This window comes from Oryctolagus cuniculus, chromosome 21, assembly GCF_964237555.1.
Source record: "Oryctolagus cuniculus chromosome 21, mOryCun1.1, whole genome shotgun sequence".
NCBI classification, from domain to species: domain Eukaryota; kingdom Metazoa; phylum Chordata; class Mammalia; order Lagomorpha; family Leporidae; genus Oryctolagus; species Oryctolagus cuniculus.
The window spans coordinates 21212853-21280435 of record NC_091452.1 but is presented as its reverse complement, the minus strand read 5'-3'; the positions used below and the strand labels follow the sequence as shown (position 1 = coordinate 21280435).

Here is a 67583-nt window from a genome sequence, read left to right as displayed (position 1 = left end):
GACGTGTATTTTCCACGATTATGTGGACACGTACGGGATGAAGCAAAAAGTAGACAGTTCTTACTCGGAAGGAATCTGTGTACATCTGAAGTCGCTTTTCATCTGTTTTTCAAAATCCTCATACTAAATCATGAATTTTTTTAATTAAAAAACTGCAGGGCTGGCGCTGGGGTGCAGCAGGTGAAGCTGCCGCCTGTGATGCTGGTATTCCATATGGGTGCCGGTTCGAGTCCCGGCTGCTCTACTTTTGATCCAGCTCCCTGGATGTCCACGTGGGAAAGTAGCAGATGATGGCCCAAGTGCCTGGGCCCTTGCACCCACGTGGGAGACCTGGAAGAAGCTCCTGTGGCCATCTCGGGGGTGAACGAGGGATGGAAAATCTCTCTAACTCTCTCTTCCTCTCCCTCTCCCTCTGACTTTCAAAAATAATGAATAAATCTTTTTAAAAAATTGGGCCCGATGTTGTGGCTCAGAGGTTAAGCTGTGGCTGGGCATAGCCATAACCACAGTCAGAGGCCTGGGTTCAAGTCCTGCCTCTGCCTCTGACCCAGCTTCTTGCTAATGTGCAGGAGGCAGCAGGCGGTGGCTCAAGTACGTGGGTCCCTGTCATCCACATGGAAGACCCAGATTGAGTTCTGTGCTCCTGGCTCCAGCCTGGCCCAGCCCCAGCCACTGTGGGCATTTGGGGGAAGAGTCAGAGGATGAAGGCCCTCTCCCCTCCCCATCCCTGTCGCTCACTCACTCTGTCTTTCAAATAAATTAAAAGCTAAAATTGTAAGAATTTAGAAATTGATTCTAAATTGTTTGAAAGGCAGAGAGAGAGAGAGAGATATTTACTGATTCACTCCCCAAAGGCCTGCACCAGCTGGGGCCGGGCTGGGTTGAAGCCAGGAGCCAAGCATCTCCAGGAGCCCTGGGTTAGAAGTTAGGTTGTGGGGCCGGCGCTGTGGCGCAGCGGGTTAGCGCCCTGGCTTGAAGTGCTGGCATCCCGTATGGGCACCGGTTCGAGACCCGGCTGCTCCACTTCCCATCCAGCTCTCTGCTATGGCCTGGGAAACCAGTAGAAGATGGCCCAAGTCCTTGGGCCCCTGCACCTGTGTGGGAGACCTGGAAGAAGCTCCTGGTTTCTGATTGGTGCAGCTCCAGCTGTTACGGCCAATTGGGGAGTGAACCAGCAGATGGAAGACCTCTCTCTCTCTCTGCCTCTCTTCTCTCTGTGTGACTCTGACTTTCAAATAAATAAATCTTTAAAAAAAAAGAAAAAGAAGCTAGGTTGTGAGTGGAACCCAGGCCCTCCCACGGGAGACGCAGGTTTCCCAAGCAGCATCTTAACCTGTGCCCCAAACCCCGGCCCCAAGCGTCATGTTTCCTGTGGTTAAATATCCTCACCAATAACACAGAAGCTCACCTTGCTAACCCTTGTAGGCACCCAGTTTGGTGGTGTTGATGTTGCGCGATGATCGCCACCACCCATCTCCAGGACTATCTCATCTTCCTGAACAGCGGCTCGGCACCCAGGAAAAACCCCGATTGCTTGTCCCCTTCTCAGCCCAGCCTAAGGCACCCGTACTCTGTCTCTCTTGGTGACCTCGGGCAGGTGCAGTCACACTGACAGTCCCTCCCTGTCTGCCTTATCTCACCTCGCATCCCGCCTTCCAGGTTCATCGTCTTTTTTTTTTTTTTTTTTTTTTGGACAGGCAGAGTTAGACAGTGAGAGAGAGACAGAGAGAAAGGTCTTCCTTCCATTGGTTCACCCCCCAAATGGCCGCCATGGCTGGCATGTTGCGTCGATCTGAAGCCAGGAGCCAGGTGCTTCCTCCTGGTCTCCCATGCGGGTGCAAAGCCCAAGCACTTGGGCCATCCTCCACTGCACTCCCGGGGCCACAGCAGAGAGCTGGACTGGAAGAGGGGCAACCGGGACAGAATCCGGCGCCCCAACCAGGACTAGAACCCGGTGTGCCTGCACCGCAGGTGGAGGATTAGCCTAGTGAGCCGCGGCACTGGCCTCATCTGTTTTTTTTTTTTTTTTTTTTTTTTTTTGACAGGCAGAGTGGATAGTGAGAGACAGAGACAGAGAGAAAGGTCTTCCTTTTGCCGTTGGTTCACCCTCCAATGGCCGCCACGGCTGGCACGCTGCGGCCGGCGCACTGTGCCGATCCGAAGGCAGGAGCCAGGTGCTTCTCCTGGTCTCCCATGGGGTGCAGGGCCCAAGCACTTGGGCCATCCTCCACTGCACTCCCTGGCCACAGCAGAGAGCTGGCCTGGAAGAGGGGCAACCGGGACAGAATCTGGTGCCCCGACCGGGACTAGAACCCGGTGTGCCGGCGCCGCTAGTTGGAGGATTAGCCTAGTGAGTCACGGCGCTGGCCTCATCTGTCTTTCATATGAGTCAGAATCCCTTCTCTTCCCACACTCCCTGGGTGGGTTTTCCACCTCCTCCTCGGGCATCATCAGCGACATGAAAAACCCAGTAGGGTCCTGCAGGATGAGTAGGAGCTCACTGGGACCAGAGCAGAGGAGAAAGGCCAGGACTGGACAGGGCAGACTGGCCGCAAGGGCTCTACTGTTGGCCAGACCGTTAGGCTTGGCCTGGGAGGTCCTAGAAACATCGCTGTGGACCCCAGAACTCACCTCTTTCCCTGGCTGGGCCGGTCTCCACTCATTCATTCAGCAGCTGAGTGAGACGTGAAGAGCCCCAGCCTGCCAGGGCCTCCCTGGGGGCAGAGCTCCTACAGGAAGCTGCGGCTGAGGTCGCACTACCCAGACCTCCAGCTGGCCGCTGGGCGAGCACCCCAGAGCCTGGTTATCACTAGGGGGGCTGCTGGTGGCGGGGGTGGGGTGGGGTGGGGTGGGGGGGGCTCCCTACTGCACCAGCAGCCTGGGTGGGCGGGGCTGAGGAGGTGAGGTCTGCAGGGGTGGGCCCCCAAGATCTCAGAGGACGGAGTGAGGAATTCCATCTTTATTATCGGAGGGCGTGGGTAGGGGTGCTGGGGTCGTGTTGGGGGGAGGGGCTTCCTGTGACCCCATTGGATCAGATTTAGATTCTGGCTGCAGTCCAGGCGGGGAGGGAGACGGCGAGGTAGGGGGAGGGGCGAGGGGGCAGAGGTTTCAACAAGACCTGAGAGCGGACAGAATCTGTGTGGCTGTCCATGTGTGCGTGCGTGTGAACGCGCCTGCGCGTGTGCTGACATACGTGTGCAGGTGCCTGCGCGTGCTTGTGTGCATGCCCAGTGAAGGTCCAAGATGGGGAAGCCCCCCCCCAGCCACCTCCCTTTGCCTGAGTCTCCCCCTGGAGACCGCATGAGGCGGCCTGGGCCAGTGGCTGTCCCTGCCCCCGAATTCCAACTTCGGGGTGTCCTGTCGAGTCCGTGGGCCCTGCCTCTGCGATTGACGAGGCATTTTCCTTTCGGCTGATAGAGATTCCAGAATGCTGCGGCCGTCTCCCGGCCTGGCGGTGGCAGACTGCTCTGTGCGTGCGCGAGGGAGGCCGAGGGCACCGGCCTGCTCCGTCTGCTCCCTGCGCCTGGAACGTTTGAGCAAACATTCCTGGCCGCTTTGGAGGTTACCAAACCCAGATGAGCTCATTGGAGCCCGGGCGGGGTGGGAGGAGAAGGAGGGGGGGTGGAGAGAGCGCTGGCGCCTGGAGCCGGCCTGGAGCTCACCAGGTGGCCCAGTGGCAAACGTTGGAGGCGGCTGGGCCTCAGCTGGGGTTGAGGTGGCCAGGAAAGGGTGGGCCCTGCACAGCTGGGGCCTGGCCCAGAGGCTCCCGGGGTGGGGCCTCCGAGCAGGGCTCCTCCTGGCTGCTGCCAGCGACTTGGCGTGCAAGGCCTCCCAGGCCGGCCTCGCCAGGGGGCTGGGGGGAGCGCTCACTGGAGCACTGGGGCAGGCACCTCATTAATCCTCCCCGGGGCTGCCCCCAGGGAGCCCGCCGCCCTGCAGGGGCCCGCTCCATGCAGTAGCTGCGTTTATTGAGTGTTAACTATGTGCTAAGTGCTCTGAGCCAGTTCAGCCTCCTGACAACCCCAGGAAATATTATTCTCCCCATTGGACAGATAGGGAGACCGAGGCCCAGAGAGGCAGAAGGACTGTGCGCGGAAGAAGATTCAAGGGCAGAGCTGGCCACACGGAAACAGGCGGGACGTGACGACGTGCGGACTTTTCCAAGGACGCTTCCTGGGCTCCTCATGGGGCACGAAGGCTCCTCCCCCTCCCCGTCCCATCATCCATGCTGCAATCCCTTCGATAGCTTGGCCCGTGACTGTGACTGGGAGAGCAGGGAGGTGCCCAAGGCTTCCCTGGGCTCTTGTCTTTCCTGCCTGCTGGGGCCCTTTGGCAACAGGTGCAGGCTCTGATTTGGAAGGAACGCCTTCCCAAAGTGGTGTGCCCTCCTCCAAGTTCCCTCCCATAAAATGGGCGCGCGCGTGTCCCTGTTGTAGGGTTGCTGTGAGACTCAGAAGGGATTCCACCCAGAGCCCCCAGGAGACCGCCTCTCCCCTATCTGTCCCAAGACACCCAGGCCTCCAGGAATCTCCGTTTCAGGTGCAGAGTGGCGAGGGAGGGGACAGTGCTGAACCCACAGGGCCCAGCTTGCCCAGGTTGGGTGTGGACGCTGCTGCCTGGGGTCCTTCCTGGGAGGCAGCCCCGGGCCCAGGTGCCGCATGGCTCCATCTTACTCGGCCTTGGTTGGGGGAGGTGGATTTCCCGAGCCCCCCTCCAGCTACAGCAGGGCCTGGGGGAGGGGGCTGCAGGGTCTTTCAGAGTTGCCCCACCCATTGCGCTTCTGTTTATGAAGCTGTTCCCAGCTGCTCTCTGAGCGGTAAGGAGCCCACAGGGAGGAGGAAAAATAAAAAGACCAACCCAAGAGGTGGGTGCAAGGCGAGCTGGGGTCAGGACCACGCCCAGCAGCCTGCGGAGTAGTCCTGAACCCTGCCCAACTTCTGTGTTTCCGGGCTCATTGCACGATACCCGCCCGAAGCTTTCTGTGTGATGCCTGGCTTTGAGCTTTTGCAGAACGGGAACTTTTCCAAGAGGAGGTTGGCCTGGGCCCTGGAGTTGCCGGGGCTTCAGTTCCAGCCTGTGGGGCTGGTTTGAGTTATTTTGGGACCAAGGCCTGGGTTCAGCATAAGCCACTTAGCGAATGGAAAATAGAAGCTCATAGTTGGATGCCGTCTGGGGGAAGAGAGCTCCTTATAGATGGAGACATGAGTACGGCTCTGGAATCCTACAGACTTGAACTTGAAAGTGAGCCCGGTGAGGTGCCAGCTGTGTGGCCTTGGCTTTGAGCAAGACTGAGCTTCTCGGAGCTGTCGGTCCTCAGGGGGTCATGAGGGCGTCGGCCAGCGAGGGGCACTTTCGAGACCCAGTGAGGTTCGGGGGTTCCTGTGCTCCTCTCTTCCAGCCTCTGAGCCGTAGTCCCATTTCCCGCCTTCCACTGGGCACCCAGCACGTGGCTGTGCACACGAGACATGGGCTCTGCAGGGGAGCCTTGCAGAGGGAGTGTGTGCAGGGGTGACGCTCTTTGGTGGCAAAAGCAGTGCCAGGCCAGGTCGCTGGGAGGCGGTCACTCCCTGTCCCAGGGGAAACCCCACGGTCAGGCCCCAGAGGCCTGTGGGCAGCCCAGGGTGGGGGGCAGGGAAGGAAGGGGTGGAGAGGAAGCATCCCCAGGGATTCAGGCCCAAGATGCCCCATTGTGGGGTGCTGTCATCAGGTCCAAGAAGGGGGGAGGGCCTTTGCGGCTGGAGCGTGAGTCTTTGCTCTGTCTCGTACTTGCTGTGTGGCTTTGGGAAAATCGCTTCACTTCTCTGTGTATCCGTTTCTTGCTGCAAACAACGGGAAAAGTGTAGCAGAACCTGCTTCCCGGGGCAGTTATAGAACAGAGGGACAGGCTACAGCACACACGTGTAGAATGGATACAAACGGCACAGCAGAGCAGGGACTGGGGCTTCCTCACGCTCTGTCCTTGGAGACGGGACTCATTATACCTGGTCCTGGTGGGAGTGAACTCTGAACCCCAGATGGGCGGCTTCCTTGTGACTGCCCCCCACCTGGGGCAGGAAGTCCTGCTCAACAGGGGGCAGCAGCTGTAGCCCACGGGTCAGGAGGGGACGCCTGCTCTGTTCTGGCTGCCCCGGGGGGAACCAGCTCAGGGCCTCCCATTTCCCATGCCCCGTTCCCAAGGAAACCAGGCGAAGATGACTTCCGGGGCCATCTTGAAAGGCAAAGAAAGGTCAAAGTCAGAAGCCAGGAACCCGATCTAGGTCTCCCACGTAGGCAGCAGGGACTCAAACTACTTGAGCTGTCACAGCTGCCCCCCAGGGTGCGCGTTAGCAGGAAGCGGGAATGAGGAGCTGGACCCAGGAATTGAACCCAGGCTTTCGGATGTGGGCATCTTAACCGATGTCTTAACCACTAGGCTAAACACCCACCTCCAGGGGGCGTTTTGTTTTTAATATTTATTTATTTGAAAGGTAGAGCTAGAGAGAGAGAGAGAGAGAGAGAGAGAGCGCTTCCATCCACTGATTCACTGCCCAAATGGCCACAACACCCAAGGGCTGGGCCAGGCCAAAGCCAGGAGCCTGGAGCTCCATCTGGGTCTCGCAGGTGGATGCAGGGGCTCAAGCATTGGGCTGTCCTCCGCTGCCTTCCCAGGCCCTCAGCAGGGAGCTGGATGGGAAGTGGAGCAGCCTGGACCCGAATCGTCGCTCTGACATGGGATGTTGTCACCAGCAGAGTACCCGGCTGAGCCGTTTTGTACTTACCCCTGCCACTCTCGCTGAGAGCCCCTCTCTGGCTCCCACAACAAGGTCCAGACTTTCTCGCTTGCCCTTGAGGTCCTCCTGGCCTGGATCTTACTGATCCCTGGAGTTTCAGATCCTGCTCCTTCCTCATCTCACACATTGCTGCCTGTGTCTTCCCACACTCCGTGTAGCCCAATTCCATGGCTGGGAAGTCCTTTGACCCTGTCTGCTTGTCAGACTCCTATTCTACCTTCAAAACCCACCTCTGGGAATGTCCTTTATTTTCCTGCCTCCCTCGAAGCACCTCACCCCTTCCACCTGTGCACGGTTTCCCTTCCACATCCCACATTCTTCTAGAATCCTTCAGAAAGCTTGGGGGCTGCGAGTGTGTCTTCTACTGTTTCCTGCATTCCCAGATGGGGCTCTGGGCCGCAGCAGGCATTCATTCAATGCACAGATGAAAGGGAGACCCCGAAAGATGCATGGAGAAAAAGCGGGGATGCTGTTGTTTAGCAACCAGCAGCCCATGGCGACACGAGAGTCTCCTCCCTCTGACCTCCGGCCACCTACTTGCTCCTCTGTCCTGGCCACAGTAGGGACTTCCCTGGGCCCACCTGCTGTCCACCCCTCTGCATCCACACACAGAAGACCATGGTGAACACATGACGGGCCACCGGTGGGATGCCTGCCCGTGCTCCAAGCTATGCCGCTCTCCGGATGCTGCCGCCGGTCCCTGTGCTCTGTGTGCACCGGCTGTGCCGGCGCTGAGGCTCAGAGAAGGAAGTATTTTGCCCAGGGCCACACAGCTTACAAGTGGGGGGGCACAAGATTGGAATCTGGGTTTGTCACACCCTTCTCACGTCGGACGGACGCACTGCAGCCGTCAGGAGCAGCAGCCTCTCCAGGCCTCCTGGCGGGGGCGGGGGGGTCTCTGCCTGCAGGAAGGGTCTGGGTGCTGTGACTGCCAAGCTGCGGGGGGGTGGGGAGGAGGGCTGAGGACAGGGGAGTCTGTGTGCACGCGTGCGTGAATATGTGTGTGGTTATGTGTGCGGGTGTGCCTGTGTGTGTATGTGTGCTAATGTGTGTTCTGCATGAGTATGTATGTGTGTGCCTGCGTGTGTATATGAACATGTGTATGTGTGTATGTATCTCTGTTCATCTCTCATGTTTGCGTGGGAAAGACACAGACCAGTGCTGATCATTTTAAGATTTTTGAAAAGAGATTTACTTATTTACGTTTATTTGAAAGGCAGAGAGAGGGGGGAAGAGAGAGAGAGAGAGAGAGAGAGAGAGAGAGAGACTTCCATCCACAGGTTCACTCCCCAAATGGCCGCAATGGCTGAGGCCGAGCTAGGCTGAAGCCAGGAGCCTGGAACTCTATCCAGGAGGTCTCCCACAGGGGTGCAGGGCCCCAGGGACTTCCGCCATCCTCTGTGGCTTTCCTGGGTGCATTAGCAGGGAGCTGGAGCAGGAGTGGAGCTGCCGGGATTCGAACCAGTGCTCATACGGGACGCCCATGCTGCAGGCGGCGGCTAAGCCCACTGTGCCGCAGCATCAGCCCACCAGCGCTGGCGGTGCTCACAGGAGTGCTCTTGGGACTCTCCGTGCTCCCTACGAGTGCTCAGGGTTCTGCCTCAATGGTCGTTTTCAGGTAGAGCAGGCCTTGGCGTCACACAGGTGGGAACCCCAGCTCTGCCACTGCCTGGATCTGGCAAAGTCACTGGCTGGGGCGGAGGCTCCACATCCGACCCTGTGACGTGGGTGCGGAGTCCTGACCTCAGGCCGTGGGACCGTGGGTATAAATAGCCAAGCCTAACATCCAAGTAGCCTGCAAGGGTCTGGCATGCAGGCCCCTCCGCTGTGTGTGTGTGTGTGTGTGTGTGTGAGTGTGAGTGTGTGGACACACCCATCCACAGTGGCGTGTGTGTGTGTGTGTGTGTGTGTGTGCACTGACTTCCTCCGCAGAGGGCAGTGTGTGCGTGGACCCAGTGGGCGGGCGAGGTGGCCGTGTAGCCTGGGGAAGGGTGTCGGGTGGGGCTTGCTTTGCGCTGCTGCTGAGTGGGGAGCTCACTGAAGCTCCGGCGCCCTGGCCCCTACAGGAGGGGAGCCGGAGCAGCTGGGCTGGTCCAGCTCCAGCCAGCTGCTCCCAGCCCCAGTGGGGCCCCTCTGGGCCGCTGATTGGGGTCACTCCAGGCGGTTCTCCGTTTGTCACCAGTCTGGAGGGTCCCTCTTCATCCCTGGGAACCCGTCCAGCGGTGCCCTGGAGGTCAGCACGCTGGGCGGCCCTGGGGAGCAGGGTGCAAGCAAGGGGAGGCCCCTGAGGCTCCCGCGGTCCCTGGCTCCGCGCCGGCGGGGACTTTGAATGCGTCTGAGCGCTAGGGGGCAATGTGCTCGTTCCAAAGACGCCGGCGGGGAGCGGGGAAGCCGCCGGCCAGGGCGCCCACACCGTGGAGGCGCTCCCGCCGGCGCACACACAGGCGCACACGGGCGCGGGCCGAGGCGCACGCCCTCACACCCACGGGAAAAACAGACCCAGGACGCACACACGAGGGCCGAGACTGCCGCACGCGCGGAGAGGGGCAGCCAGGCGGCCCGCACGCACACGCGCAGGTACAGACACGCACGCAGGTGCCCTGCTGCGCCCGCGCAGGGTGAGACACCCACGGCAGCCCCCGCCGCACACCGCTCCAGACCGCGGACCCAGACACACAGCCTGAACGGACGCACAACCGGACCCCACGTCCGCTCCTTGCGGGCGCACACGCCCTCCTACAGCCAACTCTTGGAAACAGCCTCAGAAAAATATTTCCACCCCCACCCCACCCTCCTTCCCGGGCACACAGGATTAATGCGTGCCCAGGTGTGCAGGGCAGCCCCCACCCGGCTCGGCCTGGTGCACCCCCAACCAGGGGCCTGTGGGCCAAGGGCTTGCGTCCCCTTCTTCCCACTCCTATGGCCCCGGCAGCCTCCTAACCTAGGTGTCCCTCGGACAGCCCACTGAGTGTGTGACCCTGTATGTCCTGGACTCTGCCCTGGTCGGTCGCCTGCAGGTTCAAGGTGCTGCCTGCTCCAGCCCAGGAGCCCCCAGGGGAGGCCTGAGGCCCTGGGGTGGGGGTGGGGTGGGGTGGGGTCACAGGAGGCCTGGCCTGGCCCTTTATTTCTTTGTCCCTAAATCAAGCAAGGCTCCGTCTTTTCTCTGCTGCTCACTTCCCTGTCACTTTGCTAAGTAATAATTTCCATGTCCAATTCCATTTCTTTTCTAGTTCTGAAAGCACAAGCTATCAGCAAGAGGATAGTGCACATGAAAACTAATTACACAAAATCAATATTTAATCACAGACCAACAACCTGATCCTGCAGAAAAATCCTTTTAAAACTCCACCGCCCTGTACAAATACTTCTTCCCGATGCTTATTTATGGAGCTCATGTTTGGTGGGGGTAATTTTCATTTTTAATTTCAAAAAGAAAAAAAATATATATATACACATATCTGGGAGACATCCACAACAGGGGAGTCCTGTGGACGGGCCTTGGACCTGAGCTGCCCCCTTCTGAGTTTTAAACTCTTTCATTTTTATTGTTTGTTTGTATGTGTGTGTGTGTGTGTGTGTGTGGTGGTGGTGGTGGGGGCGACATGGGAAGCCCCTGGACTCTCCACTTCCTGTCCCTACCTAGCCCTAAATTAAGCCCATTTGCCTGGGGGGCTCCCTGGCAGCCACTCCAGGGAGCGATAAAGCCGCCAGTGGGACTTGGTAACTTTGTAACTCGCGCCTGGCGACCGTGCAGTGCTTAATCTGAGGTTTTTAAATAAAAAGGGCTCAGGGGTTGGTTTTATTATAACGTTTATTTCATTTCAGATTTCATGCGCAATTTAGCAAATGCTAGACAGACTTGGGCGATAAACACTTTCTTTTGTGGGGGGAAAAGGCATTTTTATACACCATGCTTAATTTTATTTAGATTTAATAGCGATATCAGGAGCACTTCAAAGAAAGTTGGTTGTTTTTTTTCTTCTCCCTTCTCCTAAGAATGCTGGTCTGCTACCAAAATTGCCTGGTGCTGTTTTTATGGTAAGGAAAATTAAAGAGGCTCTCTCTCCTCCATCTCTACACACTCCGCAAGGAGGAAAACGCACACACGCACGCGTGCACACACACACGCACACCTGCACACACGCACACCCCGAATCAACACCTCTAATTCCCTTAACTTCTAATTGCCAGATAGATTTCAGCTTCCGTGGGGGATCAAGACGAACTAAACATTTTAACTAAGATTATTGGGATAAATATTTCATAAAGAACAGGGCCGATATTAAATTACTCCTATTGATTTTAGTATCACAACCCCATTCCATGCCTTGGCCTCTTCAGTTTAATTGATCTCTTAAGGAGGCCAACCTCGCGCCCGCAGAGGGCCCGGGCCTTGACCCAGGGGGGCTGGAGCCAGGTGCCCGCGCCGGTCGGGCCGGTGCGCCCTGTGCGCGCAGCGGCCGCGCCTCCCCACTCCAGCGCTGGGCTCACCCGATGTGTCCCCCCACCAAGTGGCCGAGTGGTCCGGCTCCTCTGGGCCCACGCAGGCGGCTGAGGACCGGGAGCCCCAGCCAGGGTGGGACAAGGAAGGATTGTGCGCACCCAGCTGAAGGAGGAGCGAGTTAGCGCCGGCGTCTCTCGAGGAGAACCCGAACTTTGGGGCTCACGGTCTGCTTGAACCTCCAGGAAAATCCCGGGGCCGGCTCTCTCGCGCGCCGCTGGCGGAGAGCCGAGCGTTCGCCCTAGGCTGAAGCGCAGGAGAGCTTGGCGACTTTCGGCGGCGAGTCCAGGGGCTTTGCCTGGCGACCCCATTGTCTGAGCGCCCCGCACCGCTCACCGCCCACCTCCCCGCCCCCTGCCCACCCGGCGGGTCTCGCTTCGGTTGGGGGTGGGGAGTTGGAAACTGTGTGAATGGGAGGGGGGGCGAACAAAGCCAGGCTCCCGCCATTCTCCTCCGCCTGCGCCCTCTCCAGCCCCAAGCGCCCGGACGCCAGGGCGCGCCCCCAGCGCACTGGCGCCGGACCCCGAGGCGAGGCGGGCGCGGGGGACCCCAGAGCCAGGGATAGTGCGGGTTCGTGGTGGGGGCCTCGGCAGCCAGGACCCGGGACCACCTTAAGAGCGAGCCCCGCCCCGGGACCTGAGCTCGGGCGGCGCTGATTGGTGCAAATGTAATGGCTGAAATTGATTGCTGAAATGCAAAACTTGTTGCTGCTTCTCCCGGCTCGGGGCTAGAGAGGCAGACACAGAGAGGGGAGCCGAGACCCTCGCGACGCCCCACGCAGAGCAACCCCCCCGCGCCCCGCCAGCCTGGAGAGGGGTGCGCGGACCCCCCAGAGCTGCCCCCGCCCCCCACTCCGGGCAGCCGGAACGCCTTCGCTGGCTCGCCCGGCGCGGCCCCCAGCCCGCGGACGGCCCCCTCCCCCGGGTCCATCGGGGACTCGCGCGGCACCTCGGCGCGGAGGCAGGGAGCCGGAGCTTCGGAGCGACCCAAGCCCGCGCCTCTCTGCGCGCCCGCGCCTGCACCCGGGCGCCGAGACGCCCGCGAACTCAGACACCGAACGGCGGAGAAGAGAAGCGGCAGGCGGCGGCCGTGGCCGCGAAGCGGCGCGCCCGGGCGCAGCGCACCCGCCGCGGAGCTCGTGAGCCGCGCCTTTCCCCGGACCTTCCGCCCGGACCCCGGGCGCCCGCCGCCTCTCCAGCCGCGCTGCTTTCTCGGGCTCCGGGGCCGGTCCCAGCGATGCCGAGGGGAGCCGCCAGTCCTCCCGCTCGCTGAAGAGGCCGCTGCCGCCGCCACCCGCCCGCTCTCTCGCTGGGGGCCGACGGGGATCTTGTACGGCGGAGGCTCGGGCTGTGGACAGCTGCGACTCCGCTGGCACGGGGGAGGGACCGCTCTGCCGCTGCTGCCCCGGCGCCGGCGGCGGCCGCGAAAGACCTCCCTCCCCGGCCGTCAGCAGCTCCACCACGGACTCCCGCAGGCTGCGGGCGGCGTCCCGGGGGCTCCCCAGCCGGCCCGATCGGACTTAAGAAGGTGATAGCTTTGCTCCCCCAACCCCCTTTCCACCCCCTTCACCCCACTTAACTTTTTTTTTTCTCCGTTCGCCTCGCGGCTGCGTCTCGTCCCCCGCTACAAACCCACCCGCTGCTGTGCCAACCGCCCGGGGCATGGGCCCCCCAACAGGGCTCCTGGAGGCTCCTCGGCCTCGCAAGATGTGAGAGGCCCGCTCGGGGCAGAACCAGATCTTCAGGAGAGGAGCGGATCGCCCCCGGCCTCCAAACGCCAGGCGGGCTGGCGGTGCGCCCTGCGCCCCTGAGGCGCTGAGCGTCCCGGAGCGCCCAGTCCGGGCCCGGAACGAGTGGCTGGCCGGAGGCGCGCGGCGGACAGCAGGCTGTCATGCTGTATTGATCGCCTCTTGCCCCCCCGCCAAGTATGTTTGGGCTGGACCAATTCGAGCCCCAGATCAACAGCAGGAACCCTGGCCAGGGCGAAAGGAACTTTCACGAGACCGGACTGAGCATGAACGCCCACTTTAAGGCCCCGGCTTTCCACACCGGGGGCGCCCCTGGCCCCGTGGACCCTGCCATGAGCGCGCTGGGCGAGCCCCCGCTCCTGGGCATGAGCATGGAGCCGTATGGCTTCCACGCGCGCGGCCACTCAGAGCTGCACGCAGCGGGGTTGCAGGCGCAGCCCGTGCACGGCTTCTTCGGCGGCCAGCAGCCTCACCACGGCCACCCGGGAGGACACCACCCCCACCAGCACCACCCCCACTTCGGAGGCAACTTTGGGGGCCCGGACCCGGGGGCCTCGTGCCTGCATGGGGGTCGCCTGCTCGGCTACGGCGGCGCAGCCGGCGGCCTGGGCAGCCAGCCGCCCTTCGCGGAGGGTTACGAGCACATGGCCGACAGCCAGGGGCCAGAGAGCTTCGGTCCGCAGCGGCCGGGAAACCTCCCGGATTTCCACAGTTCGGGCGCCTCCGGCCACGCTGTGCCTGCCCCCTGCCTGCCGCTGGACCAGAGCCCTAACCGGGCCGCCTCTTTCCACGGCCTGCCCGCTTCCAGCGGCTCGGACTCGCACAGCCTGGAGCCCCGGAGGGTGACCAGCCAAGGGGCCGTCGACTCGCTGGAATACAATTACGCGGGCGAGGGCCCCCCGGGACATTTTGACATGTTCTCGCCCTCTGACTCCGAGGGTCAGCTGCCTCATTATACAGCGGGTCGCCAGGTTCCTGCTGGCGCTTTCCCGGGCGCCTCGGCCATGCCCAGAGCCGCGGGCATGGTGGGCTTGTCCAAAATGCACGCCCAGCCCCCGCCGCCGCCGCCACCGCAGCAGCAACAGCAGCAGCAGCCCCCGCAGCAGCCCCCGCAGCAGCCGCACGGGGTGTTCTTCGAGAGATTCGGCGGCGCCCGCAAGATGCCTGTGGGACTGGAGCCCGGAGTGACCTCCAGGCACCCGCTGATGCAGCCTCCCCAGCAGGCCCCGCCGCCCCCGCAGCCGCAGCCCCCGCAGCAGCCGCCGCAGCAGCCGCCGCCGCCGCCACCCGGGCTGCTCGTCCGGCAAAATTCGTGCCCGCCCGCGCTCCCGCGGCCCCCGCAGGGCGAGGCGGGCACGCCCAGCGGCGGCCTGCAGGACGGGGGCCCCATGCTGCCGAGCCAGCACGCGCAGTTCGAGTACCCCATCCACCGGCTTGAGAACCGGAGCATGCACCCCTACTCCGAGCCGGTTTTCAACATGCAGCACCCCGCTCCGCAGCAGGCGCCCAACCAGCGGCTGCAGCATTTCGACGCGCCCCCGTACATGAACGTGGCCAAGAGGCCCCGCTTCGACTTCCCGGGCAGCGCGGGAGTGGACCGCTGCGCTTCGTGGAACGGGAGCGTGCACAACGGGTCTCTGGACAACCACCTCTCGCCCTCCGCCTACCCGGGCCTGCCGGGCGAGTTCACGCCGCCCGTGCCCGACAGCTTCCCCTCGGGGCCTCCCTTGCAGCACCCGGCACCGGACCACCAATCCATGCAGCAGCAGCAGCAACAGCAGCAGCAGCAGCAGCAACAGCAGCAGCAGCGCCAAAACGCGGCCCTCATGATCAAACAGATGGCGTCGCGCAATCAGCAGCAGCGGCTTCGCCAGCCCAACCTGGCCCAACTAGGCCACCCCGGGGACGTGGGCCAGGGCGGCCTGGTGCACGGCGGCCCGGTGGGCAGCTTGGCTCAGCCGAACTTTGAGCGCGAAGGCGGCAGCGCCGGCGCGGGGCGCCCGGGCGCCTACGAGCAGCAGGCGCCGCACTTAGCGCAGGAGAGCGCGTGGTTCCCAGGGCCGCACCCGCCGCCAGGAGACCTGCTGGCCCGCAGGATGGGCGGCTCCGGGCTGCCGGCTGACTGCGGCCCGCACGACCCCAGCCTGGCGCCTCCCCCTGCTCCGGGAGGCCCGGGGGTGCTGTTCCGGGGCCCTCTGCAGGAGCCGCTGAGGATGCCCGGAGAAGGCCACGTGTCCGCACTGTCCTCGCCGGGCCTGCAGTTCGGGGGAGGCCTGGCCGGCCTGGGCCCGCTGCAGTCGCCTGGGGCTGGGGTGGGGCTGCCCAGCGCGGCTTCGGAGCGCCGGCCCCCACCGCCACCGCCGCCGGACTTCGCCGCGCCGGCGCTCGGGGGCCAGCCGGGCTTCCCGTTCGGCGCAGCAAGCCGGCAGGCCACGCCGCACAGCGGCCCGGGCGTGAACTCGCCCCCGAGCGCGGGCGGGGGCAGCGGCGGCGGCGGCGGCGGCGGGGGCAGCTCGGGCGCGGGCAGCGGCGGGGGCGGCGGGGGTGCTTACCCGCCGCAGCCGGACTTCCAGCCCAGCCAGCGCGCCTCGGCCAGCAAGCTGGGCGCGCTCTCGCTGGGCTCCTTTAACAAGCCCAGCTCCAAGGACAACCTGTTTGGCCAGAGCTGCCTGGCCGCGCTCTCCACGGCCTGTCAGAACATGATCGCCAGCCTCGGGGCCCCTAACCTGAATGTGACCTTCAACAAAAAGAACCCGCCCGAGGGCAAGAGGAAACTGAGCCAGAACGAGGCGGACGGCAGCGCGGCCGGGGCGGGTAACCCCGGCTCGGATTACTTCCCGGGAGGGACTGCTCCCGGGGCCCCGGGGCCCGGAGGCCCGTCGGGGACCAGCCAGGGCGGCAGCTCCAAAGCCGCGGGGCCACCCAACCCGCCCGCGCAGGGGGACGGCACCAGCCTGTCCCCCAACTACACCCTGGAGTCCACCTCGGGGAACGACGGCAAGCCGGTCCCCGGGGGCGGCGGCCGGGGCCGGGGGCGCAGAAAAAGGGACAGTGGCCACGTGAGCCCCGGGACCTTCTTCGACAAATTCTCCGCGGCTCCGGACAGCGGGGGCGCGCCTGGGGTGAGCCCAGGGCAGCAGCCGCCGCCACCACCGCCGCCGCCGCCGCCGCCACCGCCCGGCGCGGCCGTCGTGGTCGTCGGGGCGGGCTCGGCGAGCGAGGCGCGCGGCGCGCCGACGCCCCACGAGAAGGCGCTCACGTCGCCGTCGTGGGGGAAGGGGGCCGACTTGCTCCTAGGGGACCAGCCCGACCTCATGGCGTCCCTGGACGGCGGGGCCAAGGGGGCCGGGAGCTCGCCGCACGTGGGGGAGTTCGCCTCGGACGAGGTGAGCACGAGCTACGCCAACGAGGACGAGGTGTCATCCAGCTCCGACAACCCTCCGGCCCTGGCCAAAGCGAGTAGGAGCCCGCTGGTGACCGGCTCGCCCAAACTGCCTCCCCGTGGGGTGGGCGCCGGGGAGCACGGACCTAAGGCGCCCCCGCCCGCGCTCGGCCTGGGCATCCTGTCTACCTCTACCTCGACGCCTGACAGCTATGGCGCGGGCGGGGGCGCCGGCCACCCTGGCACGCCGGGCCTGGAGCAGGTCCGGACCCCGACCAGCAGCAGCGGCGCGCCGCCACCGCCCGACGAGATCCACCCGCTGGAGATCCTCCAGGCCCAGATCCAGCTACAGAGGCAGCAGTTCAGCATCTCCGAGGACCAGCCGCTGGGGCTCACGGGTGGCCGGAAGGGTGAGTGCGCCGTCGAGGCATCGGGCGCGCGCAATGGAGACAGCGAGTTGGGCAGCTGCTGCTCTGAGGCTGTCAAGAGCGCCATGAGCACCATCGACCTGGACTCCCTGATGGCTGAGCACAGCGCCACCTGGTACATGCCCACCGACAAGGCCCTGGTGGACGGCGCGGACGACGACAAGACGCTGGCGCCTTGGGAGAAGGCCAAGCCCCAGAACCCCAACAGCAAAGAAGGTAGATGCGCTCGCGGTCCCCGCTCCCCTGCCTTTCCCGCCCGACGCCCAGGGCGGGCCTTGGTCTCAGGCCCCCTTGGCGCGCTGGGAGTTTGCAGGGCAGAGGCCCCCTTCACTCCCAGCTCAGAGCCCCGACCCCTTGCTTTGGCCCCATGGAGCGCACTGTGGGCGAAGACATGCTCCGCCCCTTTGCCCAGGTGCTGCCTAGCAGTTGCTAGTCCCACGGGACCATTAAAAACTTAGCGTCCTTTCCGGAATCCTTGTAGATTGCATCCCCTCCGCTCCAAGTTTTCGCTGAATAGCTGGTGTGCTGTGCCTAGCCCTTTTGGGGTGCACACCTCTCTGCACCCCAACATCCAGGCAGCTTTTGCTCTGTGGGAGTTGGGTGCCCCCTTTCCTAGGAAGTTGCCTGAACCTCTTCCCAGTTAGCTTGAGTCCTCTTAGTTAGCTGCATCTTTGGGGAGAAAAAAAAAAAAGTTCCCAGCCCCGGCCTCTGTAGCATCACTCGGAGGTGATGCCTAATTTGACATTTGTTCCTTAATGAATAGCTGTTTTGTGTCCTCTTAGCTCTTAGAGTTTCATTGAAAAACTGGAGAGCTGTCGGGTTGTAGGAGGCAGGTAACCTTTTCAGGGTGCATCTCCTTGACATGTGGTGTGGGAGGGGCCCCGGGGCTGGGCTGGGGTCTGTTTGGCAGGGAGCAGCCCGCTCGGACCAGGCATCACTTGTGTGGGGGGGGATAGGGATGTATGTGCCTAAGACACAAAGGACTTGCATTTGTCAATATCTTGCTTAGCTTTGGTGACAGATGTCCGGTCCCAGCTCTGGTTTGCATTCGAGGCACCCCCTCCTCTCCAGACCCCGAAGTCTTTAAGGTGGGAGGTGTGGGGCTAGGGAGACGGACCACTTCCCCAGCTGAAGGTGGAGCGCTTCTTTTTAACCTACAGTTAACTGCAGCTGTAGCAGATGCCTGTGTTATTTTAATGGGGCTTTAAAAAAATATAGCTAATGGAGTCTTACAAACTAGGTACCGTCATCCCCCCCACCCACCCCACCCACTTGGTGGGACCCCCTTGGTTTCACTACGCCGCCTGTTACCGTGGAGCCAGGGGCTGGCGGTGTGACCCCGTCTTTCTCCAATGTGTCCCTTGATCCTGGACATTTTGTTCTCCCTCCTCTGCCTCCTTCCCCTGGACCCTCCCCATGTGGTCTCACATCTCTTGACCCTGGGTTTAGGATGAGGGGAGACTTAAGGAGATGGGGCCGGGGGGCCGGGGGAGGAAAGAGAAGGAGAGAGACCGGGAAGGGAGTTGGGTGGCTCCTAACTCGGGGGAGGGGGTTGCAGGGCGCCCAGCCCGAGACGCCTTCCCGCTTGGGTTTTCTCTTCGTGGACGCGGGCCTCGCTGCTTTTCTCTTTGTCTGCCTCACTGCCCAGCCCGGGACGCCTGGACGGGCTCTCATTTGAAGCTGGGTATTTAGCATGCATGACAGCCACTGGGCCGGCATCAGCATTCTGTAGGCTGCTTTCAGGCAAGCCCATAAATTAGTTAGTTTGGGACCCTCAGTGTCTCCCCCCCCTTTTTTTTTCTTTGGAAAATGGAGTTGGACACAGCATCCTGCCGGCCCGCGCCCCCACCTCCCTTCTTCTTTATTTTCTTGTACACAACATCTCGATCTGGCCTCGATCGATCGATAGCTGGTTAGCACAGATCTCAGCCCCTGTCACTTCTACCTGGTCTGGCCTGCCGCCCCTCCCCCACCCCTTCTCCTCCACCCACCCCCCCTTGGTAATTAAGAACATATTGGCCAAGATGGGGTGAGCAAAGTTACAAAAAACCCACACGCACACACACACAAAATAAACCACAAACCCAATTTAGAGAATTAATCAAGAAGAAACCAAAACAACCCAGTAGCACACCACCTCCAAGTCTTGCTGTAGGCTGGGGGGTGGGGGGGAGCGAGGGTGGTCTTGATGAGACTGTTTTTTAGGGGTCCAGCCTGTCCTGGCTGGGAGGCCAGGATGCAGCAGATGTCACCATGGCACTGTTTTGTTTTGTTTGTTTCGTCCTCAGAGTTGGGTGAGCACACGTAATTTTTGGGTAACAGTTGCTGGGCACTTTGGGGTTGATGTCCCCTGTGCGTGGCAGAGCAGGGGACAGGGATGTCCTTTGGGGCCTGGCGGAGCTGGGAGCATCGGGCAGGGACACCCCTGGACCGCCTTTGTCTTCCGCCCTGTGATGCGGGAAGGGACCGTTTCTGAGAGGAAGCCGCGAATCGAGGTCAGGGGAGGCTCGGGCAGTCTTGGCGCTGCTGCTTACGGCTTTATAAGGTGTCTGCATCCGACTCCCGCTCCCTCACGGGCAGTAAATAAGGACGGTTAAACTTTTCATTTTGATAACACCCTGTGGTTCCATCTGCACACGCTGTATAAATAGGTACACAGAGCTTGCTCCAGACCCCTGAGCCCCCGGCTGAAAATCACAGCAGAGTCTGGGGCAAAAAAAAAAAAAAACACGAAAAGCAAAATGTTCTACTTTTCCTTAAACAGTGCCCACGGTCCCCTGAGCTGGGGAGCTGTGTGACCAGTGGTTCCTGGCAAACACTTTTGTCACTGCACTTCCCCCCCTCCCCGGCCCCTTTTCAGACGAAGCCCATTTTGGTGATGATATTTTATTTTGTCACGCCGTAAAACACACCAGGACTAATGTGATTAAATATTAACACCGTTTCTGAACTTCTCCGCTCCGATGACAAAATACTGGTCGGTATTTAACAAAATGATCCGTGCTCAGATTGGAGGCGAGGAGTAAGTCCTCGGAACTACACGAGGCGTGCAGCCGCCCGGACGTGCCCAGATTGTCTTATAGGTTTGCCATGTCCTTAGGAGGAGAGGCTGTTGATGGGCAGGTTGTCACCTCCCTAAAGCCCAGGCCAGGGTCGCATGTGATGAGACGTTGTTTTTAACCCTGGGGAACCTTGCCTTCTTCATACCCCACCCCCCCGCCATGCCCCCAGCCACTTTTATATAATAAAACTCTAGGTCTGCTCTGAGCCCATGTCTGTACCAACTTAGGTGGGGGGAAGGGTGAGGTCGTAGCAAGGAAAAGAAAAAAAAAAACCAGCCTCAGTATTGGGCCTACTGAGACTATCCATTGGGTCAGCACGGATGGTGTGTTTCAAAATAGTTTGCAGAAGCGTCCACTCCTCTTTGCAATAGGCACGTGCGTACGTGTGGGGAGAAGCTATGGAGAAATCGAAAAGCAGAGAGAGCGGGCAGAATGATAGATGATCGATAACGGATATTAAGTTGGAAAAAGTGTGTTTCTCTCCCCACCACCCAGCCCCTGGTGATCTTCTGGACTTGAATCCGCCGTGTTCTGTCTTGAGTTGATCCAAACTTCCTTCTTGTTGGTAGCCCTGCGTCTCTGTACGCCGGGCAGACCCAAGGTGCTGTTGTGGTCTGCACACAATCCTGCCCCCCACTCCCCCCCCCTTTTTTTGCGAGAATGGTATATTTTTTTTTACAGTGATGTGGGGAGGCGGCGGGAGGGAATTTTTGGAATTTGGTGCGTCCGTCCACGTTGCAGCCGGAGCAGAGCGAAGCGATACTCAGCCATTGCATTTCTGTAGACCTGGGGCAGAGGTGGATGGCGGGCCCGTGGTGGGAAGGTTGGGTCTCCTACCCAGCCTGGGGAGCAGAGAGCGCTGTTTTTCCGAGTTGTTTTCCCTCCTCCCCACACCGTGCGCAGAATTTTGAAGGCTCACTCCAACTTGTTTGGAGAGAGCAAGAGAGCTTGCAATCTCACTTCCCTTCGAAGCCCTCCAGCACAGCCGCATGCCTCCTTGCGACTCCGGGAGAGGTAACCTAAGCCTTCGCAGGTGTTAATCAGAGAGGACCTCTTTGTGCGGAGAGCCTGCCTGCTCCCCGGCTAGCCCAGGACATGCAACTACTGCTCTTTGGTGCTTGTTTAATATTTCATGCTGTAATAAACCTGTCTTCTTTGCTCGACTCCTAACATAAAACCCCAGCCTAGCCCACATCTGCAATTATACATTTCTACTAAATATTAATAAACGACAAGGATGTTTTCAGGGGCTGGAAGCTTAGCGCTGTTGAACTTGTCATGGTTCCTGTCATTGGATTTTCCTAGCTGTTTTGATTTTAAATAGCCATTGCCTTCGCATCTGAAAGATATATTTTTTCTCTTCCCAGATCTATAAATACGTCCGACTCCTACGTCTTCCTCACGGAGAGCTTTCTTTCATAGAAATCCATTTAGATTTCTTGCGAGGCCTCTTCAGACCGGAAGTCAGGGACTATTAAAATGTACTTGTATTTTATGGTGACTTCTGGGGGAAGGACCAGGGTTTGCCTAATCTAATTCCTCTTTCTAGCAATGAAATTCTATGATTCCTGATAGGATTTTGTTTGCCTGACAGAGGTATTTAAATTTCCACAAAGAACCCTAATAGGGCCTGAAAATACAGCTACCCTGGCCGAGAAGTGACTCGATACTTTCCTCTGATATAAAATAGACGCCTTTCATAAACAGGTTGCTGGGGTGGGGGGTGAGGGACCAGGTAAAAACAGAGGAAGACAAATCCTCCCGGGGTGGAAGGGCGAGCTACAGTGTGTCCTTGGGATCACGCAGGGTCCCCTAAGCCCACTCCGCGTGAGCTGGCGCATTTCGCCAAACCGCCAGTGACCTGTTTCTCTCCGTCTGAGTGACAGCGACGTGGGCTCGCGTTTGCGGTCCCGGGAGCGTTGCGGAGATCAATCTTCTTAGTAAGGAATACTGTATTTACCTCTGGTTCATTTTCGAGATGAAAAGGCCGTAGCTTTGTATAATAGGATCAAATGTCTGGCGAGTGCGTCGGAGCAGGGGGGCTTCCCCATCCCAGCATAGCGGGAAGGCACCGAATCTTCCCACGCCAGCAGGGTCCTCGGGGCTGTCGGGGGGACCCTTCCCGGCCGCCGCTCTGCTGTGTGTGTGCCAGCCCCAGCCATCGGCGTGGACCTGGGGGTGCAGTGTTTGTTTCTGGAGGGTCACCCAGGTTTAGGCGCCTGTCGGCTGGACAGACTATGGGACTGGAGGGCCCGTGGCGGGGAAGTGGACGTGGACTCTTCCGTGTCTGACTGTGAAGGGAGGTGCGTGCAGATTTTTCCAGTTTCCTTCTCAGGAACCCTGGAGCCCAATGAGGCGGTCAGGGGTAGCGGTAGGGGTGGGGACAGCTTCTGAAAGGGCAGCCGGGTCGGTGTGCAGCCTGGGAGCGGAAGGCAGGACCCCGTGCCACTCAGCGTGCGTGCGGAGGAGCCCCGCCTCGTGTCCCACCTGGCGTGCGCACACGCACACGTGCACGGCCAAGCAGATTTCCCTCCAGTCGGGACTTCCCTCCCCAGTGTACCCCTAATCTGCTTTGTGAGCCGTGGGCAAGCCAAGGGCTTCAGGCTTCTGGCTCAGTGGTCTTCCCCGGCAGGTTCTGAGGCCGTAAAAGACCGAGAATGAGCACCAGTCCTAAAACATAGAGGGAGGATTTGGGAGATCCTAATTACGAAATCTCAGCCTCCCGGGCCTCCTGGGCCGCGGTTGATTTTGGATGCACATCGCCCCACGCTGAGTTCCACGCATTGAACACGCGTGTGTGGTGGCGTCTCTCGGGCTGGGTTCCGCCAACACCAGTTTCCTGCCCCCACCCCAGCAACGCTGCTTCTCGATGGTAGAAATTCCTTTCCTGTACTGTAATCTTTGGGTGCCAATAGCAATAGCCGGGGCAACGCTGGGTTTTCAAATCGGTCGGGACCTTCTGGGTCAGCTCAGCCCGCAAACCCTACGTAGGACCCCGGGAGACTAGGTGGGCACAGGCCTCCGAGGAGGAGGTGGCAGTGGGATGCTGGCTCAAGATGCTCACTGGGCCCCCCAGTGCCAAGGTGGCCCCTGGTCGTTTTCTGGCTACTCTGCCCAGACACTGCAACCTGCAGCCTCACCTGCACCATCGGTCACTGCATAGGGTGTTGGTGATCAGGTGCGTGCCTCTGGGGGGGGGGGAGGGCTGTGACCCTAAACGTTAACTTTGCGACCAGATTGAACAGTGGACTTAAGTGTCACTCGCAGCAGTGGGGTGGGACGCTCCCAAGGCCTCGGGTGTCAGGGGTTGTGGGAGACCCAAGCCTGCTGTACTTGCCGGCTTACATTTTGCTCAGCGGCTCTCGGAGAGTTGGGAGGCAGTTAGGATTTCCACACCCCCACGGCGGTGCCACCCGCCCAGAAGCGCCCGCCTGAGCGGTTTCCAGCGTGGAGCCGACCAGGCTGGGTTGTGTGTGTGTGTGTCGGGGGGGAGCCCTCCCCTGGGCACCACGCTGAGTGAGGTCCCAGCTCCCCACTCTCACTCGGCTGGGGAAGCCGGAGTGGGCTACCTTCACTGCTGCTTGCTTTCCAAGCTGGGATCAGTCAGGAAACTTTGTTGCGCTGGCCTGTGTCACTTTTCACAATGCAGACATCGGCGGTCGCCGCTGCCGCTGCCGTGGGGGCCCCCGATGGCCTTGAAACATAAGGCGATGGAGGGGAGCGGTTTGGAGGGCTTAGCGCTGTCTCTGAATGTTCTGGAAGGAGCCTCACACCCAGAAAAGAAAAGTCCAAAAAAATCTCGCAGCCAACCTCTCCCCGCACACTCAGATTCCTCGTGGTGGGTGAGGAGGGTTTGCTGTTCTGACCCCTGCAATGCGGAGGGCCCGGGAACTCAGGTTGCCTGACTTCCCTTAGAGCCCGTGGGATGCACCGTGCGACCCGAGCCCCCCCCCGGGCTGAAGTCCTACCTTTGGCCTCTCTGTGGAACATTCTGGACTCCTCACAAAGTGCTGGGATTCCGGCAGTTCCCTTGGGCTGTTGTCTGGTTTGGGTGCTACAGGCTGTGCCGGGAGCTGGTTTAGGGAAGCAGGCAGGCCCTTGGCATGGTGGGGACCCATTGTCACAGCAGGGCTCTGGAAAGCTGGGTGCCCGGAGGACACCCCGAGAAAGAGCTGGGTCCTTTTTCCCCTGCGAGTCTCAGAACCACCACGGTTAACTCTGAAACGGGCTGGGGATGGGTTTGTGTATGTGCTCATGAGGACTTCAAAGCGTCTTTGGGTTTCGTTTGCTCTTAAAACTCAGGACAAAGATTTCATGGGACTCTTGCGCTCGTGGGGCGCCCCTGGCATCGCAGGGCATCGCGGGGAAATCTGGCCCCGGGGGTGCCTCGTCTGGTTTTTCTGGTTGTGTTTGGGAGTTCCTGGAACGTGGGGTGCTCGTTCATGAGTGAACCCTTCCATGCACGCGCACGGCTCCCTGCTCATCCATTCAGGGCAGGGTGCAGTGTCTGACAAATGCACGACCCTTTCCCTTCACTGAGAAGTGGTGTTTTCCAACACCCATGGCATGGTGGAATGATGGCTGCGACCACCAGGAGTCAGACACCTCTGAGGGGTCGTCTTTGATCGGGGAGGGGTGGGTGTGCGGGAGCCAGAGCTGCTGCTTCCCGCCGGGGCTGGCTGAGAAGTCATCGCCAAGGAGGTCGTGGGTTCGCCGCATCCCTGTGGGCTCTTGGGGAAAAGCCCTTGGAAATATCAGCTCCCGCGGCCTGATGTGGACTCTCTGCCCCTAGCCAAGAGCCAGAAGGCAGAGAGAGCGGGAGCGAGAGGGAGAGAGAGAGGGAGAGAGAGAGGGAGAGAGAGAGAGGGAGAGAGAGGCCCCCAGTGAGGGATCAGAATGGCGATTGGGGTGCACAGGGCACAGCAGATGGATGGATGGGGCCCGGGGATGTGAGTCCGTGTGAGCTGAAATGTTGTTTGCTGACTGTTGGGGTTCAAGAGTGGAATGTAATTTCTAACTATGAAGTCATGGTACCGCTGCCTCCTGGGCAAGGCTGGGCGGGGGATGGCGGGGGCGGGGGGGGGCATGTCGGCCATCAGAGGACAGAAAGTTCTTGGCTGAGACTCCCCCAGCTGCCTGACTTGGGGCTCCCCCAGGACCACAGGTGGTGGGTGGGGAAGGGGCATGGGGGCCCCAGCCGGCGACCAAATGATTGCCCTCTGGGTCTGTTCATTTCCATGCAGTTCGTGACCCAAGGCAGGCCCGTGCAGGGCGGGTGCTGGATGAGCCGAGCCCCGGACGCGTCTGTGACCGTCTGCTGCAGGGGAACTGGCCCCCCGTGGCCCCGCTGCAGACACTTCGCGAGGGGCTTTGCACATGGCCAGACCCCCGTGACCCCAGGCCCCGAGCCCCTTCGCTGCTAAAGTCACGGACAACTCAGGCACGTCCCACTGCCTTAAAACCCAGCCATGGCCTGCACCCTCCTCCCTGCTACACAGTCCGCGTGGCGGGCAAAGGAGGACCCACAGTCAGCGAGGAACTCCCGAGAGAGGAAGATTCCCCGGCTGGGCTCATGGAGGAGCCGGGGTGTCCCCGCCCCCTCTCCAGGGGACCCACGGGCTGGGGGCTGGCGGGGGTGGGGGGCTGGCCCTGCGAAGTCCTTAATGCTTTTGTCTCCAGGCCTAATTGGCTAAAAACAAATGGACCGCTCGCATCCCCTGCACCGTAGTTTTTGGTGGTTATTTAGTGTTCAAGGGAAGGGAGGCTGCGGACCAAGATTGGGCTTTTTTTTTTTTTTGTTAAATGGGAGCAATTTCACGATTTTTATGCCGTGACTATTTCCATCATCGTTTGGGCATTGGGTTTTGAACGTCTTTGGTTGGTCTCCCCTCGTGCACGAGTGCGCGCGCACACACACACACACGTGTGTGAGTGGGCACCCATGCATCTTCATGTGCAGGGGCCCGTGAAGTCTTGCCACCAGGCTAGGAAGACCCCCCCTACCCCCCCCCCACCCCCCCCCCCCCCGCTGCCCTGGACAAGCAGCCGCGAAGACACAGTTCTGGGCCTGGGCAGCTGGGAGGGAGGCAGGCTCTTATTGATCTCAGTGTGGTCAGTTTTTTGCCGAATTTGTAATCCTGTTAGCCCTGGGGAAAGGCGTAATTAATTTACTTGTACATTTCGCTATTTGGGGTCGGTTTAGTTAATAAGCATTTACGGCGTGCTTAGTGTGCGGGAAACGTTTTGCTAGGGTTAACTGTGTGTGTGGGGTGCGTGTGTGTGTGGGGGGTGTGTGAGCTTGGGCAGAATAATGGCTCCCAGGCCGGGGTCCCACCCCCGCCCCCCGGCCCAGGCAAGTGGAGCCTTCAGCTGTCCGGCCGTAAGCCCCGGGGAGGTTCGTTCTCAGCGGCCTGGGAGCTGAGCGCCGACGTGGACAGGCGGCGCCTCCCTTCTGGAGAGCATCTGCTACCTTGGTTAGCAGAGCTGCCGAGTGCGGGGTGTGCGTGCGCGGAACTTTCTCAGAAGCGCATGGTTTGACTTCCAAAGAAGGAAGACAAGGTGCGCCCAAGTCTTGAAAGTTGGAAAAGGAGAAACAGCCCAGAGCTTGGGCCTCGCCTAGCAGCGACTCTCCCAGGGGCAGCAGGTGGCACTAGGCTGCTCTGGGCTCCTCGGGGTGCCCCCCGGTCGCTCGGTGGGCTCCCCAACAGCCTTCCCATCTGTCTGCTTCCAGACGACGAGTTCAAATCCCATTCTGGCAACAACTCCCAGCAGCCGGGGTTGGGTGGCAGCACCTGTGCAGGGAGCAGTCTCCCGAGCACCCCCAGCCCTGCACTGCTCCCTGGTCAGCTGCTGGGACCTCGTCTTCATACACCGAGGGCCGGGATGGGCAGCTTTTCCGCCCTGGGCCAGCCTGAAGGGAAGCCGAGGCGTGGAGGAAGCAGGCGTGTGCAGAGATGAGGGCCCGATTTCTTTTTTATGTGGGCCCGTTAAAATCTAATGGGCATGGGTGGCTGGACTGTAGTTTGGAGAAAGTCTTTATCTAACCCTTAAAGCCAGAGTCATTTCCGGTAATTACGACCCCCACCCTCACCCCACCCCGGGGCCAGGCCCCTAAATCTCACAGGTGCTCACCCTGGGCAGGAGGGGCCGGAGAGCGGCACACCTGTTACCTGGCTCAGCCACCAGGACTTCTGCTCCCAAAGGAAGAATTTATGGGGCAGGCAGCGCCGGAAGAGAGCGGCCCGAAGCGTTCCTGCTCCCGGCAGCCAGTGCATTCGTGGGAGCCCCCACGCTTCGGGCTTGTCACAGCCCCTGCGTTTCCTTAATGAATTAATTTAGCTGCCGACATTTGGTATTAAGTAAGTAGTTATTTTGAGAATCCCAGAGAGAAAAGGCTGGAAGGCTTTTTTTTTCCTTCTTCTTCATCTTTCTGTAACTTTTCGGTGAAAAGAAAAAGTTTTGCATTGTGAACTTGGAGCCACCTCGGCAGCCAGGCACGCGACGTCGTGGGCTCAGACGCCCTGGGTTCGGCCTGGCCAAGTGGCCTGCGCCATCCGCGCCTCTGCCTCGGCTTCTCACTGCGAGGGTTTTTCCACTGCGGGCAGCAGTGCGGGCCGCGACACTCCGTTTCTGTGACGACTGTTTGCCAGTGTTGTTTAGATTTCGCTTGCTTTTCAGATGGAGAGAAACTTGGTTTAATGGGAAAATAGCATAGGACTCTCTGGGTGTGTTTGCGTTAGCATTTAAAAATAGCTTGTTTTCAGAGCCCTGATTTCATCCTTTCCTTGTGTGCTGGTTTGGTGGAAACCCGTGTGTGTGTGTGTGTGTGTGCGTGTGTGCGTGTGTGTGTGTCCACGTGTGTGCCTGCTGGCGTGTGCGAGGCAGCTCCGGCACCCACATTGAAATGGGGCCGCGCTGCTGGAATTGAAGAAGGTGGAGTTCACAGCTCAGTTTATGTTGCTGCAGACAACTTTGAAGTCCACGCGTGAGTTTTTTCACGGGACACCTATATCTGTACACACGCACACACACACACACACACAGAGTCTTGCAAAGTACGTCTGATGGAAAGCAGTATGCGTGGATTTCAGCATATTTTTGCACCCAAATAAGCTGATCTTTCCATCCCGTTTTCCCAGCTTTGGGAAGCACCCTCTGTCCATGTAGGCGGTCGAATGCTTATAATCACACGACCAAAAAGTAGGGCCAGTGTTGTAGGTGGCTAAAGGGACCGGGGAGAATTTGCTTTTAGCCTGAGCTGTTTTGTCGCTTCCTGTCTCGTGAGCACCCCCTGCCTAGCCCCCTGCCCCAACAATATTGATTTCTTCCTGAAAAAAAAAAAAAAAAGCAAAAACACAAAGGGAACTGGGGTCTGTTTGCTGGGGTCCCTGTTGGAACAGCATTTCGAGGGGTTCATCTTCGAGGTTGGGGGGCCAGTGCCACCCGCAGCCTGCTGGTGCCGGCACTAAGGTGGCAGGGCCTGTTGGAGAGACGCAGAGGAGATTGTAAATGGCTTATGCAGAGAAACCATTTAGATAAAAATGCAATTTCCCCTTCTGCATAGAGTACTAAGAATTAATAGCACATTCTTTCTAAATGGGTATTTTTATATTATATTTTCCCCCTAATGAAATTCTTTTCCCAAACAGGAGCGTGTTTCATTTTAAACTTTCGCGTGAAATTGATCTGTTTGGAAGCCTGCAAGCACCGGGGTCCCGGCTGGAGCTGGCCCCCGGCCGTGTCTGCCCAGCCTCTGGGGTTTTGGACGTCGGCAGGGTGGGGAAGCTGGCTCTGTCTCCCGATGGCTCGCGTTAAGCTCAAAAGCAGGGAGCGCTTTGCCCACAGTTTGATTTTTCCTCCCCTCTGCCTGGGGCAGCTTCGGGAAGAGGGTGGGTTTGGTGGCTTTGTCCAATAGAGATGCTGGTCCTGAAATCTGAGCTCTGTCGCAGGGCATCCCGCCATGATCCTCTGGGTGCGTCCTCCTCCCTCTGACTGGGGCTGGGGGAGCAGGGGGAGGCCCAGGTGCCCCTGTCCGGCCTTGCTTTGTGTGCCAGACGGGGGAGGCTGCTTCGAGCCCCTCAAGGAGCCACCGGAGGCAGATTGCAGGAGGCCGCCCACATGGCCGTCTCCAGGCGAGTGCAGGTGCACATCTTCCCAGAGGGCCAGCCTCAGGCACACCGGCTGCCGCCTGTGGCTGCCTTGCGGGGAAAGTGGTGCTGGCCGCTGTGGGCCTGCCTCTGCTGGTCCAGCGTGGCAGTGGATGCGGCGTTTGCGGTGACGGCAGCACCGTAGAGGAAGTTCTGGTAGAGTCGAGCATGGAGGGGCAGGTGCTTGGCTCATGTCCCCCCTCAGAGTGCCTGGTTCCAGGCTTGGCTCCGCTTCCCATGCAGCTTCCTGCAGGTGCGCACCCTGGGAGGCAGCAGGTGGTGGCTCCAGTACCGGGGTCCCTGCCGCCCACGTGGGAGACCCAGACTGAGATCCTGAGCCCTGACTTTGGCCTGGCCCAGCCCTGGCTGTTGTGGGCATTGGAGAGTGACCCAGTGGGTGGAAGATTCTCTCTCTCTCTCTCTCTCTCTCTCTCTGTGTCTGCCTTTCAAGTCAAGTGGGAAAAAATGCAAAATACTTTCTAGTATTTTTGTGCTCCTTCCATACATTTTTTTTAGCCAGGAGATCTAAGGTCCAGGGAGGGCAGGCAGCCCAGCCAAGGTCACACAGCACGGGCACAGAGTGGGGATTGGACTGTGGCAGACCGTGGATGGCGAGGCTTGAGTCTCTCTTCCTGCTCCTTGGATCCCTGCCCTGGGAGCTGGGCTCTGGTTTTGCCTGACTAAGCCTTGTGCTGACCAGAGCTAGGTCTTCTTCTTCTTTTGAAAGATTTATTGGAAAGGTAGAGTTACGGAGTGAGAAGGAGACACACACAAACACACACACACACGCACACGCACACGCACACGCACACAGCACTTCCATTTGCTGGATTCACTCCCCAAGTGTCTGCAATAGCCAGGGCTGGGCCAGGCTGAAACCAGGAGCCAGGAGCTTCTTCCAGGTCTCTCACGTGGGTTTAGGGGCCCAAGGACTTGGGCCATCTTCCACTGCTTTCCCAGGTGCATTAGCAGGGAGCTGGATCAGAAGTGGAGCAGCCGGGACTTGAACTGGCGTCCACAGGGGATGCTGGTACTGCAAGCAGAGGCTTACCTTGCTATGCCACAGCGCCGGCCCCTGGATCTTCTTAAACCAGGCATTTGCAAATCTCTTTAGAAAGCACCTAATGCCAGCAGCCCCTGGTCCTCTTCCTTCCATGGTGGCAAACCTGGTGTTGAACGAGATCTTGACCTTGTGGGAGATTCAGTGGCACTGTGTCCCGCCAGGGAAGTCCTCTGGCCTTTGACCCTTCTGAGCCACTGAATGTGCTTATCTCACAGCTGTGTGACCTCAGGCAGGTTGCCTGATCTCTCTGTGCCTCCTGTCTGGGGGTGAGGAGAGGAGAGTACATTGACACTCAGAGGCCTGCCCCATTCACAGGAAGTGCTACGACACCAGCTTTTATTGAGCACCTGCTGTGTACCAGGGGGAGTGTGCAGAGCGTCGTAAGCCCCCCTGTTAGGGGTGGGGAAACTGAGGCACAGAGCGGTTGGAGTGTGTTGCAGGCTGAGAGGAAGCTGTGCCAGGCCATGCTTCAGGCACTCAGCACAGGGCCGGCCCTGGGGACAGCTCAGTAAGTGTCACAGCATGACTGGGCAGAGCCCTTTGTCCCTGTGCTCGGGGCCTGGTGTGTGTGTCTGTAGAGGGCAAGTAGAATGGGTTGGGTACAGGTCCTCTGCTTATTGGGGGCAAGAGGCCCTTGGGGATGCTGGGCCAGCCACAGCCTGGTGCTGTCAGGCCCCGGTTGCTGGTGGCTGCAACCTGGGAGCCCCGAGGTATTTTTCTTCCCTGTGACAGCTCTCTCCGTGAGCCCTAATACGTGTGAGTAACGGTCAGCTTCTCACTAAAGGAATTCATGAGACGAGTCGGTCCCCAGCCTCGGAGCCCTTTGCTGGGACCCAGAGCTGGCCGAAACCCGTCCGGGAGCTGGCAGGTGAGACGGCAGCACCTGCATGGGGCATCCCAGGCGGGGCCTTGGGGCCCTGGCTGACTTGGGCTGGGGGAGAGTGAGGGTCCCAGCCTCAGGGTGAGAGGCAAGCAGGCCCCGGTTCACACCCCAGCTCTGCTCCTTCTGTGCTGTGTGAGACCTGGAGCTTGTGGTGCACCTCTCTGGGCCTCCACTTCTCCATCTGCAACGTAGTTGCAGTCCTCGTGGCCTTGGCTGCGTGTGGGGAGCCACTGGGTAGGCTGGTGAGTGGGCGTGCGCTCTGCGGTCAGCCATTCTCTGCTTGCTCTCAGGTGGGACCCTCGGCCAGGCCACGGCTCCCCTGCCAGCCTCCGAGCCTGTGGTCTCACCCTGGGGGATGCCTCTGGGGAATGCTCAGTGCCCAGGCCCCTCCTTGCCCACCCCCCTGCAGCAAGGAATTACCCAGAGAACCAGGACTGCAGGCCTGGAGCGGACAACCACGTGGAACAGATTCTAAGACTCAAAACCTTGGTGGGAGAGTCGATGCAGAAGGGCTGGCGCGTGTATGTGTTGATCGTGTAAACATTTCTGATTTTACTTGCAGCAGAGAGACACAGAGAAAGACACAGAGACACATAGACATCTTCCATCTGCTGGTTCACTCCCCAGGAGCCTGCAACCGCTGGGGCTGCGCCAGACCAAAACTCCATCCAGGTCTCCTGCGTGGGTGGCACCATCACCTGCTACCTCCCAGGGTGCGTGTTAGCAGGGAGCAGAGCGGGGACTCAAACCCAGGCATGGTGACACGGGCTGTGGGTGTGCAGATGGCCGCTGAACCGCTGTGCGCAGTACCCGCCCTGGCCTGGTTTTCTCATGCAACAAACCTGTTTCAAGCCCTTACACCAAGGTGAAGCCACTGTAGGGGCTGGCGCGGGTGGGGCGCTTCGCAGATGAACGTCCTCCCCAACCCTGCTGGGGTTTGTGTCCTAGGGGAGGGGACAGACTTATGGACAAACAGCAGACAGGAACAGGGCGACAGGTGGGCAGGGCCGTGTGGGGGAGGGGATCCCCGTGAGCTGGGCCCACGCAGCAGAGGCCAGAGGGCTGCTGGCCACTGGTGAACTCCCAGCTCTCAGGACGGGCGCCCTGGGGTTTGTGGCGCCTGCTGATGGCATTGGTGCAAACGCCCCCACCACGCCACCGACGCGATGTCAGCCGTGCCTCTGATTGCGAAATTCCTGGGGATTTGACAATGGGCCCCCACACCCTGGAGCTCCGCAGGAAGGGTATTAGGCAGGGTGCGGTGCCGTAGCTGGGGGAGGGGGGGCAGACAGCAAGTGCGAGGGCAGGACCGAGCTGGCCCGTTCCAGGAACAAGGAGGGGAGCGGGTGGAGGGCAGCAGGGGCCCGCGGGTGCGGTCAGAGCGGCAGACTGACGGCACGGAGCAGGTGTGCAGGGACCAGGGCTGCCTCCCGCCCCACGGGACCTGGGAAGTTGCCTTTCCCATCCCTGCTGTCCCGGCCCCTTCGGGGAAGCCACGATTTATGGCCGCGGGCAGGAGCTTCTGTTTCCTGCGTCTGCCAGAGGTCACCCCCACAGGAAAGCGGGGCCCAGCCGGGGCCAGCCTGCAGAGGCGTGGAGGCCTGGCCCTCTGGGTGACCTGGGCCTGGTGTGCACCTTCTGAAAGCTTCTCTTTGGCTTTGCTCCCCGACTCTGCGTGGCCAAGGAATCGCTCTTGGGCCCCAGTTAAGGAGTGCCCAGTAAGCCGAGCCCCATTTGACAAATGAGAAGCCCAAGGCTCAGAGAGGGAAAGGGACCTGGCCAAGGTTGCCGAGCACCATGGCGGGAGCTGACACCCCCATTCCCACGGACGGGTGCTCAAGTGAGAAAGCAACCCCAGGTCTTGCTGCCCCCAGGCTATTGGGGTCTTGGCCGCTTGTTCGCTGGGATCCTGGTGACTTGGTGCGACTGGGGTTAGGCTGTGCCGCCTGGATGAGCTCAGTCTGCCTATCTGTCCAGTGGGTCCATTCTGGTATCTCCTAGGAGCTCAGGGAGCAGGCAGCACCCGCCCACATATGTGGCGCTGTCTGTGCACTGGGTGTTTGGGGCTCAGAGCTGGGGGCCGAGTGGCTTCGTCCACTATGACATTGAGGTCACCCCCACACCTGGTGCCCTCAAGGTGCCTTGAGACCTAAAGGGGCGGGGGGAGACAGGTCTGGTTCAGGGTGACAGGTTTCTGTCCCAGTCTGTGCCGCGGCTCGGCTCTTACCCCCCACCCGCTCCGTCCTGCTAGCTTGTCCTGCCCTGGGCTGTGCTCGCTTGAGACCCCGTGGCCAGGGACACAGCCTCTGTCTCGCCTGACTGTGATGGGCAGAAATTCCCCTGGGGTCATCGGAGCTGGCGCTGACGGCCCGAGCCTCGTCAGGGGGTCCACGTGGGCACCTGGGGCTGCAGCCGTCCACCGGCCTTGGCTTCCTCCTCTGCCTTTGGAGTTAAACGAGGTCATGGGGAGGCTTCAGGGAGAGGATGAGACGCACCCAGCTGGCGTCTGGCACGCCACAGACGTCGCTAACCCTTGGCACCGACACGCCCGCTCTCCGCCTCAGGGAGCTCCTGGGGGAGGGGGAGACGCTCTGCGGGAACAGGAGCGGGGCCCCAGGTCCTCTCATTCCCTGGTGGGCAGGGGGAGGTTTGCCTGCGGGGTTTTGGAGGGGGTGGGTCTGGCGGGGCCTTGCAGGGCAGAGGCAGGGTGGCTGAGAACTTTTGGGATGCAACTGGGTGACCAAAGGGACTGGCAGCGGGAGGTGTGACCTGGTAGAGTGCTCTGCACCCCGGCCCCTGCACCCCGGCTTGGGTCAGCTTTGCACACTCAGTCCCCTGCTGGGGTTAGGCAGCTTAAAAAAAACACCATAGCAACAATGCTAATAATATTTAGAAGGATATTAATGGCCCCTTCTGCTCTGTATATAGACGGAGGTCCTCCCTGGGGCGGGAGGAGGGAAACCAGGTGGCGTCTGGCCGGGGGACAACCTCGGGAGCTGCCTGCTGTGGCTTTGGCATGGCCTGGGCCACCCGCTCGGGCTGCAGCTCTTCGTCCGGTGCCCGCAGCTGAGTCCCGTGCCCCTCCTGGAATCTGTGCTCCAAGGAGCGAGTCGCTTGGGGGCAGGGTGGGGTGGGGGGGCGTTCCTTCCAGGTTTGGCTTTGGGAGGAAATCCACCCTGATGTCCCCTCCCAGGCCTCAGCGGTGGCTTCCAGGGCCGCAGTCGCCTGGTCTGGCCTGGCCAAGGCCACCGCAGCTGCACCTCTATAGTGGGCTGGTGTCCCAGTGGCCGACCTTGCGAGGATGATGTCGTAGCTGGGGCAGGAAACGGATCCCCACCCCTGGTTAACTTCCACAAAGGGCAGGTGGTGACTAGGGTGGTAGAGGAGGGGACCCAGAGCCTCCCCTTAACCCCTCAGGCCATGCCCGCCCCCTGCTGTGTGCAGCCCCTCCCCTGCGCCGGCTTTCCCCCTCTGTCTCTTTCAGGCCCATAGCGATCAGCAGGGCAGGTCCCCCTGGGTTCCTTCACAGTCCCTGCTCCGAACAAAAACCTGCTCTTAATGCCCGCTTCATGGCCAGGCCCGCAGCCGCCGCCGCCGCCTGGGGAGGGGCCACTGTGATTCCAATTTATACCCCTGCAGGCCAACGGCTTCCGTAGGGGGAGCAGGGGCTGGGGGGGGGGGGAAGAGGGGCGAGGGCGTGGGGGCGGGGCCGTGAGCTGGGGTGCTAATCAGATGCGCGCCGGCCCCCCGCCGCCTCCCCCTGGTCAGCCCCTCGGTGGACTTGGGGTTTTATTCTATTTGGTTATTATTATTTTTTAATGAGGTCAGACTGAAGCTCCATCTGCCCCGGCCTGCCTGCCTGGGTTTGAAGGCAATTAAACCGGAGACTAACCTCTTAATTAGGGTTTCTCTGTGTAAATCTCATTTGATAAATTCCTTATCAACCTTGGCTTTAACTACAGCGCGTCCTGGAGATGGGATTGCGCCCCCTCCCGGGACCTCGCCATGGATGCCCCCTGCCCCCCCCCCCACTCCCAGGCCCCCCTGCCCCACCAACGGGCGTGCTTGCAGCCAGAGCCTGCCCCAGGAAGGCTGCGAGAGAGGCCCCCTTCAGGGGTAATTAATCAGAAAATGTAGCAGTGCCCGATGATTCCGGAGAACTTATCCACCACCTTCTAATTCTGCTCCTCCTTCTGCCTCCCTCCCTTTCTTACAACAACTTTTTTTAGGTGGGTGGGGGACTGAACTCTGCTAAGGGGAATCTCCAGCCTCACCCCCTCCCTTCCGCCCTGTGGATAGTGCACCTTTTTTTCCCTTCTCTTTTTAAAAATCCAAGTGCAGCCGGGAGTGGACATGGCCATGGCGGGGGTCAGGCTCCTGGCTGCGGGGAGCAGGGGGCAGCTGAGGCTGATCCTGTGCCCTGCCAGACATCAGAGCTATGCTTAACCCTTTGGAGCCTGGCTCGTGCCTGCTGGTTCAGGATCACTGGGCCCTTCTCTCTGGTATTTGAAAGGGAGAGAGAGAGAATTGATCTTCTATCTGCTAATGGGCTGGGCTGGTCTGAAGCCAGGAGCCTGGAACTCCATCCTGGCCTCCCACGTGGGTGGCGGGGGCCCAAGCACTCGAGCTGTCACCTGCCGCTGCCTTCCTGGTGTGCATGAACAGGAAGCTGGACTCAGAAGCGGAGCTGGGGCTTGAACCCAGGCCCTCCTGTGCGGCAGGAGGGCGTGTCAAGGGCATCTTCGAAGCTGTGCTGATCACCTGCCCAGGCACCGCCCCCTTCTTCCCGTTCTCTTCGCTGGGTCTGGTCTCCCTGCGATTAGTGCCGGCAGCCCATGGTGTGTGTGTGGGGGGCGGCTTCTGTGATTGTGTGACTGTCGGTATCTCTTGGCCTCAGTTTCCTGATCCGTGTCAGCTCCCTGGAGCCGTGTGAGCCCCAGACCCACAGCTATGCACAAAGCCTCGTGTGCGTGGTTTGTATCCGGCAGGCTCTGTTGCATGTCAGTGATTCTGGTTAATATTCTTCCCCAGTGGCGGCGAAGAAACCCCGAGAATCCCCAGGGGAAGAGGTCCCCTGTTAGGATCCGAATCCCTGAGGACTCATTGGGGCTCCCAGAGGAGTCAGGCTCCCTCCTGCTGCCCAGCCCGGGCGTGGGCTGTGTGACCCTGGGAAGTGACTCCACCTCTCTGTGCTCTGCTGGTTGGGAGGAAGTGCCCGCTCGCTCAGGGGGCCGGTGGGGTCAGTCGGTGGGGGGACGGGAGAGGCGTGTGCTTCGTGCTGCTGGCTGGGCCTCAGTTTCCCCAACAGGAAGTAGTCCACCCAGGCGCGCATCACAGCTTCCGAAAAAGCCGTTCAGACGTGGGGGCTGTCGCAGAAAGTGAGACCACGTCTCTGCAGGGTGCAGGGAGATCTGAGTCTGGGAGGCACAGCCCTGGCAGCTCCAGGTCTGTCCTGGGGTCCCCAAGAGGGTGCCATGATGGGGGAGGGGTCTCCTGTGTAGCCTTGAGTGAGTCACTGCTCCTTCCTTTGTGCCTCCACTTTCCCCTCTGTACAATGGACACTGTGGAGGCTGGTGCCTCCTAGGGTGGTGGCGAGGACTGCGGCGAGGCGTGCCAGGCCCTCACCTGAGTGCGAGATGCCCTTGGCCCAGCCAAGTCCAGAACTTGAATCCTCCCCTGGCCGCCCACAGACTCCTTTCCTCTCTGGCCCCAAGGCAGAGCCCGGTGTCTGCTCTGCCTGGAGCTGTTTAATATTCTGCCGAGGTCAGATGAACTCATCGGGGCCCCGGCGCACAGCTGAGGCAGCCCGGTGCCCGGCCGCCTTGCAGAGCTGCTGCTGGCCCCCTTGGCTGCAGGGCGGGCGGCAGCAGCGGCAGCTGGGGTATAGGGCCCCCTTTTTTTCTAGGTCCCCCCGGGGGAGGCTGCCTCCCCAGGTGGAGCTCCCCGAGGGCCAGTGGGTGTGGGCAGGGGCGGCCCTGGTTTCCCGGCCTGTGCTTCTGGGCTCAGAGGGTCTGTGTGTGAGGCCTTCTTGGCAAGGGTGAAAAAGCCGGGCCTCCTCTCAATTTTTCTCGGGATCCTCCAGTGCCCCAGCCTCTGGCTGGGCCCAGCTGGGGGCAAGAAGCAGCCCAGCCTGCAAGCCGTAATAGGGACAGTGCGGTGACAGTACAGTCGCTGGGCTAAGTGTGTTGTCAGTGCCAGCTCCTTCACTCCTTGGACTCCCTGGAGGCTTATGCCCATTTGGCAGGTGAGAAAACTGAGACCCAGGCAGTGAGCTGGCTCGAGCAAGATCAGGCAGCTGGGCAGTAGCCAGCCTGGAGCCCCTGGCTGCTGTGGCAGTCATGTGTGCACTTGCGGGCTTGTCCAGAGGTTAGGTGGGACATCTAGCTGTGCAGTGTTACACACAGGCATTCAGTCGGCGCTACTTAAGTGATTGCTGTTCCCGTTGCTGGCAGCCTCTCCTGCCTGCCTTGCTTTTCACCCAGCTCCCTTGCAAGACAGAGAAGCCTGATTTGTCTTGTGTCGTTATCCTGGATAAAATTCAGTACTATCTGTGCAATTTCTCTGCTGAGATGGGGCGAGGCGCGGGGTGACGGTGGGCTGAGGGGCTGGGGTGGCGCCGGCTGGGCCAGGAGCTGGGCTTGTTGGCGGCTGGCTGTGCCCTGCCTATGAGCACCCGTTTGTCAGCCCAGACAGAACCCATTGCTGCCATTTCTGCCCATGGCAGAGAGAACGTGACGGCTCCTGTCCTTACCTTGTATCCGAGGGTCTGGGAAAATGGTCCTGCCGCTGGGTCTTACCCCACAGTCTCTCTAGCAGAGCAGAGAGTAGAGTCTTCCAGCAGCAGAGTCCAAGACTTAGTGTTTTGTCCCCGGTGGCAGCGCCACTTCCCTCCCGGGCGACCTCGGGCAGGCGGCTGGCTTCCTCTTGCGGAGGCTCAGTTTTCTCATCTGCAAAGTGGGGGTTAATTCTGACCATTCCGTGAAAACTTTTAGTTTTCTTTCTTTTTAAAGATTTGTTAATTTATTTGAAGGCAGATATATGGGGAGAGAGAGAGAGCGAGCGAGAGCGAGAGAGAGATGGGCCAGACCGAAGCCAGGAGTCAGGAGCTTCTTCCGGTCCTCCCATGTGGGTGCAGGGATTGAAGCACTTGGGCCATCTTCTGCTGCCTTCCCAGGTGCATCCGCAGGGAGATGGACTGGAATCGGAGCAGCCAGGTCTGCAACCACTGCCCATTTGGGATGTTGACGTAGGAGACGACGGCCCCACCTGCTATGCCACAGCCTGGCTGCAGGAGATGTGGGCTTTAATCCCAGTCTGACCTTGGCCTGTAGGTTGACCTTGGGCCAATCACTTTACTTAAGCAGGCTTCAGTTTTTCCCCTTGTGTGGTTGGAACAAGGTCAGATTACAGATTCAGCAGCAAGTGGTAATCTGGATTGATTAGTTCTGGCTGCCTGGAGCCTTGTGTGGAGACTCCGAGGCTGTGCCTGGGTTCCATGGGAGGGGGTGCTGCAGTTGATTAGCAGAGTCTGCCCTGGGCTCACGAGCAAATGTACTGTGGTGGGAGTCCCAGGTGGTCGCCCACCTCGGTGGCCCCAGATCTGCCTCCACGCACGAACCTCCCTGTTTGAAAAGGACAGGGCTCACCTTTTGCAGGGAAACCTACATTGTCATGGCAACCGTGGAGTGGGAGGGACTGTAGATACAGTTCTAGATTGGCACTGTCCCACAGAACTTTCTAGATGATGGAAGCATCCTGGACCTGTGCTGTCCAGGACAGAACTCGCTCAGAATGTCGTGATGGTGGGATGGATTGGTGCATTTTATTTCATTAAAAAATATAAAAGCCACCAGTGGATAGCAGCTACCATCTTAGACTGCCCGGTTCTGGACTCCCCCAGGGTCCTTGAGCTTATAGGTGTTCCTAGGATCGTCGACTGGGTACCCCTAAGTGTACCAAGAACTCTGGGTGGGTCATGGGAGGTGCAAGCCTGTTGCTTAGCAATGAGGCACTCCTGTAGCTCCGCCCACCAGCACCCAGGAACCACTCCTGCAAGCCTTGGGCTCAGGTGGGTGAGCTGTGCTCGGCTGGATGAGAGTGTCTCTCTGCCTCCCAGTGGGTGGGGGCTGGGCAGGATCAGATGTCCCCGACCGAGGGCGCACATGCCAGGCTGGTGCCTGTTGTGGCACCCAAGGATGGGCAGGTGTCTCCTGGTGGGCCAGGAGGGAGGGCAGGGTGAGGGGCACCTAGAGGAGTGGGAAACAGTTTTCCGTTCTTTCCTTCCCTCTCTCTCTGCCCACTTCCTCTCCCTGTCCCCGGCCTCTCTGTCGTGGTGTGAGAGGAGAAGCAGCTTTGTAACCTCACTGGGGCCGGGCCGGTCACCCCAGGGAGACTCGCAGACTTGATGCTGCAATCCCGGCATCCCTCAGACAGGCTGGGGGTGGGGGGCACGGGGCCAGGACAGGAGTTAATCTTGGTGCAAGATGAGTTGGAAATCCATGCCTCGCTTTTCCTGAGGTGCATGTGCCGAGAGCTTGTGAAGACCCCTCTGTCATTGTCATCTGTGTGAAGTGCTTGCTTAGAAGGGGGTCTGAGCCCAAGCCACACCCCCACCCTGCCCACCCCTCCCACTAGGGGCTCCCTCCCTAAACCAACCCCAGAGCTTGTCCCTGGGGGTCCAGTCTTGCGGCTGGAGGGGGCTGGATGGTGGTCCCGCTGTGAGTTTGGCACGCAGCACCTGGGTGACACTGAAGGGGGAGAATTTTGCCGTCTGCATTTTGGAGGAAGGCTGCTGGCGTGGGCGGGGTCCTGTGTCATCCCCCAGAGTCTGTGGGGCTCCCAGGGGGCACGCCACTTCTCAGGGCATTTTGGAGGGGCACTAGGTGAACCTCCCAGAGTCGTCTCCAATTCTCGGGCATCCAGCACATCTGGGAAAGCCTCTGGCCAGGCCTGGGGGGAGGGGGCACCAGGTGACGTGCTTTGAGCCTCCATCATCATGGGGACCCTTTCGGGCTTGTTCCTGTGCGCAGGAATCGATGCTTTCGGCCGTGTGGCTTGTGCACCTGCAGTGGGCCAGGGGCCAGGGGCCAGGGGCCAGGGTCGAGGTGGTGGATCAGAGCCGTGAGACCCCCGGCACCTGGCAGGGCGATGAAGGGTAGTCAGGGTTCCCACACAGGGTTGCAAGAGAGGGCGGTGCCACGAGGCTGCTGAGGGGCTCAGAGAGGCCCCAGCCCTCACCCCAACCCCCGCCATAGGAAGGATGCAGAAGGGCGAGCCAGGGGAAGGGAGAAAGGGGGTCGTGGCCGGGAGGAGCCGGAGCTGGCAGGAGTGCCGTTGCGACCCCGTGGTGGCGGCAATGGCATTCTAGAAGCTCCGTGTGACCACGTCTGGGGGTGGGCCCCCTGACCTGCGCACACCTCTCTCCCTGCCTCGCCCCTCAGCCTGCTACACCCGGTAGCCCACTTAGGCTTAGGGCAGTGGCCACGGTTAAGGCTTAATCCCCACAGAAGACGCCAACCAAATCCCGAAAATCCTCCTGATGGCTGGGGTGTGGATGGTACAAAACGAGTTGTGCCCGGGGAAGATCTCTCGGCAGGTGAGGCTGCCGTCACCTTAGTCACTCAGCCCCCGCCCCTGCGGCCGCCTCTTCCCACGCTCTCTGCTTGGAAGGAATTTGCCCCTCTGCCCCGCCACCCCCAGCTTCCAGGGCCAGCACCAGAGATGGGTGCTGTGGGCCCAGCAGGTGCAGCTGGAGCCCAGGCCAGCCCTTTCCCCACCCAAGGTCTAGCCCTCCCCCACCCTGCCCCCAGGGCGGTTTGGACTGGGGGTCACCCACTCAGCTCATCTGCAGGCTGCACATTCACAGTCCTGGCTGTCCCCCTTAAACAGTCCAGAGAGGGCAGGCACTGTACCTGCGGCCACACAGCTGGCCTCTGCCAGAGCAGGATCCTGGGCTCCTGGGGTTGGGGGTAGGGGAGCTGCCCCCAGCACCCCGAGGGAGAGGCAAGGAGGGAGCCACGGCTGAGTCTGCAGGCGCCTTCGGGAGGTGGGAGCGAGGTAGAGGTGCCCTGGGCACAGGCACCGGGGAGCTTCGTCCCCTGTTGTTGGCATGGGAGGAGCCGGGCAGCTCCTTCGGAGCCGTCTGTCCCTCCCGAGTTGTCCCCGTGGCCAGACAGACACGAGGGTCTGGGCACAGAGACTCAGGCTCAGGGCTCCTGCAGACCCAAGTTCGAATCCAGCTCTGTCCCTGGGCTGTGGACAGAGGAAGTGAGGGCAGTCAGTGGGAGGATCCCAGGCCGCCCCAGGGTCCCGGCTCTGCCTGCTGCTGTCTGCGCAGGCGCCCGTCCGCCTGGCCTGCCGCCCTGTTCCTCCCGGCCTTGAGGCCGAGCTGCTGTTTGCCTGATCAGTCCTGGGGCTCTGAAAAGGGGCTCTTTAGAGGGTTGTGGGGCCTCTCCCACCTCCCCTGCCTGATGCCGCGACTGCCTCTGTGAACTGGGACACGAACTGTCACCCCCCCCCCCCCAGGTCTCGGGGCCCGTGGGTGGATGGTTCCAGTTTGTGGCTTCCGCTCATGTCCGCGTGGCCTCTTGACTGGGTATTGGGTTAGCTGACCTTAAATCTACGTGAAAACAGTCGTCAGCGAAGGGTCAGCGCATGAGCGTGGCTGCGTTCCAATAAAACTTTATTTGCAAAAACAGGCTGAGGGCCGGCTGGGGCTCGTGGGCTGCGGATTGTGACGCCAGCAACTCCTCCATGCGTGACGTGGGGCGGAGGTTGCCGTGGGGACAGATTGGTGAGTTCAGCAGGAGGGACGTGTGACGGGCGGGAACTCGGATGTTAGCCGACAGCGTGCACGTGGCCTCGTGTGCTCCCCCGGCTGCCATGCCCGCTGGGTTTCTGGTCTCTCCTCTCAGATGGGGAGACTGGGACACAGACACTGCTGGGTGACCTGGGTGTACCCCCATGCCTCCTCGGGCCTCTGTCCCCACCCCACCCCCCCCAGCCTCAGGGAGCCCTCGCTGATGTCACCCACAGGGCAGGATGATGTCATCTGTAGGTGGAGGGCAAATGGCGGCCTGGGTGGGCGGAGTCCCTGGCGGGGCTGGGATCGGGCGCCCCCGCTGGCCCGCTGGCCAGGGCCTGTGTCTCCCTGCTGGGGCGTCTGTGGCCAGGCTGAACTGGATGCGGTGCGAGCCCCTTGTTCACTGTGACAGATTCCCGCGGCCCCTCCCCTGCCCCGGAGCCTTCTGGGGCTCCCCATTGCTTGCAGGAACAAGGCCACCTCCTTCCTGGGGTCTCCGTGACTGAGCCCACTGAGTCTTTGCATCTTCCTCTTCCTCGCTTGCCCCTAGGGCCCTAAGCCAGGGTCCCTCGTGCCTCTGCCTTGGTGTCCTATAAAGATCACCCTAGGGCTTGGAGCCCCTCTCGGTTTCTCTCCCTGTAGACTTTATTTGCACCCTGAAGCCCCTCTCGCTCGCCGCCTCCTCTGGGAAGCCCTCCTGGATGTCCTGCTCTCCTGCCAGGGCCCATGACACAGGGCAGCCTTTTGTTCCCCACAGGGCTTGTGCTCTGATGTGCGGGTTCACGTTCACCCGAACTTCCTTCCCCCAGGCTGGGCGCAGGGCCTGCCTCAGGGTCCCCTCTCTGAGTCCCGTGCCCAGCACACAGCCAGGGACACACAGGGGGTTGGGAGGCAATGCTGTAGCTGGCACCAGGTGCGGGTTTGGGAGATTGATTCTGCTCATGGGACATTGCGCGCCATGTGGGTGCTGGGGGTGCCTGAACCCATTTTCCAGGTGAGTAAGTAGAGACTCAAGCAGCCCAGGTGTCTGAGGCAGGGTCACACAGGCTGGCAGTGACACGGCCTCTTTCTGCCCAGTGTGCCATCGTCCCACAAGGGACTCCCCGGCAGAACCTTTCTCTGGGACACAGCGGCGCTCGGAGGGCTTCCGTGGGTGAGCAGAGCACTCGCTCCGAGAACGGATTTTCCAAAATTCAGACATGTCCTGGAATCTGGTCTTCCCGGTGATGGGCGGGAGGCTGTGGGGTTCTGCTTCTGCGTGAATTGTCTCATTTTATAAAAATAGTTACCGCAGAAGGGCTTACGGTGCAGCAGGCAGAACGCTGGGGGCTCAGCCTGGGAGGATGCGGGGGTCAGAGAGGTATAGCGTCCTGCCCTGGGCCGCCCAGTGTTGGGTTCAGCGCCGCTTGGCTGAGCTGTGGGCAAGAAAGCAAGAGAGTAGAGAGGGCAGAGGGAGAGGCAGGCTGCAGAGCGCCCAGTGCAACAATAGTAGCAATACCAAGAGCAGCTGCCCTGTCTGGGTTTTTTGTCTTTATTTTCAGTTCATTTGAGAGACACAGAGGCATCTTGCCTTCCCTGGTTCACCCCTAAGTTGGCCACCAGAGCCAGGGCTAGGCCAGGCGGAACTCCATCCAGGTCGCCCACGTGCCTTGCAGGGACTTTAAGAACTTGTGCCATCGCCCCCTGCCTCCCAGGGTGCACTTGAGTAGGAAGCTGGGTCAGAAGCCAGAAGTAGGCATTCCCAGAAGGGATGCATGTCCCAGGGGGTGGATAACCACCCCCAGAGCAGCTCCTGTGGACTGGGGTCCCCTGGGTGCAAGGGGCTTTGCTTGGGTTCTCATGGCCCCCAACCCCCCTCCCCCCAACCCCCACAAGGGCCCCCTGCAGCCTGTGCCCCCGCCAGCACCCTTTCCCTGGAGAGAGTTCACTTCCCCAGAGCTGATGGGCAGTGCCCCGGCTACAGGAGCCCCTGCCTGCACTGCTGTCTGGGGGCAGGTGCAGGCTGAGGGGTGTGCCCGTGCCCCTCCCCCTTCACCTCCCCCTCCCCCGGAGCTGTCACGTCTCAGCAGCACGGGCCCAGAGCGGCCTGGGGGTGTGCAGGGCTGTGTTTGGCACAGGTCACTGGCTGCACGGCCGGAGGCACCAGGACAAGAAGCCAGACTGGAGATGATGCTGCGGCCGGCTGCAGAGCCCGCGCTGCCAACTGCCCGTGGGTGTGGGTCGCTCCGTCCATCCCAGGGCGCTGTGCCTCCTCGGGCCCCACGCCCAACCCACGCCTCCTTCAGAGCCGAGGGAGGTCCTCAGTCCCCAGCCCCCTCCTCCCACCGCCGCCCCAGCCTGCCCCCAGCCCTCGGCAGCCTCTCAATCTAAGTGACAGCTGCCCTCAGCCAAGTCAGCTCAGATTAATTCCCAGGCATCCAGCGGCCTGGCCCAGCCGCCCCAGTGGCTTCAGCCTGCAAGGGGGGCCTGGCCGGGTCCTTCCTGAGTGCTGGCGGGGGGGGGGGGGTGTCAGGCACACACACACACACACACACACACACCCCTGCTCCTCTGGAGCCCCGGCCAGGCCTCCTGCCCTGTGGGTGGGGGGAGCGTGGCACAGGGGCGGGCTTGTCCCGGGCTGGGAGTCTTAGGGTTCCGTGCCCGAAAGTCAGGGCGTGGATCTCAGAGAGGGAGAGAGACAGAAAGAAAAAGAGAGGTAGGGACAGACAGACAGACACTCTGGCCTCTGTGGTGTTAACAACACACGCTTTCACATCAGACAGCCCTGGCCGTGCCGCTGGCCAGCTGCGTGGCCCTGTGTCTGTGATGTTCCCTCCCTGACCCTCCGTGTCCTCTGCTGCCGAGTGGGCTGGTGCATCAGGCCAGCCTGTCCCTGGCTGCTGAGCGGTGCGTGGCCGGTGTCCCCCGTTGGGTCCCTGGGGCTGACGGCACAGGGATGTGCTCAGCTTTGTTCTGTCCTCTTCCCGGCTGTCACAGGACTCGGTGGCCGGACATTGTCATGGATGGACGAGCAGAGAAGGGGCAGGGATGCCAGCAGGGCTAGGCTGAGGGGCTGGCCGGTCCCCTGGGCTTGCCTGTGTGGCCCCTGTGGGGTACCCAGGCTGCTGGCCACCAGCCCTCAATTCCCTGGTCCCCGGGGCTTAGGTTGAGCTGTTTCCTTCTGCCTCACTTTGGGAGGGGACTCTCCTCAGCCTCGGGTGACATCTGATTGCCCCAAAGGGACAGAAGCAGGCAGGGGATTGTGCATCACTTTAGAGAAAACCAAACAGGTCCAGAGAGGGGGAGTGACTTGTCCAAGGTCACACAGGAGGCAAATGACAGAGCTGGGATGAGAACAGGAAATCCTTATGCGATACTGGGAAGTAGAGAGCATGCCTGAGCTGCACAGACATGGCTGCCCCGGGGGGGGGCTCCTGGCCCAGCTCCTGTGACTTCCTGGAAGGATTGTCCCCCCGCCCCCGCCGCCCTGCTTCTGGGGTGGGAGGCTCAGACCTTGCAGGTTCACCTTCCCCAGGTCACGGAGCTGAGGGGCAGACCATGGCGGGGGTAGAACCCAGGCCTCTGAGCCGGGAGTTGGAGGAACCCCAGGTTGCCACGTATGTGTGGGAGGCGGCACCGTGGGGGAGGGGGCTGAGGCTCTGCTTCTCGGCTTGCTCCGTGGTCCTGTGGTCTCTCGGTTGCTGCCGCCCACACCTGGCTGAGATTTGCTGTTCCTTCTCTGTCCCAGAGTCAGCGAGGACCCCAGGGGGAGGGGGCGGGGCCCAGCACTGCACGAGGACAGCCCGCCCTCCCTCCCTCCCTTCCCTCCCTCTCCCTCTATCTCTCCCTCTCTCCCCCTCTCCCTCTCCCCCTCTCTCTCCATCTCTCTCCCTCTCTCCCTCCCTCTCTCTCTCCCGCTCTCTCTCTCCCCCTCTCGCTCTCTCTTGCTCTGCCTTTCAAGTAGCTAAAAACAAACATTAAAAAAACTAGTGCATGGAAAATGGAAGGAAATAATTAACGTTTATTTCAGTGCAAAAAAAATTTGCTTTTGAAATGCGTGCCTGTGAAGAGCTTCCCGAAGGGCTCAGGAGAAGCATCCCGTGAGAGATTGTGCGTGGGCTTCCAGGGTGTTCACACCAGGGCCAGCGCAGCTGTCCATTCCAGGTTCCTGTGCCGGTCGGGGTGTGCTCTCGCATGGCTGGGGCGGGGCGGCTCGCGGCGCAGGGGACAGTGCTGGGACATGAGGCGGGGGACCCTAGAGGGCGGCAGGCCAGGTTGTGTGACACCACAGGTTCTGTCCTGGGAGCACTGGGGAGCTATGGAAGGTGGTAGCAGGTGCTTCGAGAACCTCACTGGGCTCACAGTATAGAAACAGAGAACGGCCACTCATGGGGACCTGGCGGGCCAGCCTCTTGGTCTCTGGGGCAGGGCTGGCTTTGGCGTGCGTGCCCAGCCCTGGTTGGAGATGCAGAAATAGGAGCCGTGGCAGTCCGGGCTCACGGATGGGGTTGGGGTTGGGGTTGGACTTAAGGGACTCCTGGGCTGCAAGGGACAAAGGCGTCAAGAGGAGGTGGCCCGATTGAGTGACAGCTGTCACGGAAACCCAGTGTCCCCAACCCCCTCTTCCCTCCCCCTCCCCCCCAGCCAGGTCCAGATAAAGGAGAAAGCAAAACGCATTTCCCTTTGTTGGAAGGTTGAGTGGGGTGAGGGGCCCTTTGCTATTGTGTGCTGGGCCCACACTGCTCCAAGTGAGAAATGCGCTCGGAATTCCAATTCCCCTGCTCTGCCTGGGATGGAGCCCGCCCTGGACACACCCCCATCCCCTCCAGCCTCGGCAGGCAGGGACAGGAAGCTGGCCGGCCCTTCCAGTGTGACACAGGGGGCCAGCAGTGCCCACCACGGCTGCCGGCAAAGCCTATGGCTGCTGGAGAACGGAGGAGGAGGGCAGACCTGAGGCTTGAGGGTTCATAGGCGTCCTCCTAGCAGCCTGAGAGGGAGGTTCTGTGACTTCCTGTTACAGCCAGGTTTGCATCTCGCCCAGGAGCCCATGGTCTGGGCACTGCTGCCCCATACCCTTGGCCTTGCCCTGGTGGATAGGGCTTGGGGAGGTGGTGAGCAGGAGGCCACAGGTCCCCTTCCCACGGGGTCCTGGGTAGAACAGCGGCTGGCCACGCTTTGGCGGCCATGGGAGGTGGCAGTGGCTCCCCATGTGGCTCAGGACACCTGTGCACGCACGTGGCTCACCCAGATAGGATCCCGGTCCCAGGGTGACTAGTGCAGAGCAGGCTGATGCCGAGGTCTGTTTTGCTGACTTCAAAGACACGCCGGTCCCCCGTGGGCAGCAGCTCCGGAAGCAAAGTGAACAAGGCAACACCCCCTGGTGAGCGCCTGCACATCCCCCTCCGGCCTCCACCGCGGGCAGCCGTGGCCAGCGGGAGGGTCGCCTGCCCTCCCCATCAGTGCCCCAGCCGGGTCCCTCTCGCAGCCTGGCCAGCGACAAGGGCAGGCGGCACTCACGGCCAGCGCTGGCGGCAGCGCACCGCGTGCCAAGTGCTTTCCACGGATCATTTCACTTAATCCCTCTAACTGCCTCCCCGACGGCCAGCCCCATTCTTTTCCCACCCCGTTCCTTAGAACTCGGGTTCTGAGAGCGGGAGTGATGTGCACGCCAGTCCCTTGCACTGAGAATGGCCACCACGCTCCTTGCAGAGCCGTGCCAGGGAAAACACGGCTACTCATGCACCTGCTCTCTCCCGGGTCTCTCTCCCCTCCCTGGCACCCACCGTCCCCGTGGTGGACTGAGAAACGCTGGAGACAAAATCCAACGCCTGCAAAATTGGATGCGGGGCTGAGGGAGGGGGTGGCGGGGTGGGAGGAGGGGCTGGGGGGCTCTGCAAGGATTTGTGTACCTGAAGAGAGGGTGGGGAGAGGTCTTGGGGAGGAGGAATGGCAGGGGCATCCCGGCTCCAAGTTCCACCTTGCACACGGGGTGTGAGGCCCTGCACAGCCCGAACCTGCTGAGGACCACACGACGGGAGGGGCAGGGGGAGTTTGGAGATGAGGACACAGCTGACCCCTTCCGGGTCCCCACACGTACAGTGTCGCCGGCTCTTTCTCCTGTGTGACCTCTTAGGCTGCTGAGCCAGGCCCCACCAGGAATGCCCATCTCTGAGTTCTAGATGGGGAAATTGAGGCTGAGAATCCTGGGCTGAAAGAAGACCTGGTGACCCAGCTCCAGGGGATCCCTGGGCAGTTCCCTGCCCTGTGCAGCCTCAGTCTTCCCATCCATCAAATGGGAATGGGGGTCACTTCACAGTCAGCGCCCAGGCCCAGACCGAGTGCCCCTTGCCCAGACAGACCAAGGTGACGGGGAAGATGGGGATAACACCTTGCACGGTGGCTGGCGGTGCCAGGCACTCGGTAATCACAGGGTCTCCTCCCGACCCCAGGAGCCCCCCACCCCAACCCGCCCCCAGCCCTGGGGTCAGAGGGCTTCAGCACAGCTGGGGCAGGCCGTGACTTGAGGCGGCTTCCGGGGGCAGCCGGGGGAGCCGCCGGCCTCGGGCGTGTTGGTCCCCCCCCCCCCCCCCCCCCGCCGCCGCTGCCGCCCGCCCCTCCTCCCCAGCTGGAATGAATCCGGCGGAGAGAGGATCAGTTTGGTCATGCTCGGCTTGTCAAGAACTGACGCAGAATATTCTGTCTCAAACATCAGCTTCCCCAGGGCTGGCGCGGCTGGCTGGCTCGTCCCAGGCAGAGGCTGGGGCAGCCCCGGGCCCCCTCCGAGCGTGGGGAGACAGCTCATCCTGCTGCTGGGGGATGGTGGGATTGGATACCACAGGGGCCCCGGCATGCCCTCCCTAAATCCACCCCAGCCAGGCGGCACAGCGGCTCTGGCCTGGCCGCTTCTAGATCCTAGGAGCTTTGGCAATGGTGGGTGGGTCTCTACCCCTCGCCCAGCAGACTCCGCCCCCCAATGGCTCCACAGCCTCTGCTGTCCTAGTGTGAGGCTCGGGAAACTTCCTTCCACCTTCCTGGAGCTGGGCGGGCGGGAGCTGTCCCCTCCAGCCTCTGTCTTCCCCTCTGGGAGTGGGCACCAGGGGCCCCATGTCCCGTGCGTGCAGTGAAGGAATGGGGTGCTCTCTGGCCGGAGCTGCCCGGGGCCAGCCCAGCTCTTGCATCCTGGGAATGCCGTTCCTTCTGGTGGGGGTGGGTGCACAAGGCAGCGGTGTGGATCCGGGAGCAGGGGCGTCGGGGCGTACTGGGTGCCGGGGGAGCCTGCATAGCCCCCCAGGCAGGCAGCCCTGCGTGCGGCGTTGGCAGCATCCTGGCTCAGCAGCCCTGCAGCCTTCACTCAGCATCTCAGCTTCCCCATCTGTGAAATGGGGCAAAGACTCCAGTTTCATCACCAGGAGTCTGTGCACGTGACCACTTCCCCAGGAAGGTGGGGGCGCGAGACTCTTAGGGGCTCCTAGGGAGCTGCAGGGGCCCCTTACCTCCCCTGCTGACCCGTCCCCGTGCCAGTGACAGGGGGCGCTCCCTGCGTGCCCCGGGGGGATGGCATTGTCCCTGCTTTACCAGGGTGGGGGAACTGAGGTTCATTCAGAGTGGCAAAGTGGCCCCCAACCCCCTTACTCACAGCCTGGCCCCACTGCCCGGGCCCCGCCCGCAGGGAGGGTTGTCTCTGGCTTCGCTCTGCTCCCGCTTACTCCTGGAGGGTGTGGTGGGCAGGGCGACTCCTGCTTGGCACAGGGCCCTGGCCGGGCTCGCACGGAGCGTGGAGGGCGGGCCGGCGGCAGAGGTGGGGGCAGGCTCCGGGTGTGCTCCCTCGGCCCCCGTTCCAGCTTTGCTGGCTTCCAGCCCCCCAGCCTCTCTCCAAACCCCTGCCTGGCTGTGCGGCCTCGGCTGACTCACCTGCTCTCTCTGAGTCAGGCTTCAGGGAGGGGGGAGGAGAGCGCTCGTGGGCAAGGGCGTGGAAACATGGCATGGGGCGATGCATTTCTTTCGGTGCAGGCAACTTGGGAAATCGTGTCGCTATTGCATAACACGCGGCGTCCGCAAAGGTCTCAGGGCCTCTCGTAGGCTTGGGTTCCGAGACCCCTTGCGCTAAGGTGAATATCTTTGGATTCCATTTCCCATGAACGCCCCTGCCCTCAGCGCCCGAAGTCTTTTCCTGCAAAAACTGGGCTGGCTTGGTCAGGGTCCCCAGAGTCTGGACAGCACTTTACAGTTTACACGTCACCGGCCTGGTTGAGTCATGGGCACCCCTGTTTCAGAGGCGGGCACTCGACTCGGGTCCCTTCATGCAGCCAGAACCCCAGACTCCAGGGTGTCCAGCTGTGCGACCCCAGAAAAGCTTCTGGGGCTCTCTGGGCTGCAGAAGCCTCATGTAGGGTGGAGGCCCAGAGGCTGAGCCTGGCGGGGAGGGTGGGGGTGGGAGGCCCCGGCAGGAGGCACAGGAGGGTGGGGGTCCTCTCAAAGCCCCCTCTGAGCCTCAGCCCCCGCCCTCTCTGGCGAACTCCTACACATCCTTTGGTGTCCTTTCCAGGAAGCCCTCCTGACTTGACTTCACGTCTAGCTCACCCTTTGGCAACCCAGAGTTTATCCTGCCCGCTTCTGCCCTTTCCCAACAACAGGGGTCGGGGCGGGGGCTCCTGGGGGCCCGAGGCCTCACAGCAAAACCCGGGGTGGCGTTCCCAGCCAGGAAGCGGGGTGGCACAGATGTCCACTGACGCCCCCTTTCTCTTCTTTCTCCACAGCCCACGACCTCCCCGCGAGCAAGGGGTCAGCCTCACAGCCCGGCAGCCATCTGCAGTGCCTGTCCGTCCACTGCACGGACGACGTGGGCGACGCCAAGGCCCGTGCGTCCGTGCCCACCTGGAGGTCCCTGCACTCTGACATCTCCAACAGATTTGGGACGTTTGTGGCCGCCCTGACTTGAAGCGACGACGAGAGAGACCCCTCCCCAGCCAGGCCCTGCCCTGCCCCCACCCCTCCACCCTTGTCCATCTGAAAGTGCCACTCCCACCGAGTGGCTGATGGTGATTTTTTTTTCCTAGGTTGGTACCTGCTTGGTGGCGTCTGGACCGGAAGGGGTTAATTTAAAGGGGAGATAGAAACCCCCCACCCCCTGCAAAAGCTTTTTTTTTTTTTTTTTAAGAAACTGTCAAGGCCACCGACAATGTCACCAGTGTTAACCCTTCTGCAGTTAGCAACTTTTGCTTCAGCCTCTGTGCCCGCTCTCCGTAAGCTCGGCCCCTTCTTTCTACACCTTCTTTCTCGTTTTACTCCCGCTGCTCTGTGTCCACCGCTACTGCATAATCAGACGCGAGCCGCCTCCCTTTTTATTCTCTTTTACTTTCTCTCTTTCGTCTCCCCGCCCCCTCCTCCTCCTCCTCTCTCTTGCTCTCTCTCTTTTTCCTTTGTTCACTGCTTGTTAAAATGAAAATCTTGGAGGATAGTACTTCTGGAATATTGCCAGGTGAAAGTCAAATTGTCATCATGATATTATATATTGACACCCAACTGTCATCAGTCAGACAGGAGCCCAACAATTAATGGCCCCCTTACGTATTGTGCCTGGGGTTTTGTGTTGTCTGTGCCCTGAGAGAATAGATGGATTTTTGTTCCTACAAACACAGCACTCAGCCCTCAGTCTCCTTCCCTTCCACACTCTCTCCTGCTGGAAGCTGGCTCTCGGCAGCCGACACAATGATGCGTCCAGCCTGCTCTGGGAGAGGGAGTTGGAATGTTCTGGAATGTTCCACAGTGGTGTTTTTCTCCCCCTTTCTGGGCCTCCCAGCAAGCTTCCAGGCTCCACATTTGTGCACTCCATGCAGAGCAGCCTTGGGTGTGCATGGTGGGGGTGGTGACTGCCCTTCCTGCTTACGCACACTCTGGGCAGGGGTGGGGGTGGGGAGGGCTACAGGCTCAGGCCCTTGCTGCAACACCGGGCTGGCTCATCCCTGGAGCTGTGGGAAGATGGAGTCTGCGCTCTCGCCCTTTCCTGGCCTGGCATCCTGGGAAAGAAGGAGGGGACCAAGTGTGCCTCCCCCACCCTGGGCAGCCTCTGTCCCTGGGTCCCCTCCCCCAGGCTCAGCCTGCAGGGTCCTGCAGCCCCATCCCGCCCGGTTCTCCTTCTCTTAGCCTGGCTTCCCTGCTGGGGTCTGTGGTCTGCAGAGCTGGAGGAGTGGGAAGAAGAAGGACATCACTTCCTAGCTTTTAGTTTTTAATCCCAGAACTCCCACTGGCCTGTGGAGTCAGTCCCACCTGGTTGCAAAAGTCAGAGCCATGCACCCATGCGGCTTCTCCTTGGGTGCTGTCGGCGCCTGCAGACGTTTGTGGGGGCTCGGGGTGGGGGGGGCAGAGCTGCCAGGGAAGGTGAGACCACGAGCAGCCGGTCCCAGCGCCTCCCCCCACCCTTGACCTTGGCGTTTCTGTCCGTTTTGTTCCGAGCAAGCTCCATCTTGAGTCTCCCTCTGCCCCGTGGCCCAGCGGCCGTAGCCTGGCTGCTTCCAGTGCTGACCTGAGGGCTTTGGGCTGATACACAGCTCCGACAATGTTCAGTTCACAGTACCTTTCAGCAAAGAGAGAGAAGCTTCCAGAAAACCCCTCTCCCCCCACCCCTCTCTCTGTCTCTCTGTCTCTCTCCCCTCCCTCCTGCTTCCCGTTCCTTGGCCGGGTGCGGTTCTTGCCTGGGCAGTCTGACGGGGGCGGCGCCGGCTGCCGCCAGGAGCAGGTGGCACGCAACGCACCGCACGCGTGGGGAGAGCAGGGAGGGAGTCTCGCCCGGGCCGCCCGGCCACGTTTGAGCAGAACTCCACCTCGCCTCCCGCGACTCCGCCACCCTTCGAGAGCTTCCTCACTTCCCTTTCGAGAAAACAGGACTGAGTTCCCCGTGATTGCTTAAGGCGGGGGAACAGAGCGTCTCCTGCCTTTGACTTCCCCAGCCCACGTGGAGGAGGCGTCGGCCGGCAGCTCCCCGGGCTCGGCAATCCTGGAAGCCCCCCAACTTTGCAACGTTCTTGCTCCTTGCCACCCCGGATCGGAGCAGCTTTAACAATCGCCTTAAGCAAACGGATGTCATTTCAGTCGGTTTGGTTCAATGGAAGGAGTAGCAGCAAATGGGACAGACACCCGCCGCCCGTAGATCCATCCTGCGTAGCAAACTCTTCGGGAAAGAACACGAAAATGGTATTGCACATGTAAAATATGAAAACTTAACTCTACTGTGTGTTAAGCAATCCTGTAATCTTTTTTGACTTTTAAAAGAAATTCATTTCTGAAATGCTTGGTTGGAAGACTGTGACAATAGCTCATGAAATTGAGTGTTATTTTTTCTTTCTTTTTAAAAAAATATGTAAAGTGCAGTCTTCTGTATCCACGCATATTGTATATACCTGTATATGTTTTCCTGAGCAGCTAAAGAACAATAAATATGACCTTAACGGTGACTGTGGTACGTTTGTGGGTGGGGCCTGCTTTTGGTTTTCCCCGCCCCCTCCCCCTTTCCATTAATCTCTCTCTCTCTCTCTCTTTTTTTTTTTTTTTTTTTTTTTTTTGGAGTTAGGCAGAGTTAGACAGTGAGAGAGCGAGAGGGAGAGAGAGAGAGAGAGAGACAGGTCTTCCTTTTTCCATTGGTTCACTCCTCAAGTGGCCGCTACGCCGATCCAAAACCTAGGATCCAGGTGCTTCTCCTGGTCTCCCATGGGGTGCAGGGCCCAAGCACTCGGGCCATCCTCCACTGCTTTCCTGGGCCACAGCAGAGAGCTGGACTGGAAGAGGGGCAACCGGGACAGAATCCGGCGCCCTGACCGGGACTAGAACCAGGTGTGCCAGCGCTGCAGGCGGAGGATTAGCCTAGTGAGCCGCGGTGCCGGCCTCTGTCAATCTCTTTAAATTCTTCGTGTGCATGTGGATGTATGCATGTGCGTGTGTGTGCATGTGTGTACACGTGTGTGTGTGCTGATGCCCCATGTGTGTTTTATGTTTCAAGGTTTCCCAACATTGACATTTTGGGTCTGATAATTCTTTGTGAGGGAGAGAGCTGGTCAGTGCATTGAAGGATTCAAAAGTTGCTTGGATTTATTTAAAGGGAAACAGACAGACAGACAGACCCACACAAAGCTGCTCCCGTCTGCTGCTCACTCACCAGCTCTGCACCACCAGGACGGGGCGGAAGCCAGGAGCCGGGAGCACTGGCAGGGCCTCCCACGTGGGTGGCAGGGACTGTCACTTGAGCGAGCGGCACCCGCTGCCTCCCGGGGCGCTGGAGGCAGGAGCCAGAGCTGGTGTTGAACGCGGGCCCTGTGATGTGGCGGGCAGGCATCTGTCAGTGCCTTGTCTCTCACATGGAACAAACGCCGCTGACCCTGGAGGTGCCGCCCACTGCCAGTCCTCTTCCAGGCCCTGTCGATGGGCGGGCTTCCCCATAGGCCACCGTGCGGGCAGCAGCGTCGCGTGGGCACCTGCAGCGCCAGCCTCGAGGCCATGGCGGAACCGTCCCGGGCCCTCCCTCGGCCCCTCGCCCCCTCTCTGGGTGGAACTCCAGACCCCAGCGCTGCTGGATTTCTGGCCTCTGAATCGGAACCTTTGAACACTTCCTTCACATATCACGGTAGCAGGCACAGTGCCCGCCCACTCTGTTCCAGCGCCCAGGGGCCCGGGCGGCTACTCTAGGTGGTCCCAATGGCAGTTTGAAGCGGCAAGGTGGAGACCCCCAGGGTGGCCATTCCGCGTGGGAGCAGACACCGCGCCCTCTCCCACCTGTCTCCCCACGGTGGCTCCAGCCCGGGAGCCCCTCGCTGAGCCGGCAGCCTGCCGAAGCTCCCCGGCACGGCATCACGCTGTAGGCATTCAATGACGTCAGCACATTCCCCATCTCACAGCAGAGGACACACTCAGGAAGATTATCCCCGCCCCTCCCCACACACAGCCCTCCCTGACTGTAGGCACTTTGCTGTCGGCTCTGGAATTCCGCACGGAAGCGCACCCGGAGCCCCTCGCGGGCCAGAGGGCGAGCTGCCTTCTCCCTCTGAGCCTCGCTTCCACGGCCCGGGATGCTCCCGACCCCACGGAGCTGTGCTGCCCTGGACCCCCGGGACACGGAGCCGGCACAGAGGGCAGCCAATGGTGCCAGTCCCCTCCGACACCGCCCGCTGGCTCCTGGCAGGATGGGCCTCCCTGCCTCCTCCTGTGGCTGGGGAGGGGGCTGGCCTCCTCTCTGGAACCCCGAGGGCACGCGCAGTGCAGCCAATCCGGCTCCTAAGCCAGCTCCTAAGGACTTGGGTCATCTTCTGCTGTCTCCCAGGGTGTGCATCAGCGGACAGAGTGGGACTTGAACCCAGGAACTCTGGTATGGGGTGTGGGCGTCCCCGGTGGTGTCCTGAACATGGCGCCCATCGGCCGCCCCGTCTCGTTGAATGCTCGAGGCATCTTGGTGCCAGAGCTGAATCCTCCCATTCTGCAGGTGCAGCAGCAGAGTTCGGGTGACTGGCATCACACGTCACCTGCCCTGAAGGTACCCACAGCCTAGAAAGGAGACCCGGGGGACACGGACGCATAACTCGACAGCTGAAAGTGAGAGGAATGCGCCAACAACCCTCGGCCTCAGAGGGATTGGAGGTCTCTGTGACAGTGGGGAACGTGGCCGGGCAGGGCTTTGAAGGATGAATAGGAGTTCATCCTCACATCCTGTTCATCCCAGCAGATACACTGGCTGTCATTTTGCAGGTGTTTGTATTTCTTTCAACCTTTACAGTTTCCTTTATACTTCATCTAAAAAAAAATCTGGCCCTTCTCTTTTTAAAAGATTTATTTATTTATTTGAAGGTCAGAATTACAGAGAGAGAGAGAGAGAGAGAGAGAGAGTCTTCCATCTACTGATTCACTCCCCTAATGGCTGCAATGATTGATTGGAAGCCAGGAGCTTCTTCCGAGTCTCTCAGGCGTGTGCAGGGGCCCATGGACTTGGGCCATCTTCCACTGCTTTCCCAGGCCACAGCAGAGAGCTGGATCGGAAGTGGAGCAGCCGGGACTCGAACCGGTGCCCCCGGCACTGCAGGTGGAGGCTTTACCTGCTCTGCCACAGCGGCGGCCCCTCCTTTCTCTCTAATGGTGTGTTGGTCAGATCAGGAGGTGTTATGAATGAGGCTGCCACATTCACCTGAATTCAGAGAACTTTAAAAATCTCTGTGACCTCTGAGTCCCCTGCTGAGAGTGACGGCTTCGGGTGATGGTGGTCAGGACCTGAGGGAGGGAGGAGAGGAGGCGGAACGAGGGGGTGGGGCCTGAACCATTGCGGGGAGAGCCCATGCCCGGGCAGGTGCACCATTGATCATGGACTGATGAGAGGCAGAGGCCAAGCATGGTCCTCCCATCTGGGCGAAGATTCTGGACTGAGCATGGTGAGCAGTGTCAGCGGTGCCATGCAAAGAGCCAGTGCTTTGGGCCTCAGTTTTTCTCTCTTTAAATTGGGTCAGCACCATGTGACAGTTCCTGAGCTGACCAGCACCCTGGCGGGGTGGGGTGGGGCATGGTGTGGTGGGACGAGGCCCCGCTGCAGTTGGCTATCTGCAGCCCCGTGCTCGTGGGCTGCAGGTTCTTGGAAGCCTGGTTCTGTGTTCGAGTTGTGGGGAAGGCCTTTGGAGGCGGTGGGGGTGGGTGCCACCGGCACAGAAGAACGGAGCAGGGGGTGGGGAGTGGAGGAGTGCCTGCCTCCTGGGGCCCGGCAGGACATTCCTTGGGAATCCCTGGGGGAGCCTCAGAAAGTCGCACCTGCTGTGCGGGTTCCAGGAAGACTGCGTGGAGCTGGGTGGGCCCTGCAGACGTGAGCCTTGGAGCCCAGGGTGGGCGGGCGGCCGGGTCACAGGCCGGGGGCCGGAGCCTCAGGTTCCCGTCTGAAACACGGGCAGGGTGGCGTGGGGAGGACGGCTTCCTGGGGCTGGGGCGTGTGCCTCTCTCCCTGGAAGTGTTCCGACTCCGCCTTCCTTGTGATGTCAGCGACTACCTGCGCCTCGTGGCGTGTGCCGCGTGTGGCGGGAGCTACACAGGCATACAGTCAGAGCCGACTAAGTGTCTAGGCCTGGGTCGTCCAGCGTGGTCTCCACCAGCCATGGCTGGCTCTCGAGGGGTTTCAAATGTGGCAGACCCCAGGTGAGATGTTTTGTGTGTGAGATACACATCACGCTCAAAGATTCGGTCTGGGGGAAAAAAAAAGAATGCAATCTCTCGTTAATTAGAATTTGGTGAGTGGATGACGTGGCAAGATGCTAATAACCTGGGTGTGCTTTACTAGGCTAATAAGAAATCATTTCACCCACTTTTTCTTTGATTGTTAAGAACTGTGATGGGGCCGGGTGCTTCGTTACATAATGAGGGTTTATGTGGCTCGCAGATTTGGAGGCCACGAGCCCCGGGTGGGGGAGGCCGCCTGCAGTCAGCCCTCAGCCCTCAGCGGCACAGCGTGGCAGGTGCATCTCACGGCAGGAGTGTGGGCGAGTGAGGGAGAAGAGCGCTCAGGGGGCCGAACTCGCTTGACAATGACCGTGACCCCACCTGCCACTGGTAGCTGCAGAACCAGCCACAGTGAGCCAGTAACAGGATGTCAGCTCCCTTGCACAGCCTTCGGCTGCGAGTTGGGGGAGCTGGGCATGTGGCTTCCAGCTCACGGTGGGGGGAGGGACGCAGGTTCCCCCCCTGAAGAACTACGCCCCCCAGCGTGGCCACACCCCCGCGTGTAAGCAGCCACTGAGCAGGAAACCCCGTGCTACAGTCTATAAAAACTCCCCACGGCCTACAGCCTAGAGGCTCCAATGTCCCAGTCCCATGTGGGAGCGCTGGGGTTCGAGTCCTGGCTCCGGCTCCTGAGTCCAGCTTCCTACTCACGAGTGCCCCAGGCGGCAGCAGGTGCTGGCTTGGGCGGCTGCGCCCCAGTTGTGAGAAACGCAGGTTGAATTCTGGGCTGCCGGCCTCGGCCTGGCCCAGCCCTTGCTGGCCTGGGCATTCGGGGAATGAAGCAGTGAATGGAAGTTCTGTCTGTCTGTCTGTCTCTGCAACCTTCGCTTGCTCTGTCTCGCAAACAAACAAACAACAAGAACACACGCAGAAAACGTGCCCGGACCTCAGACTGGGGCAACAGGTCTGCCTCCTGCCTCCTTACCCACTCTGACCAAAGCTTTCCTTTTCATAGAGACGGGTGCCCCGGTGTTGGCCTGCACTAAGCCTCCAAAGCATTCGAGCACCACTGTCTGTAACAAATGACCCCAGGCAGCCGCTGGAAACAGCCCCGGAGCTCTTGCCGGGCAGCCACCGGGCCTTTGCGCAGCTGGGTTCTCCACCCGTGGGCTCCCGGGGGAGATCCAGGTGGGGGTGGGTTGTGGTCCCAACTGGAGGCTCGACTAGGGGGTGCTGGGCACCGTGTGACCGTGGGCCCCCCTGTGTCTCACTAGCACATGACAGGGTCTGCCCTGAGCTTCCAGGGGGTCCCAGGGGTCCCCTACGAGCTGGTGCATAGGTGGTGCCCAGTGCTACCAAGTGCTTGGCTCCAGCCTGTGGAGACGGAGTCTTATATAACATAGCACACCCAAGGCTGTGACATCCGTCACCTCAGACATATTCTCCCTGTTGGAAGCCAGAAAGCAGATCCACCCACACGCAAGGGGGAGAGGGGTTACACTAGGTCCTGACTCACTGGGGGGCGTCCTGAGGTGTGCACACCCACACAGGTGATCCGCTAACATCCAAATTCCGGAATTAACCACATGGCTCGCATGCTATTTCTTTTCTTTTTCTTTTTTTTTTTGGTAATTAAAAAATGTGTTTATTTGAGAGGCATAGAGAGAGAGAGAGAGACAGAGAATGTCTTGTCCACTGGTTCACTCCCCAAATGCCCACAATAGCCAGGGCTGGGCCAGGCAGAAGCCAGGAGCCAGGAACTCCATCCGGGTCTCCTGTGTGGGTGGCAGAGACCCCCAGTACTTGAGCCATCACTGCTGCCTCCCAGGGTGCACATTAGCAGGAAGCCGGCATCCGGAGCGGAGCCAGGACTCGAACCCAGGCACCCAGATGTGGAATGCGAGCTTCCTAGCCCATGCCTTAACCACCCGGCCGAGTGCCTGCCCACGCTTTCTTTCTGGAATGATTAGGAACGGCTCCCAGGACGAGTGAAGCTCTGATTTTCCAAACTGGCCAAGGGCCGGGCAAGGCGGGGCGACTGGCCCCTGGGGCCCCACAGTTGCATTGTGGAGAGGACGGAGGATGTCCTGGGACTGGGTTGAGCTGACCTGGGAGGCCCTGGGCCGTACTGCTCAGGTTTGCCTCGCTCTGATGAAATATCGGACCCAGGCTACGTAGGAAGACGGGAGGGGTCTTGAGCTTGCCGTTTGGAGGTGCAAGGGCACACAGTGGCGGGAGCAGAGGAGAGGGTGTGTCAGACCCAGCGAGCTCACGCCAGCCAGGACGTGAAACGCACACCTACGGAGCATGGACTCCGTCCGTTTAACCATGCGAAGCCTGCGAGTTCATGGCGTGGTGTGCCCAGTTCCAGAACCTTCTCATCATTCCACCGAGCAGCTCTGGACGCATCAACAGTCACTGCCCTCCCCTCGCCCGCCCCTCGGCCACCACTTTCCCCTCTGTGCCCGTGGATCGCCTGGACGCGCCCTGTAACGGGTCACGCGACGGACGGCTGTTTGTGCCCGACTTTGGTTTTGTGTGACGTTGTCGAGGTTGTGCACCTCACAGCCGTATCAGCCCTCCGTCCTGTTCACGACTAAGTACTAGTCCATCTCAGCCTGTACTGCACTGCCTCCCGCTGTTCCCCAGTTGGTGGACACTTGGTTTGTTTAAGCGTCTGGGCTCTCATGGATAACGCGGCCACGAGTGCGCCTGTGCAACTCTTCCCATGATCCTGTGTTTCCAATTTTCCTGGAATTCCCAAGTTTTAGGATACTTCTATATCTGGCTTTCCAAGGAACCGCCACATGGTGCGATGCCATTTAACGTCTCGGAGGGAGTGTCGTGTTTGTCTAAGTATTCCGGCATGGTTCTTTTGCACGTTTCAAAAACTGGAGGTACAGGGGGCTTAGCTGGGGTGCAGTGGGTTGGGCTCCGGTGTGTGACACCGCACCCCATATCAGCACGCTGGTTCACCTTCTGGCTGCGCTGCCTGCTCTATTCCCCATCCAGCTCCCTGCTGACGCACCTGGGAAAGCAGCAGCAGGAGGCCCAAGTGCCACCCACGTGGGAGACCCGGATGAAGCTCCCGGCTCCCGGCTTTGGCCTGGCCCAGAGCTGGCTGTTGTGGCCATCCGGGGGGTGAACCGGGGGTGGAAGATGTCGCTCTCTTTCTCTCTCCCTCTCTCTGTCGCTCCAGCACTCTGCATGCCCAAGAGCCGCGCGAGAGAGGCCCGGTTGCTGCTCTCATCCTCGCCGACACCTGCAGCTGTCTGCCTTTCTACTTCCGCCATCCCAGCTCCTCGCGGGTCTGGCGTGCGCCCTCCCGGGGCACGGAGCCTCTTGCATGTGTCTGTGTTCTGCCTTCTCTGGCACAGAGTCTTTGGCCCGATTGGCATTGCACTGGCCGTCTTTCAGAGTCCAGGGCTGGGTCTGTCTCTGCCCTGTTCTCTGCCTTGCATGCCGTCGGCGATGGGTAAATGCATGTTCCCTGTTCAGGGAGGATCCTCCTGTGCTGTCGCCGCGTGCTGGGGGAGGAGGGGAGGGAGAGGTCCTTTGGTGTTCCTTTCCCCGCAGTGGGAGGTGCGCCCTCCTGCTTGGGCTGGGGCAGGGCCTCTGGCTGGTGGGGTAGGGGTGGGAGGGGCCTTGGGGAGCCCGGGGGACTGGTGATCGGTATTTAGAGGTCTGACCCCAGGGGAAACCCCTGGCCGCAGGATCACGCACTCTCTGCCCGGGGCCCTGCAGCCCCTGCTGAGCCCCCTAAGCAGCCCCCCCCCACCATGCCTTTGTCCCAGAGAGAGACCTGGAGCTCTGGCAGAGCTGCTGATGCGCATTGACAAGGCAGGAGCCCTTGGGGACTGAGTTCAAATCCTGCTGCTTTTTGGGGAAATTTTTATTTATTTGAAAGATATGAGGAGGGGGGAGATGGGAGAGATTGATTGATTGATTGATTGATTTTCCATCCGCTAGTTCACACCCCAGATGGTTGCAACAGGCAGGGCTGGGCCAGGCCAAAGCCAGGAGCCAGGAGCTTCATCCGGGTCTCCCATGTGGGTGCAGGGACCCAAGCGCTTGGGCCATCTTCTGCTGCTTTCCCAGGTGCATTAGCAGGGAGCTGGATCAGGAGCCGAGCAGCCGGGACTCTAACCGGTGCTCATATGGGACGCTGGCCTCGCAGGTGCGGCTTTATCTGCTGCCCCACAAGGCCGGCCCCTCAGATCCTGCTTCTGCCGGACAACCTCACACGGCACCAAGGACCTTGCCTCTGGCAGCCTCGGTTTACCCATCTGAGAGATGGGGGAGTGGGGTGTGTGTGTGAAGATACTGTTGCTATGGAAACAGACACCACCATCTGGAACTGGAACTCCCTGGGACCAGCTGGGCAAAGTAGGGTGCAGGGCACGTGCTTGGGGCCGCCCCCAGGGGCTGCGATTGGCATTAGGGCTCGTGGGCTATGCATCCTAGGAGGGATGGAAGAAGACTTTCAGGCACAGAGTGGGGGAGTGAGAGCTTCCTGCTTTGGGAGGCTTTTTGGGTTTCTGGGTTGCACCTCACAGTGTGTGATTCCTGCTGGTATCATTCATTCATTCATGCATGCATGCATTCATTCGGCAAAGTCTGAAGGCAGACCCAGTCGGGGGCAGAGCCAGCCCCGTGGAGCTCACGCTGGGGACTGTGGGGTGTTGGCGGCACCCGTGTCTGCCGGTACCAGGGTCAGGGGTGGTGTCTGTGGCGTCATCCAAGCTCATTTACGGACGAGGGAGCTGGCATGGTGGGAGCAGCACCTGCTGGGGCCAGGAGCCAGCCCGCGATCCTGTGACGGCTGCTGTAGGCTCCTGGCTTCCTGGAATCTTTCCCCTACTGCACTAGAGGTGGGCGTGCGGATGGCACGTGGGGCTCTTCTGGTGCTGACCAGCGTGGGGTCCAGGGGACAGGCTGGGCCCCTGAAGCCACTGCCTGCTGGTCCTTGGAGCCTGGCTCTCTGTGGCTGCAGGAGTGCCCTGGGAGGAGACCCAGGGTGGTGTAGACTGGAACCTCACCAGATCTCCGGCTCCCTGTGTGATCCCAGGCACGTGGGGGGGGGGAGGGGGTGGCTTCTGGGGCCTCCGTTTTCTCAGCTGTAAAATGGGCTCGGTTGCCCCTTCCGAGGACAGAATTAGCACCGGAGGTGAGCTTCTCTCCCAGGGCGTGGGGCAGTGAGTGGCTGCGCCACCTGGGGCAGAGGGCATGGGGACTCCGTGGGGGTCGCCGCGGCTCAGGGCCCTGTCCGTACCCTCGGACTTGACCCTCTGGGCGTAGGGTCTGCAATTCTGACTTCTGGGGCAGACAGTGACCCTTGGGTTGAGAAATTACTCTACCCCGCGCTGTGGGGTCCCCAGGCGGGGGCGGGGCCAGGCTCAGAGGGCGGTGAGGGCCGTGCACTCCCACTTGGCTGGTCTGCGATCCTCGACATTTCTCCATTTCTGGCCAAGCTGGCGTCAGAGCTGGGGCCAAGCGCAAAATGAGAATGCAGGCCTGGAAAAAAAAAAAAAAAAAAAGCAAGGTGGGGCTGGCGTTCGCCTGGGACATGCGCGCCGGCGCATCGGCTCATCGGCGCATCGGTGCATCGGTGCATCGGCCCATCGGTGCATCGGCCTTGCAATCCCGACGCCTCCGCCTCGGACCCAGCCTCCTGCTGACGCGCACTGCAGGAGGCAGCCGTGGGTCCCTGCCAGCCACGTGGCGCAGCCCTGGCTGCTGTGGCCATCTGGGGGGTGACCCAGCAGGCGGAAGAGCTCTCCTTTGGACTCTCTGTCTCTGTGCCTTGCAAATAAGAGGAAAATAAACGAATAAACCAGTGTTTAGGAGGCGTGAGAAGGATCCCCGAAGTGTCAAGCGCTCCCCTTGCTCCTGCGGCCTCTGGCTTCCCTTTCGTGGTGTTTTTAAATTTGCCGTTTCCCCGCCTTCTAAGTGAATTCTTATAAATAATTATTCGTGCTCCCTCGCTCGCTCTCTATGCTTCAAGGTCAGTTTCGAGAGCAAATATTGGAGCATTTAAATCAAGGGCAGAATCGTTGACTCACACAACTTACATGTGTGGCCGGCACCTCCACACGCGTTGACGGTCTCCTCGCGCGGGAGGCGGGCTCGGGGTGGAAGCTGCGGGTTGCCCCTTCACAGGTGTGCTCCTGTCACTGCCCTCTGTGCTGCCCTGCTGAGCGGCGAAGAAAAGTCCGGAAGGGGAAGGAACTAGAGTGTTCCAGCCTTCCTTCTTCTTCTTCTTCATGTTTTCTTTAAAGATCGATTTATGTGTTTGAAAGGCAGAGTTACAGAGAGAGAGGGAGAGAGAGAGAGAGAGAATGAGAATCTTCTATCTGTTGGTTCACTCCTCAAATGGCCACAACAGGCCAGCCCCGTAGCTCACTAGGCTAATCCTCTGCCTGCGGCGCCGGCACACCAGGTTCTAGTCCCGGTCGGGGTGCTGGATTCTGTCCCGGTTGCTCCTCTTCCAGGCCAGCTCTCTGATGTGGCCCGGGAGTGCAGTGGAGGATGGCCCAAGTGCTTGGGCCCTGCACCCACATGGGAGACCAGGAGGGGCACCTGGCTCCTGGCTTTGGATCGGCGTAGCTCTGGCTGTAGTGGCCATTTGGGGGGATGAACCAATAGAAGGAAGACCTTTCTCTCTGTCTCTGTCTCTCTCTGTCCAACTCTGCCTGTCCAAAAACAAACAAACAAACAAACAAAAAACACACAAAAAAACAAAAACTTGCCACAACTGCCAGGACTGGGCCAGGAGCCAGGATATCCATCTGGGTCTCCCATGTGAGTGCAGGGGCTTCCAAGTGCTTGGGCCGTCCTCCGCTGCTTTCCCAGGCGCATTAGCAGGGAGCTGGATCAGAAGGGGAGCAGCCGGGACTCGAACCCAAACCAGTGCTCAGATGGCAGGTGGCAGCTTCCCCTGCCGGCCCCTCCCTCCCCTGCCGTGTCACTCTTCCAGGGGAAGTCTGCAGGAGTGGGCAAGGGTGTGGCCGGGTTCCTTGGGTCCTTCGTGTTTCTTGGACCGCCGTGACCTTAGCTCCGCCCTTGAGGTCTGGGTGGAGAGTAGGAGCTCTTGGGGCCCCCCTACCCCCACCCCAGCGTCACACCGCTCACGACTGTGTAGGTGGTGCTGGGTTCTTTCGATGGTGCAAAAATGATCCGTGTTCAACAGATATTCTGCTCTGAATCTGTGTCCTCCCTGGCGGGTGCTACATGGTCCCCACTGGAAGTCAAGGTACCTGGGGGTGCAGATGGCTCGCTCAGGGTGCCGATCCTGGTCCTGGGGTGCTGTTTCTCTTACCCAGGGGGGACACTGAGGCCAGAGAGTGGCAGAGCCTCAGACAAAACCAGAGGCGGTCCCGCTAGGACCACCCTGAACCTGGGATCGGAGGTCAGAGATGTCCTGGGGGTGGGGTTGTCTCCCTGCCCCCTGCAGACCAGGTGCCTGCTCATTCATTCATTCATTCATTCCACAAATGACAGCTGACCGCCTACTGTGTGCCAGGCGGAGGAACTTCCTGAAGACACATACGAGGGCCCCAGTGACTGCGTCTGGCTGGGAGGCTGCCGCCTGGCTGAGGGCAGCCCAGCACAGGCACAGGCATGGCGGTTGGTCGGTAGGCAGGGGTTTCGGGGGAAGCTGCCCATGCCCAGGACCTCGGCAGGGAGAGGGGAAGGCAAAGATGGGGCCCCACGGCGGAGACGCCCAGCAGCCTGGTGACTCCAGCCCCCACTTGTCCGGGCCCAGCTCTCAGCCTGGATTTTCTCCCGGAACTTGGCTCCTGGCTTGCAGCTGAGCCCTAGCTCATGGCCTCAATGTGTCAGGCCGGCTGGCTCGCTCTGTCTGTTCCCTTCCCTCCCAGAGTCTGTGCGTGGAAACCTGCGTCAAGCCTGCGTGTCTTCCCACCGACTCCCTTCCCGCCCCTGCTCGTGTAGCTCCCAGGTCACCGATCTCGGGGTCGCCGGGAGCCGAGGAGCTGGGCTGAGACCTGGGCCGTGTGAGGCTCAGCTGTGGGCCCTGAGCCGCCAGGCCACACGGCCAGACTCCCCGCTCCTTCTGCCTCTATCGCCTTTCCCTGGTCTGTGAACTCCTACTCAGCCTTCAGAACCCTGCTCTGCAGGGCTTCCTCTGGTTTTTAATCTGCTTTGAGGCAGAGCAACTGTCAGGTGCAAAGGCCCTGGGCAGGGAGAGCTGGATGCATGTGAAAGTCGGCCAGGGCAGCTGGAGGAGGGGAGAGGCAGTTGTGTTGGGACAGGAGCCAGAGAGCGGACAAGCCCCGCATCGCCTAACCCCCTGCCGCACTGAAGTGTTAGGATCTCCGCTTCCTTCCTGGAGGTGGTGTCCTGGTGGTGGGCCCAGGCCAGCGGGCAGGGGACAGGAGGCTCCACTCCTTGCTTGCTCCCCTCTGCTCAGCAAGGAGGCTGGGCCCTCCCCACGTGGCTGGGGGGACTCCATGCTAAGGGGTCGGCTGAGGGTGGAGTGGGCAAGAGGGGAGCAGATGTGGGGCCAGGAAGGGGAGGGGTCTGGGCAGGAGTCAGGCTCTACCCACAGCTCGTTTTCCTGTGTCATTTGCGTTTTCTCAGAAATCATTTTTTTTTTCCTTAAAAAAGCTTCCAGCCAAATGGGTATCCACAGGATGCAGTTTCAAAGGGACCCAGGACTGTGGCCCCACCCAGTCTCCAGCTTCCGCGGGCTCCGTCTCCCACCCACTCCCCGGCCAAGGCCGCCCAGAGCCGGGCTCCTGTGCGGGGTGGGTCGGAGCCCTGAGCCTGGCATGGCCGTGGGACGGCAGCACCGCCAGGTTGCCACTGTGCAGAGGGAGCACCTGGGCTGCCCCCAGGGAGCCGGGAGCTCAGGTGAGGGGTGGGCGGGGCCTGCCCGCTGGAACGCGGGTCTACCAGATGCACAGGCTGCTGCCTCCCTGGTTAGGACAGGGAGGGCCCCGGGGGCCCTGTACCACAGCCAACCATTGCACATTACAGGAAACAATCCTTCCGACAGACGGCCAGGGCCTTGAACTTGGCGTGTCGGCTTCCCAGGAGCGTGGAGGGAATGCGGTCCCTGGAAAGGTGGCCCAGGAAGTGCCTGGACAGGAGGGTGGAGTCGTGGGACCTCCCCTGCCCCTGGTGCCTGCTGGGGCTCCCGAGGGGAATGTGTGTTGGGAGGGGTTCTCTATCCCCCAGGGAGAAGCTGCCTGCTTCCAATTCTTCCCACGGGGGAAACTCTCGTTGGTGCTAACACATCCTGAGCGCCTCTCCCTGTCTCCCGTTTGATCAGAGGAACCCAGAGCCTTCCGCGGGCAATGCTGTCCTGCTCCAGCGTGTGACAGTTTGGGTAGACAGGGGTCCCCCCAGCGGGGCCCTCAAGGGTGACTGGGAGTTTGACAGGCAGTGGCAGGAATGCTCTGGCTGGTGGAGCCTCTGGGGTCAGGTCCTGGAGGCAGAGGGAAATGGGGTGTTCGGTAGAAGAGGACCCATCAGATGTGACTGGGGCTGCAGGGCGGAGGTGACCGGCCCACGTGCAGGGTCTCGGGACTCACCGGATGGAGGGAGGAAGGTGGGAGGTGGGAGGGCTGTGGGCAGGAGCACAGATTTAGAGGGAGCGAGGCAGGTGGCAGGCGGACAGGAGGATCTGTTGGTGCTGCCAACTGAAGAGGAAGGTGACCTGCAGAGGCACGGTGGTTCCGGGCCAGAGCCCAGCACCACCGCTTAGCCTAACGGTGACGGTGATGGTTGATGTCATGGTGGTGATGGTGATGATGATGGTGATGGTGGTGATGGTGATGATGGTGGTGATGATGGTGATGGTGGTGATGATGGTGATGGTGGTGAGGATGGTGATGCTGGTGATGATGGTGATGGTGGTTGTCATGGTGATGGCGATGGTTGTCGTGGTGATGGTGGTGGTTGTCATGGTGATGATGGTGATGGCAGTGATGGTAGGATCACATAATTATAAATTATAAATAACACTGTCAACTAGCATTTATTTTTATATCTCTCACCTCCTTGTTATGAGACATCTGTGGACTGACACCCTCTTCACCCCCATTTTCCAGAGAAGGGAACCGAGGCTTGCCCATGCCCGCAGCTGGAGAACGAGGGTGGCGGGACGGGGTGGCGTCTGGCCTGACCCCCCTGCCGCCTGGGCCCCAGCCTCTGCCCTGCCCAGGGCACCGAGCTGTCAGACTGCTCTTTCGCTCAGCCTCTGTCCTGCTCTGACCCTGGGCGGGGCCCTTGGAGGAGCTGGCTGCGCTTCCAGCCTGGGGCCCGTCATGCCCTTGGCTTTGGCAGCTGTACACTGGTCTTGGGAGGGAGGGGGGCCCCTCCACAGCCCACAGCTCCTTTGTGCCAAACCCTGGCCTGAGTGAGATGAGTGAGGAGGAATCTGGTGCATATGGATGCAATTTCTCCTGGAATATATAGCAGAGGGCGCGGGACAGAGGCAAGCTGCCTGGGCTGGCCCGAAAATATGCAGATGATTGCTTCCGAGAGGTCCCCCAGCTCCAAGATGCAGCCGACGGGGCTGGCAGCGCCAGGCTACTGCGCCGTCCCCTGCTGTGCAGGGACCACGAAGTGGAGGAATTCAGCCAGGCTGCACTAGGCACAGAGACCCCTCCAGGAGGCACA

At 60.7% G+C, this 67583-nt stretch overlaps 1 protein-coding gene across 1 annotated transcript; it reads left to right on the top strand.

Moving 5' to 3' along the window:
* Nucleotides 1–11773: 11773 nt before the first annotated feature.
* Nucleotides 11774–53215, top strand: MN1 (MN1 proto-oncogene, transcriptional regulator). The gene is made up of 2 exons (XM_051826475.2): nt 11774–17044; nt 50522–53215. Exons 1-2 carry the CDS (start codon nt 13198–13200, stop codon nt 50701–50703), a joined length of 4029 nt encoding a protein of 1342 aa, XP_051682435.1. The 5' UTR covers nt 11774–13197; the 3' UTR covers nt 50704–53215.
* Nucleotides 53216–67583: the final 14368 nt, after the last annotated feature.

Bases quoted from the DNA above. Each gene is read 5' to 3' on its own strand.
- MN1 (XM_051826475.2), top strand. From the start codon at position 13,198: ATGTTTGGGCTGGACCAATTCGAGCCCCAGATCAACAGCAGGAACCCT. The intron at 17,045-50,521 runs GTAGATGCGCTC...CTTTCTCCACAG, and splicing joins GAACCCCAACAGCAAAGAAG to CCCACGACCTCCCCGCGAGC.